This window comes from Eucalyptus grandis, chromosome 7, assembly GCF_016545825.1.
Source record: "Eucalyptus grandis isolate ANBG69807.140 chromosome 7, ASM1654582v1, whole genome shotgun sequence".
In the NCBI taxonomy this organism is placed as follows: Eukaryota; Viridiplantae; Streptophyta; class Magnoliopsida; order Myrtales; family Myrtaceae; genus Eucalyptus; species Eucalyptus grandis.
The window spans coordinates 47,985,505-48,046,452 of NC_052618.1; the positions used below are offsets into that span (position 1 = coordinate 47,985,505).

Genomic DNA, 60,948 nt, shown 5'->3' on the forward strand with positions numbered 1-60,948 from the left:
TTAGGGTTCAAAAGGTTGTAAGAGGAAGGGCATCACTCTATCAAAAGTATAGGCATTTTCATGAAAATATTTTCTTGGCTATTGTATGGAGGCTTCCTTCCTCTATCTTCTTGCATAATTAGGTCCCATTTGGTTCAACTTTTCCAATGAACTTTAGGAGAAAATATTAGGTGTTTGGCAATCATTTTTGGAAGTCCATTGGTCAAATGTCAGCATTAGGAATGTTGAAAATCCAATGGAGGTTCGGACTTACTTTAAGCTTTTGGCATTTTGGAAATGCAAGTCTACTATTCATGCGTGTCACTATTCATCTTCTTCCCCATTCAAAACTTCCCCAATTTGCCACCTAAAAATCGAGCTTCTTCGACAATCGCCACCATTGCCTAAGGGTCGCGCGTCCCTGGTGATCACCACTTAGAGTGGCACAACCCACGACTTAGGCAACACCGCTTGGTTCGCGTGACCCAGGTAACACTAGCTAGCTTGCGCGAAGCAAGCAACGCTGCTTGAGGTCACCACCCTAGGCGCCATCACCTGAGGCCATGAACTCAGGCCACTAGATTTGGCTGTTCGGAGGCCAAATATGGCGGTTCAGGGTGAGATATGGTTGTCTGATGGTTGGCAAGCAGTTGGCCAGCGGCCAACCTACACCGAATTTAAATTTAAAAAATATAAAAAAATGGCAAAAACCCTTTATAAATGTGAGTTTTAGTAAACAATGTATTTGTATTTTTCTAGAGTTATTTCCCCAAAACCAAACCAAACGGGCCCTTAGTCTTTTTGAAAAAGCTAAGGGATTCTCCTATCTCATCTGATAAATGATATTTACATATTTACAAAAAAAAAAAAAAAACACTGAGTTAATATGACGTTATAGTGAATATATATTTATGGAATATGTATGTTACATTTCTTTATTAGAAAAAGAAAAAGAAAACTTTAGCAAGCAATTGTTTCATATTTTTTAGTTTTACCAAACGAGGCTTAACCCTCGTAATAGCTAATAATGCTTTTTTTTTATATATTTTTATATTCCCTAATGAAGCTTGTCTTGGGTAGGTAAATTACCCTAAAACATATTATACTAATCTGATGGACTAGTTAAATTCATGTGAGAAGCTCAAATATGAAATTATTTACACATGGTAGTGTGGAAAATCAAACTTATGGAGGACAAGTCGGATAGTTAGCAACCAAGGAATGCCATGGGGTTTTGCTGGGAATATTTTGAGAGACAGCAGATATCTAACAATACTAGTTAAAGATTGTTTTGTATGAGCAACAATTACAGCTACTAAAAGAAAAGGATGAATGATGTGGCTATTATAAAATGTTTGACAAACACTTCATAGTTATAACGCCTTCAAAGCCATAACAATTTTTAGGAAATTATCTCACCCAACTTTAACGTGTTGCTATTTTGGAACATGTAGTATAAATAAGTACATTATAACACTTCACAGCAGAATTAAAATTCAATCATAGCTACACCAAACGATAGAGATTGAAACACTTGACTTATCAAAGTGTGAGACCTAAATAGAATTGAAGTTTAAATTATTTTGTGAATCTTGCATAATGCACAAAACAATAGTTCCTATTTGAGTAACCCCTTTTCTACAAAAGATTATGTACTACATAGTACTCCTATGTGCCCTCCACATTAATCCTATCTATTCTAAGCAACTGTTAATAGAGATTCATATCTACTCCTAACACATACCTCCGAAGACAAAACCATTTTTGGCATACATTTAATAAATGAAAATGGTCGCGGCCCATAAATGGTTAAGGAAAAAAAATTAATTGATTGAATGTCATAACTTTCAATATCCTCACCATCCGAAAATCATTATAAATCATACTATAGGGTCAAACTTTTTTAATTAACATCTTGTTCAAGATTTCCACTTGAAGCTTGTTGGTGATCGAACGGCACATCTTCAATATTCCAACAATTCAAAAATCCTCCCACCATTTCGTTGCAATCATGATGTGAATTTCCCAGTAAAAGCTTGAGAGTCGTTAGCACTGCTCGTGAGATAACCAGAAACTTACATGATCGATCCGTCAATGCTACCCAAAATTAAATCACCTGACAGTTACGTGACGTAAAATCGACACATGACCAAACAAAGAAGTGTTCGATCGTTCATCATACGCTGCCCCCCATGCAACCGACCTGGAAAATGCTTTTGCCAGCCAAAGACCACAAGCATCCTTAAAACAGCTCCATCCTTGATAAGTCTTTTACAGGAAAATCCTTACCTCGGCTAGGGTTCACATGACAATAGTTTTGTAAGTCCCCATCAATAGAGTCCACGGGATCAATGGTAGAGATCGATTCAATCCCACAGACAACAGTCTCGGAAATCCCCAAAATTAAATAAATGGAACGAATAAGGTGTGTACGGCCACATGGGCCACAGCCGCTGGTGGGCTCGATGATTAATTCAATCAATCCAAGACGAAAACGATCCTAACAAAACTAAGGTCGCACCGCACAAGAACAACTTCTGAACCACCACAAAACCCCATAAAAGCAAAAACAAAACGCAACAAACTTCATCAAATGAATTGAATCAACAAAATATAAACTTAGAAAAGATAGCGACAGACCATTTTCACTGAAGTTAGCGGACCACCAAAACTCCCTCCAATTTTAAGGAATATGCTCCTAGCCCACATGTACATAAAATCCCCAAAGCCTTTCTTCTCAAGAAAAGAAGGCAGAAAAAGATGAAAGAAATAAAGAAAAATTGGTCCAGGCCTTGTTGCTTCTATGTCCTGCACCACAAAACCCCTGAAGTCACATAATTTCTACCCCCGGTGAAACCTGTCCCTATTTGAGGACCTTCCCCAGATTCAAAACCCCCACCCCACCACTTGTCTTTTCCACCGGTAACATGCCCTTTGAACTTTTTTTAACCCCACAGCAAGGGAATGACAGCCAGAGAGAGGAGGACTGATTTGATGCTGCCGAAGAGAACCAGATTGAAGGCGTCGCTAGTGTCGTTGATGCCAGTGGGGGCTAACCCTATGCCGCCGCCAGTGAACCCTGCAGGCGGGGTGGTGGTGATGGTGCCCGGCGGGGTGGTGGTGATGGTGCCTGGCGGGGTCGGGGTGGTGGAGGTGACCGAGCTGCATTGGACCAAGAAATAACAGCTAAAAGGTCAATGTCTGAGTAGATAAAGTGTGAGATATATTAATGTATAAGTGAAGTAATGTACTCAACTAATGGTGTATTCTTAAAAGCAAGTTATAACCTAAAATTTTAGGTGTCACTTGACTTCACCTAGTATGATGTAGACGCGAGTTCACAGCAAATGTAATAGCCGTATACCAAAGAACAGGCATCTACCCATTCTCTAGTTCATCGACTCGAGATTTATATATTTAAGGTCAGTCCGGCTCCTTGTTCTTAAAAAAAGAAGAACAAAGACCGAACCTTCCAGCAAAACTAAGCAAATGTGCTTAGCATATGAAAACACTAAATGTGATGTTTTCATGAGGTAGGCAAATAACGAGACTTTTTTCATTTTTATTATGAAGAGATGACAGCGAAGGCATGCAATAATTTTTTTGAGCAGCAAGGACCAGCTCAGAATACTGCAAGTCTGCAATGAGCCAGGCATGCTCTCTGACTTGCTAATGAATTCAGCGCAGTGGTTGAGAACCCTTGGGGGCAAGATCTGCCCCTCACGCATCATGTTCTCAGACACCATTCAACACCAAATCTGAAAAGCATCAAACACTGCTCGTGCAAGAAAATAAAACCATAAAAGCAAAGTTCTTTTTTGTGTTTTGGTGTCGTGAAATGGCAAACGACGACGACATAAATAGACCCATGAGAACTGCAAAATTCTTCGTTTTCTTTTTTTCTTGGTGAGAGAAAGTGACTGATTATCAAACTTTGCGCATATTATCTAAAAAAAGGAACTTTTCAGGAGAAAATCCGGGCCATGGATGTACCTTGGGCTTGAAGGGTAGACACAACCAGAGGGTTGATCTGCAAAAAGCCACAGTGAAACATTCATCACAACCCATACAAACCCCCAGTCTCACAGAAACGTATCATCCACAAGTAACATTTGCTGAAATCAGAAATGGAGGTTTCATTTTTCCTTTATTTATTTATTATTTTTATTTTTTTGGCCAATTTCAACAGCATTAGAAATGCACATACTTGGAAGAACAGTCGAAGGAGCGGCGGTTCCGGCGAAGTCACAGCTACCGGCGGCCTGGCCTTTCTTCTGGAAATAGCTGTTCACGGCGTAGTTGCAGTGGTCCTTCACGGTGTTGGGCTGGTAACAAGCGCCGTTCTGAAGGATGGCCGAGCAATCGGCCCCCGCTCCACAGGCATAGTCCACGTTCTTCTGGAGGGCCTGGTCACCGATCCCGTCTTTGCATATGCAGTACGTTGCACCTAAAACAGAAACACCAAAAAAGAAAAGGAGGAACAAAACAAAAACAAAAAACGAGTGAGAAAACGCCCAACAAGCAGTAGGATGAGTTGGTTGGTGAAAAAAGACAGAGCTTTCAGGTAAAGATGGCCGTGGAAAAGATGGGTTTCTTTGAGAGGGAGGCAAAGGAGAGCGTGCAAAGATCGGAAGACCGAGAAAAGGAAAAAGAAGGGAAAACGTGAGAACCCTTTCTGTCATTTAGCTTGCGCATTTGACATCAAAAGGACGGGGAGAGATAGAGATTCATAAGCCTTACCTGAATGGCCAGTGAGGGCCAGGAAGAGCACCAGAAACACCAGAACAGCCATGGAAGAAGGGGTTTTAGAGAGCAGCTGCTGATGAACTGTCAAGGGCTCCGGTGGAGCTTGTGAGCCAGATGGGTGATTGAGAGAGAGATAGAGAGAGAGACAGAGGGATGGAGATGGGGGGAGCTTGTATTGGAAATGAAGAGTTATAGTTCTCGGAGGCAACAGACTGAGAGGGCAACAGACTGAGAGGTGATGGAGGGTTCAGTACATTCTCTAAATAATAATGCAGCTCTCTCTCTCTCTCTCTCTCTGGTTTTTCTTGTTTCTTTTTAAGGGATTTTGGTTTCTTGAGCAAACTCATCAGGTTTTGAGGATTTCAATGATGCATCTTTATATAGTGATGGTTTTCCCTTGATGCAGAATTTATTAAATAGTGTCTGATGGGAAGGGGAATGGGGGAGAGTGCCATGAGAGAGAGAGAGAGATTTTGATCGACTGTCCTTTCAACGGTCGTAAACCCACTGCATGTAGTTTGGGTTTGGGTTTGGTGGGGGTTTCTCTGCAAGATGCCGGGTCCCACTTGGGAGCTCCGAGGTACTCAAGCCTGACCGACCTGTCGCTGTCTGGCATCATCGCCTTGTCCTTCATTTCTTTTTTTGTGGCTATTTTCTTTCCTGCCAAGTGACCCTAGAAAATCGAGCTTTCTTTGAGATCAAAACGACAAATCAGCAAAAATACTAAAGGCGCGTTTGGTAACGATTCTGTTCTCGGGAGCTGATTCTAACTATAAATGATTATTTTTATTCTATTCCCTGAATCGATTCGAGTAAAAAAAACGCGCCAGAATCTGTTCAAAATTTTTATTCCTGGAATAAAATTGCGTTTGGTCCGTATTAATTGATTCTGTTCCAAATTAATTTATTTTGATTTTTAAATAAATTTTAAATAATTTCTTTACTTTTTTACTTTTTCTTTTTATTCTTTTTTTTTTTTTTTTCCCCTTTTTCCTATTCATCTTCTTCTTCATTTGGCCGTCCTGACCGGCGACCGACTAGACGAGGGCGGTGACGCTCACCGGAGCGCCGCCGGCCCTCGCCGAGGTCGGCCTTCGTCGGCCGAGCCTCACTGGCAACTGGGCGAGGCTCGCCCAGCCTCGCCGGTGGCCAAGCGAGCCTCGCCGAACCTCGCCCTGGCCTGGCAAGCCTTCGGCGACCTCGCCGGACCGGCGACCGGCGGCGGACCGGCGACCGGCGGGCGACAACGGGTGGTGGCAAACGGCAGCGGGCGATGGTGAACGGCAACCGAGATATTGAAAGAGAAAAACAAGGGTTTTACCGTTTTGATTCTTTTTCTAATTCTCGGACGTAGAATCAAATTTTTTTTTATTCTCAAATCTTGTCCAAAATCGTTCCCGGGAACAAAAAGTTTACCAAACGCGATTCTCGTCTCAAACTGATTCTGGGAACAAAAAATCAGAATCTGGCACTGTTTGGCAAATTGCCAAACAGGCCCTAAACTACGTATATTGTTATACAATTCCAACCTTGTAATCGCACTATACATTTACCCCAAACTTATATTGGCATGATACTAAAAACCCTAAATTTATATCTATATAACACTTTTATCTCAAAATTTAAAATAAATATGTCACTTGAGTATAAGTTTGAAATTTTCAATTTAAAAAAATAATATAGGGTTAATGGATATAAGGTTGAGGTTTTTGGTATCATAAAAAAATAGTTAAACTAAATATGTCTTGATAGAATAAGTTTGAGTGCATCGTAAAAAAAATGAAATTGGGTAAATGTATCATAATAGTTATAATTTTAGATTTTTATGACATTTTCGTATATTAAAATTACCATGGTGATACTAAGCTCCCATTCTCTTTCTCTTTCTCTTTCACGAAAATTAAATGAACAAACAAATATATTTTTTTTAAAATAGCCACTTATATAGTTTGTAAGACAAATGAGATAAAAGTATATAAACAATTATATTTTTCATCGATTAATTATTTCATGTAATAGAATAGATCAATTTTAGGAGAATGTTCTCCAAAGTTGGATTGTTGTCACAGTTTCGGAATACCAATCTTGGGTAGGTGCATCTAATTCGAATTTGCATGTCTATTTTTTTAACATTAAGGTGAAAACATATGAGCAACAACTTTGGACTTCAAGCTTTAAATAGGCAATTCTCATGGCATGAATGATGACTATTTTGACAAAAAATTGATTTATGGAACAAAAATATTATTTGATGAGTTTCTAAATAAAAATACACATTTAATAACAATAACAAATTAATATTTCCAAAATGAAATTCATTTGATAACAACACATAATTTATTCCTCCCAGCAGCAACATACGGTTGGAGGCGGTTAGAGACAATGGACAATAATCAAATGACGGCAACGATGGATGGCAACAATAGTGGGGCAGGTGGGGTGGTGGGTGGTGGCCAATGGGGGAAGGCTAGTAGCAAAATCAAGCGATGAGAAGATTTTTTTTTTTCCATTTCTATTATAGAAATATAAAGATAGAAAAAAATTTCATTCTTGTTTCAAGCCTATTTATAAATTAAAAATTTGTTCTAGAAATAGAAAAATGAGATTGCATTGTCATTGCTAGAGGAGATCAACGAGTGAGCTTGAATCGGGCTTAGATCGAACCTAATTCGTTGCTCAAACGCTCGATATCAAAATGATTTTTTTTTTTAAATTTTGTTTCCGGGGATTGAGTGCGCCTGTTCAAGTTCAAACTCATCTAAATTTATGTTCTAGCCCTCGCGACTGGCGTAGGTGAACTAATGTCATCATCATATCTATAACTAATGTCATCATCATATCTATGATCGCATTTAGTCTTTTACCTATTGGCACCGACCATCCCCGGAACCAACTTTAAAGAGTGTTACTATATTTTCATTGTACAATAGGTACTATCTTTAATAAAGTGATTGATGTATTTGGCACAAAAGAAAATTCATAGCGGTTAGCATCTCATCTTTTAGGTTCTAAGGACCAACATTACGAGTTTAATTAGAGTCCTCTAAAAGGAAAAAGTGCACATCCTCGAGTCTTTTTCGGTGGTTCAACGAGGACTTCGATGAGGCGAAGAAGTATTTTGTCATGTATTGTTATTGACAATGAGGACACTGTGCATGGACCCGAATTTCTAAGAATTAAAATGAATAAAATTAGGAAAACGATTTTTAAATTGCTCATTTAGCAAGGATGCTAAAAGGACCCTTTCATTGAAAAAAGAAAAGAAAAGAAGGAAAGACGGAAAAATCATAAAATATAGGCGATTCTTTATGGGATTGGTACATATTTAAGATTATTTTAATGCTGAGCCAACTAGCCGTTCGTACTCAGACAATTTCTGAATTTCCATGGCTGTAGATAGTCCCCAGCACAGCCAAAGCCATATTTTTATATGTTATTATAAAGTGCAAATCCCGAATTTATGTCGCCAATTTGCTGTTAATCCTGTCATTTAGTATGGAAGGGCCCACGAGCTGGTCCAACTGAATGGGCCCTGCCAGAAGGGATGGATTCACAATTTCTGCATATTTTCCCAATTTCTGTCCTGGATTCACATTCAAACCTCTGGCAATACGAATTCTTGTAACATGCTAGATCAATGATTGGAGCCTTGATTTGATCGTTTTTGCTAATTAATCAGCGTGGCAACATGGTCCTATTTTGGCAAAATCGAATCGGTTCTGTTCCCAAGTCACTCGCACGTGATCGAAACAGGATCATGGTTGAATCTGGAAAAGTTGATTCAGCCTGAGATTAAACAATCTGAAACTTTGCATCTTCATTTGTTATTTCTTGTTTCTTCCCCTCCAGAGGATGCGTACTTACACAAATATTAACCGAAAGGCTCGTGACGAATGCAAGTTTAGACAAAGAATCGATCCAGTAGCTACAGTTTCATGATGATGTAGGGAAGTCTTCGAGGCAGCTCGGCTAGCTGGTGTCAACCTCGGTAAAAGAATTTGCTCATTTATTACCTTAAAAAAGGCATGGAGAGGTACAAGGAAATCAGTCAATACCCCACGATCGGCGTCGCTGAGCAGGGGCCGCTGCACCCTTCTGAAAAAACAAGGCAAAGAGTGTCACGGCAGTGCAGTAAAACCGGGCTGAGAATGAAGAAAGCTTGAAATTTTCGGCTGGATAATGGTGATCTGCTGGCGGATATTAGTGTCGATTCAGGATCTCATTTGGCTCGACGTGATGGGCAGGGTGTTTTTAGATTGATGACAGAAGAGAAGAATGTCCTGAGCATTTTCCAGAGGCCGCAGCGCAATACTTCTCGCTTGTTGAAAGATGTGTTGAAAACTTAATGAGAAGATGGTTACTCAACAGGATTTACCCGTTTCTGCTCTTCAATATTCGCCTTTACGAGGGAGTAGATGGCCACTCCAGCTATTGCTATTGCAGTTCCAATCCCGGTTTGAGAGGAGATCTTATTACCTGTAGTTTTGCAAGAACAGAATCTATGAGCACGAATGTGTTTGTAGTCCTGACACTAGTCAAATGCTAGCTAAATGAAGTTGAGGTGGAGAAAATAGCGAGATATTACCGAATACAACAATAGAGAAACCGATCACAAAAACTCTCTTCAGCACATTCCCAACAGCGTGTGTAAGTGGCGCTACCCGTTCCAAAGTGTTAGTAGCGACCTGGACATAAAAGGCAACCACGTTCATGAGACATAATCTATGAGTACAAACATGATAACCACAGAAGTAAATGCTGTTAGGTCATAATAGTAGTTGTTAGTTTCCAAGCTATAAAGTCACTTTTTAGTCAGCAACCAGATTATGACAGTTACCAACAATGTTCACAATCCATCAGCACGGAATTCTGCTCTGTATATAGGGCTATGGAACACTTGAAATCTGTCATTATTGCCCGTGGAGTCTTTGAACTTTTCTTTATATAGAGAGGGAACTACTAAAATCAATTATTAGCCCTTCCAATCTTTTCCCCATATTATGTTTTTCAGTTTTCTTTCTGAAACATTGAACAGCAAAGCCAAGCCCTGCTGGAGATCCATGCCTTACCTGATTGTAGAGATGATAGAACATTCCAATCCAGAAAAGGTCTGACAGGAACTTGAAAAGACCCACTTTGGCAATGGCCTCCTTAAATCCGTATTGCATCAGTTGAGGGCCCTCAATCTGAAAGTGAAACAAGACAATGCTCAAAGGTTGCAGATGGCGCGATTAATTTAGAGAAGAGAAAGCCATTATATTCATGGCTGATAGTCAGAGGATGATAATGCAAAGCAAATGAATTTGAAATCTCTGCTGTGATCAATGCTGATCACTTGTAAGAAGCTTACAATAACTGCCGGAGGGATGCAAAACACAAGAGCGATGATTGTTATATAAGCATAAACATTTGTACTGTCCATTCCTGTCTGCAGAAAAGAAAAAAAGAAACTTCAATTTAAGAAAGAAGACTTGAGATATGTAGAGTGTGCAAATAAATTCAAGAAGAGCAACTACCAACTAGCTTCCTTGTCAACTAGATGTTTTAACAAAGAAACAATCAACACATAAGACGTGCTATCTTTACTTCCATGACAACTTGTGCTAAAATGAATCAGATTGCTGAACGAAAAGCTTTCTGATAGATTTCTCACCATTGCCTTCTTTGAGTAAATACTCCTGTAGGTAAATGCAAGATTTGAGATCATTGCACTGATGAAGCCAGTCCAGTTGAAAGAAAGCTCAGTTAAAGAAGCCATCGACACACCTGAGACAATATAATTGATACCATTTATATAAAAAATCTAATCAGTTTCAACTACTTTGGATTCAAAAAAAAAAGAAGGCAGAATAAAACTCAGGTGTGTCACAAGCATGAGTAAGCATTAAGCAGCAAAAACTAAATCCACAACTAACCTATTACAACAGGAGCCAGTGATAGCCACAGGGAGAGTGGGATCTGGTGGCCCAGAATGAACTGAGAAGCAGCCGCATTGCAGAATGGCTCAAGGGCTGTTAATGGAATGACAAGAAAAACAATCAATGAGAGAAACTACATCTTACACTTATCAAAAGAATTGCATGAGACTACAGAGCATTAGTTAAAGCAGAGGATCGCCTTGAGCACAACCCTTCTGCTGTTAAGAACCTAAAGTATCTAAATAGCTAATAACAAGAGCTACTAGCACCTATGGTAGCGGTGTGCAGTTGAATGTCATTCATCCTGCTTATGCTAAAAGAGTGAACTCACGTCTGCAAACATGATGATCTTTTTTTGACTCTGCTTACCTTTGATGGTATGCGTAAAGGATACGGCAACTGCTGCAAAAGACACATTGGACATGACGTGTCCTAGGGCATGGCATATAGCAACAGGAGTCAGCAACGCTAAGAGCTCCTTATCAATTGGCTGTTCAAGTGAGGAAAGCATGTCAATTGAATTTTAGTGGGATGATGCGCAGTGGCTAAGGACAAACACTCGGAGCATTGAACTTACTGCTCGTTTGGGCAGACCAACGGCCCAACTAACCAGACAATATACAACTCCAACGAGAAGATGTATGACAGAAACGAAGCTGCAGGACGGAAAAGGAGCGTGATCATGCATGGGAACAAAACATGCCAAAAATTAAAGTCTGCCCTTCTGGCGTTAGCATTGATTCAAGTAACTGGAAATCGATATATGTTCCACAGAGGAAGTGAATCAGTGAGGACAACATACTATGGATACGGGAAATAGTTATAGACCTTCTTGTTCAGTATGTTGAAGATGACATTCAAGAAGTACCTGCATTAAAAGAAAATACCACACGGTTATTTCCTCTCTTTTCTTTTTTTTTCAGCAAGCGGTCACATTGTTATTTCAGTCCTCAATCTTCTTTGTGGTTTTCTTCTACTTCTAATTTTCAGCCATGAGAAGCAGATGATCATAGTTCAGTGCAAATTACACAGGATCACCGCATTTTCATTAAAATTATGACGACCAAACTTAAAATGAAGGCTCGAGGCTCGGAGATTCTCAAAATAAAACTTCAGCGCTGCATTAATGATTGTTAGCTGGGAATAATGAAGAAAGAAGTCTTTGAAAGAGCATCTTCAGATTGAGTATTACTGCACTTGAATTAGCAGCCTTGTGCTGATACGATGCAAGGACATGACGAAGATTCAATTCAACCATCTAAAGACCTTTTTAAGTGGACTATCATGACATTATGACACAAAACAGAATGAAATCACATACCACATGAAGAAAAAAAAGCCAGTAACAAGTGCCGGGTATCTTTCTCCGAAGCTTTGGGATGGCTTTGCTAGCCTGCACTCAGCATTAACCCATATTCAGAATACCCAGAAAGGGCAAAAAGACCAGAATACGAACAGACAAAACACCCAAGAAAATCCCATCTTTATCCTTTTCCCGCCCCTGTTCCATTTAATTCAGCAACAAACACAGAGGAAACGAAGCGAAACTAAAGAGAGATGCTCCCACCCATCGGGAACTCCAACCTCCCTGCCCTCCGCGTCCGCCGCCGCCGCCGCTCTGGCGACCGGGGAATCGGCGAGACGCCGCCGTCTAAACGGCCCGCCCCCGCCAGCAAACCTCAGAGGCTCCGGCGACGGCTCCGGCGAAGGCGACAAGGCAAGGCGCGACGCGTTGCCAGCGAAACTACTCCTTCGAGTCCTGAGCAGAACGGAAGCAGCCGAGGCGGCGCGGGTCGTCAGGTACAGGGACGACATCCTGGAGCCGGAGGCGCCGAACGACGGAGAGAGAACCGGGCTGGCGGTCGACGACATGGGTCCCGGTCAAAACGGAGAGAGGAAGCTGCGAAAGCGAGAGTTTCCTCAAAGAAGGTCGCTATAAGGGGCAGGGCAGAAGAAGGAGACAATGCTAACAGCGATGGAATCAAGAAAGTCGAGCTCGAAGCCGAGACGACTTATATAAAAATAAAGGCAGTCGTGGTTCATTGATTGATTGATCATCTTTATTGGGTGGGGTGCCAAAAGACATATGAAATAGTGGAGAGAGAGAGAGAGAGAAGCCATCGCTGTCAGAGAAGGAAGAGAGAAAGCGTGGGGAGCGCCACCATCCCTGCCGTCTCCCAGCGAGGCCGGGCGAGAGTGAGGTCATGCACGAGCTCATCATCGGCGAGGCGTCGGCGACGGCGACGGCGGCGGTCGTTAACGACGGTGACGTCACGAGTGGTTTCGGTCCGTTTTTCTCGTTGGCGTAAGGGGTTGCGCGCGTAAGAAAATAGAATTCATTTTCTTTCTTCTTCTTCTTTTATCTTGATAGAGAATTCGAGCCGCTCTTACTTACATCTTATACCTTAAAAAACATATAAATCGACCATCACTAACTGATGAGATCATCTACATTCGGATTCTATGTTTAAATTACGAAATTCTCATTTCTCAGTTCCTCTATTTATAACTTTGGCCTTATATGATTAATATATATCTCTTTGTGCTTTGAACATCGTTAAAAACATGGATATTAGCTTAATTTGGGTTACTTGTAAAGTAAATTTGCAATGCAAAAGCACTTCAAAAGTCTTCGATGCATAATTTCTAAGTAAATCAATTTTTTCCTTCAACAATCAGTGGTCGAGCACGTATTGTGAATTTGATCAGACTTCCAGTTTTCGCTTCTAGCCCTAGCAAAACGGGAACATGCACGGATGTAGTGCTGGATGCATAGATGCTAGGTGAAAACAAATGCAAAGTTCCGACTTAATTCACACGGGAAAGGCGTCTCCGAGCCAATAGGAGATTAGCATTCCCAAGTCTTGATTAAGCTTTTAATCAATTTCATCTCTTGGACGGTCAAATATATATATATATCATAACATGACTTCTTTTTTTTTTTTGGTCGGTCAAAAAACGATGCTATATCACGTGTGATTAAAGCGCCATGAAAAAAGAAAAGGGAAATCGTGGAATGTTGTCATGTAACGGACGTCGTTACTTGACCACGACTTTAGAGTATATAATATCGTAAAAAAACATGGAAAAATCCAACAAGTGGCGTGAACAAGATCATTAGTTTTAATCAGTTGTTGGCTTTTGCCCGCTTTGGCACGCACGTCCGAAAAAATATGGTCTACGGTTTCGTGCGCATGATCCATGTCGTAATTTCTTCACATCGTGTCGATTTTGAGCACGCTTTGGACCACCTACTGATTAAAACTAAAGATCTTGTTCCAACGGAGTTTTAGATAATTGCTGATTCGCAATAATTGAGCGCTGAATAATATTCCGAAGCATCAACTTAGGAAAGTACAAATTTAATTAGGGAATATGCCAAATAAAAATCCAAAGTGCCATCGTTTTTTTCAAATAAAGACTTGAAATTAACATTATTTCGAATAAAAATATAAAGTGGTCATGTCAATGCCAAATAAGAGTCTAGAGTGATTATGATAATTTTAAAAGGGGCTTAACCTTCTAGTCGGCAAAAAATTATAGCCAAACAAGAATATTTTCGTCCAAAAACAATTAATATTAAAATTAAATTATTATTTTAAAAAAAAAGCAAAAACAAAGGCGGGAAGGTTCCCTCTTGCTTGTAGTCGTTGGCCCATCATTGGTGGGGCGGCAACGAAGTCCTGACCCTAGGGCAAGGGTCACCAAGCCTACTCGAGTGCTGGTGACCCTCGCCCATATCTGGAAGAGGGCCACCGCTCTTTCTCGTCTTCAGCGAGGGCCATTAAAAGATGAAAATACCCCTACCAAAAAGTAAGCGTAGGTCCTTGTTTGAAATAAATTATACTTTAGGTAATTGTTTAAGAAAATTAGGGTACTTCATGTCTTTATTTTATATAATGTCTACTTTAAGCCTCTATTTGAGAAAATAATAGTACTTCAAGCTCTTATTTGAAATTTTCCTAATTTAATTATGAGCAAAAATAAGTTAAGAGTTCTTTTTTTAATATATTTTTTTGGTCATGGAGTTTTTAACTTTTTGGGTCGAATTTTGGTCATGGAGTTGGGTTCAACAAGAGTACTTTTTGCAAGATTAATATACAGTCCCTAGCATGTCTCGCTCTCGAGAGATAATCCTTGTGAATAAACTTATTGTTATATATTTATACTATGCTGAGCATTAATTTAAGGAAAAATATTATAAATTGTAATTAGGGGTGAGAAAACAAGCCGGTTCAATCTAGGAATTGGCATTTTAAATATGGGTTCACAAGGGGATCGATTCGGATCTGCGTTCTATGTCACAAACCGATTGATTCTACTCAGGAATCAAATCGGCTCGTCTCTAGAATTAACCCTAAGTTCTTTCTCTTATATAATTCTATTAGTCTTGCCGCCGCTCTCTCTCTCGACTATCCGTCTCTTTCATTTCTCACTCTCCAATCTCCTCCTCTGTGGTGGCTCGCCTCTACACCGGGTACTATCTCTTTCGTTTCCGATGAATAATAATGGCTTTATGATTCATTCTATGAATATTCTTCGCTCTCGTAGGCATGTTTGGTTCCAAGTTAAAATCTGGATATCTTTGCTGTGTGATTAATTATCAAAACATAATCGACGCTAGATTTTTTTCCCATGCTTGCAATTATTATCATGATTTTGTAAGATTTTCCCAAGAGCTTGTTTAGATCTATGTGCTTGGGTGTGCTATTTGTTTAAGAGATTGCTGATGCAAATCAATATGGAAGCTATCATATTGAATTCAAATTCTTATTGGATGTTTGCAGGAGATCTCCCCCACAAGATTCTGACACTGCCCCTGCCCTTGTCCTTGCACGATCATGAAAAGGAACAGAGGAGTGAGGTGTGCATTTGAATGCCTTGTCATGTCTGCTCTGTTTTTTTATCAGAACATGGAATTGATGGAACTGCTTGTCCTGCCCAATCTTTTCTAATATTTTACTCAAATCTTCTCATTTCCATGCAAAATTCGTTTTTTTATTTTGTCTAATTCGCCATTTTATGCCGTTGTACTTTCTATAGTTTTAGACAATTTGAATTGTTTTCATTCTCGATACATTTAGGCTTTATTTATTTCATGAAAATTTGATGCACCCATCGCAGTGATAATTAAACTATTTGATGTCATATCTGGAAGAATATTGAGTGGGTTGGCAAGTTATGCAAATGGATATTTCCCATAATAACAAATTTTACAACGAGATTAGAGATTTAATGCTCATTTAAGTTATTTGTTTTACAGAAAATGAATGATTTGAAAATTATTTTATTAAAGTTGCTACTCATATTATTTGAATTAATTAATCAACAAAAAAATATTTTCATTATCAATTATAATTTATATCTAAATATTTTTATAAATAATGAAAATATTTTTTTTTTTTTGCTCTTTCAATTTTGCAAATGAAACAAATAATCATTCTTAGAAGAAATATTTTTCAAATCATTCATTTTTAATGGAACAAACGGAGCCTTGCAATACTCGATTCTATTTGCAATCTTACAAGCTAACATGATCTTTTTTTTTTTATATTAGTTCTTTAAAATGGAAAACTTTTTCTTAAAGTTGAATGCATTTGACATGGTATTCTCAAATATATATTTCTCTCTTTGTATTTGACACAACACATATTGAACATATGATGAAACGAAAGAAAAAACACCGACAGGGTTAACCTTGGAATCGGTCGTTTAGTTACGGGGTCAACGGGTTTTATCCCCGGTTGCAAAGATTGAGAACATACTCGGACATGGTTAAAAAAAAAAAAGGCCCATTTTCAATCGAACCGGGAAACCCTAAACCCAAGAAAAAACAACACAAGGTAAAAAAGAAAAAAAAAAGAAAAAGAAATGAATCGTCTTGCTCCCGATTTCTTTTGAAAATCTGCCGATCGCTTGCGCAGATTCATCGAGCCGATGGCCGGCGGAGGCAACGGCGGCGGCGGAGGCAGCGGCAAGTGCAAGGAAGAGGAGCAAGACGGAGTGTCGGTGCATTCTCCGTGCAAAGCGCCCCTTTCCTCTGCGTCTTCTCTCCCCCAGGTAAATCTCCGTCGATAGCTGCATTCGAGTGCGATTGGTCGCCGTTCCGGAGCTGGAAGCGGGTTCTGATTCTGACGTCCGATCGTTTTGCGTCCCCGAGCAGGAGCAGTCGCAGGTCGAATTGGAGCTCAGGCTGCTGGAAGCTCTCGAGAGGTACCCTCCCGCCAAGTTGCAAGGTGAGTCGAGTTGCGATCGTTTGCGCTTTGCGGCGCCCGTTCATGGTAGTGGCGAAACGATTGCGGTCCCGTGTTAATGTACAATTGCGAAATGCCCGGGCGTTGGGTTCTAAGAATGGAAGGAAAGAAGACGATGAGGCATTCTGGGTTTGAGTCCTTTATGATTAACATGCGGAGTGCCACGAGCATGAACCGGCCATAGTAGATTGTTTCAGTTTTTCTGCATAAAAATTTGATTTTGACAGTACCCGCGGTGCCTTTCCTCATCGGTCGGACAAGAAATGAAGGAAAAGTCAGCTTGAAAGCATTCGTCGATGATTTCGCGAGCATCAGTCCTATTTCATTTTTCCCTCATGACTGATTTGTTGCTTTACACTTTCCTTACCGACTGCAATCAGCTGTTTTTCTTCAACGGCAGTTAATCCGAACTGCTTTGTCTGTTTCCTGGCAATTTGGGTTTTCTTCGGAATGCTGCATCTGTAGTTCTTCTAAATAATAGTTAGATTTTCTTTTAGCGTGCGTGAAATGCAGGCGCAGACATTAAGGTTCATTTCCTTTCTTAAAACTCTGTGTTTATCGAATTGGTTTCCACTGTCCAAGGCTAAGCAGCTATCACTTGCAGGTATACATCGTCACTTCGTCCTTTACGGGCTAATGGAGCACCTGCGAAGAAGGTTCTTTCCTCTCAAATATTCCTTTACTATTGGGTGTTATATATTCAGTTAGTCTAGTGAAATAGATGATTCTCTAGTTTTTCCAAGTCACTGATGATATGCTAACTGCTTTTCCCAGCTTCGACCGTCATTTCTCTGCTGACGAGGTTTTACAGCTGCTGGATCGTTTCTACAACTTGGACATGCTGGTACTTACTCAATTTTAGCAGCTCTTTTTCTTCTGTACATTCCTGACCATTCATCATGTGAATGCTGCTATAAAGCGATGGCGAAGTAAATTTTGCTTCTTTCTGCGATCGATTTGACAAAAGTTCTTAAACTTAATCTGAAAGGCCAGCACCATGATTCCATAGATTTAGAGAGCTATACTGGATGAATGTTTTTGTATGTCTGTTGGTTCTGTTTCAAAGATACGGGAGCATGTTTGTTGATATTGTTCATTACCTTTGTGTTCAGAAACCGGATGAGGATGAATCTGACATTCTAAACCAAGAGGAAGATTTCAGCTTGCCACAGAGCTATTTCGTCAAGGAAGAGCCTTAAGCCCATGAAGGGTACATTATTTTTTTCAATTCTGGAGACCTTCTTAGCTATCATTGCCCAGCATGTTCATGGGACGAATTTGTCATTGCTGTACATACTTATTCCAAAATTTGCAAGAATAATGTTACTGTTTCAATGACCGATGTAAGGCACATATTTCAGCTTTCGTTTCCAGTCTGCCAATCTATATCCGTTGTTTTTCTTTAGCGTAGGGTGCTTTATAAGCTCTTATTTGACGTATCAGCGCGAAGAATGTAAACTATGCATGTAAAACAGGTTTTTCCCTGGCTGATTTAATTGAGAGCGAGACAGGATGTAGGAGCATCAACCGGCAGGATGGGCCATCTCAAGATACAAAGTGCATGTAACCACTTGCAAAACGAGATTTTCCAGTTTATAAATCTCGCAATAACTTGAGAGTCAATAGGATGCTCGATCTCATGCTGTAAGGAACTGAAAGGCCTACTAAGGGTGCGTGTGATTGGACTTTTAGGAAAACCTTTGGGAAAATCCAAATTTTTCAAAATGCAAATTGTGTTTGTTAAATTGAAATTTGAAAATTCATTATAAAGTATCTTCGAGTAAAATAGTGTTTAGAGAAATTATATTTACAAAAAGCTTTTGTGATTCAAAACCACCGCCCTCAACGGCGAAAGCTTGGCTGGGCTTCCCGTGTTACCAAAAAAAAAAAAAGACTTTAGTGATTCAAAAAAAAAAAAAAAAAAATCCGTCAAAGAAAAATAAAAAAGTTGGCTAGCAAGGGCAAGTGACTGTTGGCGATCAAAATCTATCGCCGGGCGGCCGACATCTGAGGTTGCAAGACCTCAGGCAGCTCTGAAGACAATCGGCGAGGGTCGCCTGGGGTCGGGTGGCTTGATCGTGCGACCTTAAGTGGCCCTTCATGGAGGTCGCAAATACCTTAGCGCGACTCAAATTTAGGTCACTCGGGTCACACAACCTCAAGCGCAACCCATATTGACCTTAGGCTGTCTTTCATGGAGTCATGGTGACCTAGATTTGGGTCGTTGAATGTCACGATGACACAACTCGCTAGGGTCGCATGATTGGCCAATGACGGTCATCGGGGTAGCCACAACCTCACCGGCCTCTCTCCAACCCATTGCCGACCCATCGTAATCACACCACGCAACTCAATGGAGAAGAAGATGAACAATTACCATGCGACTCAACAAAGAAGGAACATTGAAACATGAGGTCAAAAATGGAAAAACAAAGATTGATGGGGATAGTTTTGGAACAAAAGATTTATACTAAATCCTAGGAGGCCTTTAGAAAATGTTGAAAGCCCAAGGTAGCCTAAGACTGCCTTGGGCTTTCAGCCTCTCAAAAGCAAACATTTCCCTAGGTGGGTTTCAAAAATTCTACCGAGCACCTAATATTCGGCCAAATGAGCTTGGGACACCCAATGCTCGTTCACAAAGCGGGTGCCAGACACACCCTAAGAACTGGAAAGTCGTTTCCGTGAAATCAGCCAATTAAAAATTTCCGCTTGTGCTTGAAGACACTATTTGTTGAAATATGAATGTCCAAGTTAGACGGTGAGAATTTGTTGAGCTGCCTCGTTAGCCCTTTGGGTGGGTGCAAGTTCAGCCGTGCCTCGTGAAAGTATGCACGGATCTATCCGTCGATTGACGAGAGTTAATCCAGGAAAAGGTGCCCATCCTTTTTGCTGGACCCTCAAATGATCGTCTTCAAAAGGACACAAAGTCGTTTCACTCAAGCTGAGTGGCAGTACGCCCTCAGGGAAACATGGTTCTTCGTCACATCCTGGTAGGATCGCTTAGACGCGACAAGAGGATATATAAGATCGACCGTTGGCCACAAGTTGCACTTGGCCTATAGCGTTTTAAATTTGAACCCTGAAGATGGTACCTCGGGATAGAAATGCAATTTAACCTAAAAAGATAGAAACATGATGCAAAAGCCGGGGAAGAGTTGGATGATGACAAATATAAGATAACCAGAGTATTGAAATCCGGAGTCTGCGTTTACATGACAAGCGTCGAGTAAAAACATGAACAGCAAAAAGAAAATGTCAAGAGATGCAACCGAAACGGAGGTGAAGCAATCTACTCCACTTGCTTTGGGCCCGGAATAACTGCTTGCGGGTTTCCGCATTGTCTGCTTAGTCTGCTGGAGAAGAAGAAAGACTGCATCCATGGTGCAGCCTAGTCATTTAATGCCCGGTTTCTTGATCACTGAGACATTGGTCAGTGCTGCACAAATTCAGAAGATGTTATTAGCTGCAATAGATGAATGGGTCATGTGGATGCCAAAAATTGTTTTCTAAAATGTACCTCGGGTTCGGCAGGTTTAGGTTCTTCAACTTTGATGCCATCTTCACCTGCATAGAGAGAATATAAATGAGAACCTGAGTTCTCAAAAGGACATGAATTGACATCCATGCCATTTTCTTTTCCAATTCTCTTCAGTTCTCCCAAAAAAAAAAGAAAAAGTAAGTTTAAGTGATGAATCCTGCGTCAAGTTGCTGACTGGTAGGACTCGCAAGGGTCACTTCCTGGTCCGTCCAATTATTAAGAATCAGCTAGACATCATTTATGATATGTTTCTGCTATTTATAATTTGTCAGATACCTCCATCTTCAGGCAAATCAGAGGTCCAGAGAGTCAGGTTATCTCTCAACAGTTGCATAATTAGGGTGCTGTCCTTGTAGGACTCCTCGCTCAACGTGTCCAACTCTGCAATTGCTTCATCAAAAGCTTGCTTGGCTAAATGGCAGGCCCTGCACGTACCATCGACGTATCACTACAGCATCCAGAGGTGGGCCTTCCAATTGAGTGTGTCTTTTCAGTCGGTCAGGAATAAGTACCTTTCTGGAGAATTCATTATCTCATAGTAGAATACAGAGAAGTTGAGCGCAAGGCCTAGACGGATTGGGTGGGTGGACGGGAGTTCTGTGTTTGCAGTGCTTGAAGCAGCCTGTACAGAATGACAATGGAGTTGCGTCAATGAGAACAGTACTATTGGATGCTGTATTACAGTAAACTGGCAATGTATTTATAACCAACGTCAAATCAACGTGCCTCATAGCCTTTCAGAGATTGCTCTGCAGCCTCTTTCCTTTCCTGGTCAATCTTGAACTCAGCAAGGTAGCGGTAATAGTCCCCTTTCCTAAATTTAGGCAGATAGCAAATTCATCTATAAAGCACAATTATACATAATTTTCTTAAAACTTTTACACGTCATCTCCGTGCAGACTTGTAAATGGCATTAAAGTTGATGACATAAAGAATCTAGGAGAGTGTTGACTCTATTAAATGAAGGTGAATCACATGTCTAAACCATTTCAAACCAAAGCCATCTTCCATCAATTTTTCTCTTAGGATATGTGACTTTTTTTTAAGCTCGCAACTATACGGTAGAAATTGACATGAAATGAGGCAGGAACAGAAATTGCAATACTCGAGAAACCCACTTTGTACTCTCATAATATGGCTTACAAGAATGAGGATTGCGTGAATTGGATATTGCAGTTTCAATCAATTGAGCAGATACGAAATGCACTTTCAAGCAAAAGGGCTCACATTTTGTAATAGAAAACGGTGGCTTCTCCGGCATTGGAGGAAGGAATCAGGTGCTTGTCTATGATGGACAGAATGTCACTGCAAATCTTGGAGAGCTCCTCCTCTACCTTCTGTCGGTAGTCCCGGACCAGCTTGACATTGTGCTCATTGCCCTTGGACTCTTCCTTCTGCTCAATCGAGGACATGATGCGCCATGAGGCTCGCCTAGCCCCAATCACATTCTTGTAGCCAACAGATAGGAGATTCCTCTCCTCCACGGTCAGATCTAGATCAAGCTTAGCAACCTTCTTCATGCACTCTACCATTTCTGCATCGACCACATAAACAGTAAGAAATCTCAAGGAAAATGCAATTCCCCTCATAGCTGATGAACACCTGCCTATCCCAAAAAACCAAATCCCACATGCATTTCAGAAATCTTACGACGTTCATTTATCCAAATGGAAATTTTTGGGTCATAAGCTCAATTCAAACAGGAAGGGCATTAAATCACAGCGCCAAGGCGCAATAAATTCACGATATCTACACTCCCTCACGGATACAAGCCACATCTCCACACCAAACCATATACATAGCCAAGCTCGCCATGCATTTACCACCCTTTGCCCGCAGCCAAATCCAAAAAAAAAAGCAATTTATTTTTCGCCTCCCCGCGATCATCATGCAATCACGAAATCTATTCGCCTGGTAATTCAACACAAACATTCAAGCTTTTCGACATGCATTCTCCGAACATATGCTGGCAAGCAGCAAATCTAAATCAACAACGTTCTCAAACTTCATTCGCATCTCGCTAACCTCTTCTGCTACCGTTTCATTCGCACACGCAAAACCAAACCAGCGCGGAACCGATCGAAATGCGGGAAATGCAAGATCCGCAAAGAGCCGCAATCGTCGAGGAAGCGCCGTCGCCGGCTCGCATTCCCGAAGACGTTACGGAGATCGATCGAGCGATTGACAAAAAAATGCAAAAAAAAAAAAAAAAAAAAAAAATGGAGGGAAAAGTTGAGTCACCGTCGTAACGCTCGGCCTGTTCGGCGAGCTTGGCCAGGTAGACGTGAGCATCGCGCTCCTTCTCCGACGACATTGTTCGTTCCGGCAGGGAGGGAGAGAGAGAGAAACAACGGAAACCAGAGGAGACGAGAGGAGGGAGAGAGGGATGGGAGCGAAGCGGGAGGCAAAAGCGCGAGGGGTTCGGATTTATATCGTGTTGAGGAGTGCGCGAGTTTTGGAACCAAAAACGGATCTCTGGCCGTTATTCCGGGGAGAGCAGAAGGAAGGGAGAAGAAAGGCAAAATTTTACGAAATTAAATAAAAACACAGCGTGAATTGCTTGTCATTTTTTTTTTTTTTTTTTTTTTGTGGGCAGATATGCAAAAAGAGAGAAAATTAGCCGGAAGATCCTTATCTTATCGTATGACGGTTAATTTAGTCCTAAAATTTTCGATAAGCATTTTGTAACAAAATATATTCATAATTTTTTTAATGAAGTTATCAACGGTTAATGACCAAAAAAAGCCTTGATTTGTAAATTAAATAATTTAGACGACTTAATTGCACAAATCAATTTTTTTTGTTGAGAATTTCACTTGCACAAATAACTTTTTGATTATTCTATAGCGCATTAGGCAAGAATTAAGCCAAACACGTACTTGCCCCTTGACTTTTCTTCCCAATTTACTTTTTCCCCTATCTTTATCACCCTTATCCAGCGGATCGCCATGTACCCGAAATGTATAGGCTTAAAAAAGCATAGCTCCTTATGGATTAATATCACTTTTTTGGCTCAAATGAGCATCATATGATAATCATGTCAAGGAGCAAAACTTACTAAACAAAGACTACGAAAAGAAAGTTCACAATTTTCAACACATTTCATGTAATGAATAGGGTTATCGTTTTCAGGACAGATCAGTTTAAGACCAGTTCCCCGTTTGTGGAATTATGAACTAATCCGATTGACCTTGAGGGTGGCTGAGTGTTTTATTTTTATTTTTATAATATATCATGTCACATGGATGGATATGTAGCTAAACTTTTGGGGTGTTCATTAATGGGATTTAATCATTGCATTAAACTACAATTAAGCATAATTTCCGCGGACATTAATGAAATTCAGCACCCTCAAACGACAGGTCACCCGTATGAGGGACAGGAGGAGAACGTGAGCTGACAAGAACGATGGAGTCGAGAAACCGACCGTATTTTGGTTCCGATGGATGCGTAAGTTTCCTCCACCGGCTTCGCCAGATGAAGCAGAGCGCCTCCTGCGTCGAGCAGCAGGGCGCGTTGTACGCTCTCTTCGCATCCTTGCTGCATCTACAAATCGCGAGATTGTGAAAAAAAAATTGTATCGAATTTGGGCGATTGAGATTAGAATCTCGATAAATTGAATTCAAATCGTGCGATTGCTTGTCAAGTCATAGCTCAAATTTTAATTTCGACTATGTTTGTTTCACAAACAATAAAAATTTTGGGAAATATTATTCTAAAAACAATCGTTTGTTTCACATAAAAGATTGAATGTCATCCACAAAATGTTTAGACAAAATTATTATAATTGATTAATTATTTCTAATAATATAATTTATTAATTTATAGAAATTATTTTTTAAATAGTTCAGTCGTCTCTTCTAATTCAATCGGTTTGGTCCACATAGGAAATTTTTTAAAACCATTTTGGTTCAACGTAGGATCTTGCTCGCCCCTAGGGGTACCTTTTCTTCCCATTCCCCACCCACACCGTTTTCTTTGAAACAGTCCAATCATGATTATGACTTTCATTTAGAAAACCTATGGCGACAATAATTAATCCTACCCCCTAGACTTATAATACATATAGATACGTATGTAATTGGACTTCGCTTTTTTGCGCAGAATATAATGGCTAGTTCTAAGAATCCAAATTTGGAAATTCGACGCGATCGCTCTTCTTGACACCATCGAAAAAGTCCACCGCCCGAATCCCATCCGTCACATTCGTCATCCAACCGGACGCGACCAGCGGATCTAAAATCCTCCATTTGGCAACCCCCTAAATAATTTGCTTTTGCTTTCGCTTTTTCTCAAAGCTGTCATTAGAATAAAATAATAAATATCAACGATCGGAAAACCCCCTAAAAACAGATGGGCTCTGGTCGGGGACAACTCGAACCCATCATTGCGTCGCCTCTGACGGCCGCGAATCTCAGCCGCTCGTCTCGCTCGTGCGCGGAACCCACGGAGGCGATCTGTGGCCCGCCTTGGGCCCCACGCCCACAGTGCCGCGACGTGTGATTCCGTCGTGCGCACGACCCCAAGCTGTCCCGCCGTCCCGTGTCGTGTTGGTGTGGCGCAGCTGCTGGTGGAAAACAGAATCGATTTATTCGATTAATTATGTCTAATGGGTCGCCCAGTTCAGCGTTGAATATTTAAATGAAATATCATTTCACGGACGCTTTTCATGATGTCATGCATGTTCGATATTTTACAAACCTGAATTATTTTAAGATTAATATAATAAAAATTTTCAAACTAGTAATACACTCATCTTATATTTACTCCAAATTTTTTTTTTATCATAAAGTACATCCATATCTTATTTTTCAAAACTAGTACATCCATATCAAATTATCAAAAACTAATTTTTCGTGTTTGAAAATCCCCATATTAATACTTTCGTGCCACATTTGCCATAATTTAATACACTTGTATCACATTTATCGCAATTAGAGGATTTTTATGATAAAAAAATAGTTCAAGATGGATGTAGAGTTAATTCGTGATAAACATGATATAAATATATCAGTTTGAATTTGTTATGATATTAGCTCGTTATTTTATTGTGTTAATCATACTTAACAAATGCTTTATCATATTACCATTGAATTTTGAATTTTGTCAACCGAGTCATGTTTATTTTCAACACCCCCATTGCACGTGGGACGAAAAAAAATACATAGCACCGTGAAAATCACAGCATCTTAATTGAATTAGATCTATTATGTTTAGAGGAACTCATCATTGAAGTCGTGACTGATTTAATTAATTAAAGAAGGGAGGGTTAAAAGCACGAACTGCCACGAAAAAACAGGTAGCGCCGTGAGAATTGCAACACCTTGGTTAAATCCGTCATGTCGTGAGGGAACTGATCAACAAGATCGCGATGATTCGATTAATTAAAGAAGAGTGGGTTAAAAGCACGAAATGCCAAAGCCAGACAAACCGCAAACAACATTAAAATAACAATTATTCCCCTGTCGCAGCTCCCATCGCATTAAATTAATCTATCGAGTACTTTTTTTCTTTTTATTTATTTATTTAATAATTCGGGCGGAAAAGTAAAACCAACGAAAATGCCCTGTGCCCGTCCTGTCTAAATAAGCGAGCCCCTGGATCTCGATTGGGGGATTCCGAGGAAGAATAAGGAAGGAAGGAAGGAAGGAGCTGTTGCGGCACTGCACTCGCGCCTGGGCAACAGCGCCATTGCTCGCGCGCGGTCGGGTTGCGGATTGAATTCCCGAAAGCCTTTCCGATTCGAGGAGCGGCGGCGGCGGCGGAGGCGGCGGCGGCGCGTCGGCATTTTTTCTTTTGGTTCCCGAGCCCTACGCGGCGGCATTGGCGGAGTTCGAGCGCGCCGGTGAGTGCCCTGGTCGCTTTATACTCGATCTGATCTGTGCGGTTTTCGTCTCGTCTCGGGATCTGGAGGGCAATGCGGTTCCGCGATGGGGCGGTGATGCGTTGATCTGGTTTTTTTTTTTTGGTGTTCCGTTAGCTGAGGATTCGGTGGAGGGCTGAATTGTTGGGAGTTCGGGGCTTGCTGTGTTGCGTCTAGTGTGATATGATGTTCTGATTTTCTTTCTTCTTTTTGTCGTGTTCGTTTCGAGAGGATGAGTGGCGTCGGGAGCTCCAATGGAATGGTTAGGATCTGTTGAATCATTTGACTGTTCTTTGCAGGAGCGATCTGGAGCAGAATTGGCATTGATTCGAGCCTTTTATAGGTTTCGAGAATCTGAGGATAGGCTGTTGGTGATCGAATTGGGAATTTGGGCTTTTGTTGTGGGATTTTGTGAGTTCTATTCATGCTCGTGGACTTGAGGGAACTCTGATTTCGGAGAGTCTGCTGACCTCATGTGACTGATGGCATAATCTAGTGTCGGAGATTCGTTCTCTTCAGTTTGCAAGGCACGAAGGGGGAATGCTCAGATGAACTGTGAGGTACATGGTAGTGTGTGAAGCGCATGTTATTCATGATAGGTAGCGGATCTTGTGCTTTCTGGAGAATTAGAACGACAAAAATTGGTGATCTAAGGGACTTATAACTTGGGTTCTGAACGGGCTTGCACAAACTTTGAACATGAGAAGCCCCTTGTGGAATAAGCTTGCTCTCATTTTTGGCCCAAGGCCACCAATCAGTTGGTTAGTCTTGTGCCTTATAAGTGTGCTAGCACTCATCACTGTCCTGGGATCGTCTTCTTCAAATGCATTTGAAGCTGCAACTTCCACTCCGGCGCCTGACATCTATACGAACTATAGAAAGCTAAAGGAGCAAGCTGCTGTTGATTATTTGGAGCTGAAATCTCTTTCAGGAGGTGCTAGTCGAGTAAAGGAGCTTGGTCTATGTGGCAAAGAGAGGGAGAACTTTGTGCCCTGCTACAATGTCTCTGCAAATATGTTGGCTGGATATAAGGACGGGGAGGTGTTTGATCGTCACTGCGAGCTGTCAAGAGAATTAGATCGCTGTTTGGTTCGCCCTCCGAAAGAATATAAGATCCCTCTCAGGTGGCCAGCTGGACGGGATGTGATATGGAGTGGAAATGTGAAGATTACGAAGGACCAATTTCTTTCTTCTGGAAGCATGACTAAAAGGTCCGTCTTCTCACTTAAGCTAGTCCTTGAGCTAATAAGCTACTCCTGTCTGCACAACCTATTACTTTATCCAGATTGTAGTGATTTCTTATAGCTCTTTCATGATTTTGACTCCCATGCCTATGCTTATTTTCTTGACTTCTTTAGGATGATGCTGCTAGAAGAAAATCAAATTGCTTTCCACTCTGATGACGGTTCAATCTTTGACGGTGTCAAAGACTATTCCCGCCAAATTGCGGAGATGCTAGGATTGGGAAGTGACACAGAATTTATTCAAGCAGGGGTACCTCTTCTTTTTATCTCAAGATATCACTTTGATACATATTTATTTTATACATGAGATTCTCTAAAGTTGGTTATAGCGTGATTTTTTATGCATTGGCTTTTAGTGTAGTGCTAAATTGTAGTGGTAACTGTGACATACCATAAAGGTTCTTGTTCCTAGTCATTCTTTCTAAAATTCCCACTTTTCTGCCTGTAGTCCTCTTTTTGCATTTGAAAGGGCATTAACATATAATTGTTCCAATATACACTTTGCAGGTGCGCACAGTGCTGGATATTGGTTGTGGTTTTGGCAGTTTTGGGGCTCATTTACTATCTTTAAAGGTCATGGCTGTTTGTGTTGCGGCATATGAGGCAACTGGTAGCCAAGTCCAAATGGCCCTCGAGAGAGGTCTTCCTGCAATCATTGGCAATTTTGTTTCTCGGCAACTTCCATATCCTACGTTGTCATACGACATGGTTCACTGTGCTCAATGTGGAATCGTTTGGGATGACAAAGGTACTTTTTTATTGGCTTAACTAATTCTGCTTTTTCCTTGTTAGTTTTCCTGTAGTCTTTTGAGCTTTACTATTTTTCTATTAAATATATTGCTTAACTGCTATGGTTAAAGAAATTTCTAGCTGTATCAGCTGCTATAGTGATTATTTCCATTGCCATATTAGCTTTAATTGGTTTATGGTCTCTTGCTCTGTGATTAGCAAAACTCTCTCTGGAAATCATAGGAGCCTGTGGTAGGAGCTGGTTATTCTTTGAAGGAATGAGTTAAAACCTGTGCAGTGTAAGATGGCATTTGTTGAACCATTCAGCATAAGCTATCATCATGTTGAGCACGTCCGTTCAATGAATTGGCCTATAGAATAGCGGCAAATAAGCTTTAATGAGGGAGTGAGATTGTTGTCCAGGTCCCTGTCTGTGTCTATGGCACAACACCTCTCTTCATTGACCCTTTAGGGTCACCATTGAATACAAGAAGTCCAAAAGCCACAATCTAGTCTGCGCTTGAGCAAATTTCTTGTTTTTAATTGTGAAACTAACAGCTCCGCCGAGGTCCTTTTCAAGTTTTTATCTTTTCCATTTACTTGTTGAATTTTGTACTCCCTCTTTAATAAGCCCAACAGTTCAGGAAAACAGCAATCTCGTATTTTTTAATCTGAAATGGAGCTTTGCTCCTGGACTGTGAAGAAAGGGATGGTGGGTGCTCCTTGTTTGGTTTGTTGGAGACAACCAGTTCAGCGTATGTCCTTCACTTGCAAATGGTAATTAAACTATGGAGGTGTATGGGGCAGCGATCACAGGCAGAAAGCCTTTTGATCCAAAACAGTGAGATTTTAAGGTCTAAGGATGATGAGCAAAAAGGATTCATATCGAGAAACTGTTTAACATTTATAACAATGACCGATCGCAGGTTCATTTAGGTTTACTTTTTTCTTCTTGTGTGTTATTGATGTGTCAAGTTTGCTTTGTTAAGATGTTGGACTGTACAGGAAAAAACTGATATAGGTGGAGCTGAGGACCTTGTTGCTTGGTTTTGATGCTAATGGTCATATCATGGGAATGACATGGCTTTTGTTGAACAAGTCTAAGCTAAATAAACCTCCAATAATTCAAGAAGACATAAAATTAAGAATTTCTCTAGTAATCTTGACTTAGTATGCATTATGTTAGTGAATGCTTTTCCTTTTAGCTCGCAAAAGCTGTAACATTATTTGGTGGAGCTAATTGCCGACTCTCATTTTTCGAAGCAGATGGGATTTTCCTTTTAGAAGTAGATCGACTGCTGAGACCTGGAGGTTACTTTGTTTTAACTGCACCAGTGAACAAGGTACAGGGAAGTTCGAGTACAAAAAAGGCAAAAATGGTTGTTCCCCTGGAAAAATTCACTGACGAAATTTGTTGGAGTTTACTCGCTCAGCAAGATGATACTTTCATATGGCAAAAAACTGTGGAGACAAACTGCTACAAATCTCGGTGAGTAGCTCCTGCAGACTTATACTGATGGTGTTTTCTTGTGAGATCAGTTCTCTGAACTCCACAAGTTTAGTTGGATCCTTTGTCGTCTATTGACCTTTCTCCTTTATATTCTAATAGCAAGCAGGCTGCCATACCCCTTTGTAAAGGACAGGATCTTCAATCATACTATCAGCCCCTCGTTTCATGCATTAGTGGCGTTTCCAGCAAACACTGGACTTCCATACAGAATAGATCATCTGGTCCATATTTGAGTTCGGCAGAGCTTGAATTACATCGTAAGCATTGTTCCATTTCTTTTCCCTCTTTCCTGCAGCCTTAATATTATTCGACCTTGTTGACAGAGTCCAAATGCTGAACCAGTTATTGATCATCCTGTCATTGCAGGAGTTCAACCTGATGACTTTTTTGAGGACCTGCAGTACTGGAGATCATCTCTGAAAAACTATTGGTCTCTGCTCACTCCTTTGATTTTTTCTGACCATCCAAAAAGGCCAGGAGATGAAGACCCATTACCTCCATTTAACATGGTTCGGAATGTTATGGACATGAATGCTCATTACGGGGGCTTGAATAATGCGTTTTTGGAAGAAAAGAAGTCAGTTTGGCTTATGAATGTTGTGCCTGTTGGAGCCCAGAATACACTGCCTCTCATTCTCGAGCGGGGTTTTGCTGGGGTTTTACATGATTGGTAAGTACAATTGTGGGTAACTTTAGATATAAAACAAACAGTCATAAGCCTCTCTTTCTGGAATCAGGATTGTCTTACCAACAAATTCTGTTTATCCTGTGGAAATGCGGAGTTTTCTTTTTGATTGTCAGTTGCCATTATTTAGAAACAAAAATCGCCTTTTGCTATATATCATCATTCTAAATTTTGAAATTGAGATGGTTGTAATGCCTCATAGCAATGGTGATTTTTGTTACTCCATCTATGTTTGCTTTGCTTGCTTCCATCTCAACCCACCTGGATATATCTATATGTATTCTTGTCACTCCATCTATATTTGTCACTTTGCAAATGTGTCATTGAGTAAATGGTCTGTGAAAAGTTATGATAATAAGTTTTATTTGCTCATGTACTTCTTAAAACTCAAAATACTTTTTATTCATGCTTTCTGGGGCTTTGAAAACCTAGTAATTATTTTGTTTCATGCAGGTGTGAACCATTTCCAACATACCCTCGAACCTATGATATGCTCCATGCAAATGGTCTACTTTCTCATCTCAGTTCTGAGAGGTGCAGCATGATGGACTTATTGTTGGAAATGGATAGAATTCTGCGTCCTGAGGTAGCTTTTTCTTTTTCGGTCTAAAATATACCTCATTGCTTTTGCTTGAACGTATAAAGAATATCTTATTTAGTTTATGCTTTGCTGATCTAAAGCTGTTCATAGCTTTCTTTTCTTTTTTGCTCCTTCTTTTGTAAACTACTTAATGCAGCCAGACCCTTTTGCATGTATCTACAATTTTAATCCTTGATGTATTTCAGTATGGGTACTGCAACTTAGTCTAATGCATAGAATTTTAATCATCTTATATGAGTCTTCTCATCTGACAAGTGATTTTTGATATCTGACATTTGATGCAACTCTAGGGGTGGGTTGTCCTATCTGACAGAATGGGAGTGATAGAGCTGGCGAGAATGCTTGCTACTCAGATTCGGTGGGAAGCTCGTGTGATTGACCTTCAAAATGGCAGTGACCAACGGCTACTTGTTTGTCAGAAACCTTTTGTGAGGAAATGATCGATTCTGCTGTGGAAAGGTTTTCACCATCCAAGAACTGTACATTGTTTTAGCTCAGGTAGTCCTAATCTCCCTCTTATCAAGGTCAACAATTTGCAGACTAGTTATCGCAATGATTTCTTGATATTTATTAGTAATGCCACTTTTCATAGAATGAATACAGCAGATGAATGACTGTTATCAGTTTGCTACATCAGCAACTCAATGTATCACTTTTTGGCATCTCATTGAGTACCTAGATTAAAATTCGCCTTTGTGCTGCTGAATGACCTTTCTTCGCCACCCTCAAGCTCTGGTGTGCTGATTGTTATGTTTAAGGAAGCGCAGAAATTATAGTCACATATCCTCACTTCAGTTAAACGTATGTTTAGGCATTCATTTTCAGTGAGAAATCTACGCATAGCTTATCGAAATTGGTTGATCTCACCAGACCGGATCTCTTCTTTTCAGGTCAACTAGAGAGTGAACCATCTGACGGAATCTCCACGTGGCTTATTCTTCAGTCGCGAAAAGAAAAATTGGACGTCGGCCTCGGCTGAATTACTTGGTGTGCAAACTGTAGATCCAGGGGTTTGGCCGGAAAAGTAGCCGCATTGAATTTTGTTCATGCATCTGTAGCAATTCATTCATCCCGTGTTCTCATTTTTTTTAGTCTCCAATTTTTTTTCTCCACCTATCAATTTTGAGATTGATAATTGATCTATATGTTTTTATTAAACTCTCTTTTTTCCTGATATTTTTTGGATACCCCAAAAAAAAATTGAAGGTTGTAGGAACCCTGGATCAACAGCATAGAACTTTAACCTAAAGGGTCTTCGTGAAAAGTAAAAACTGCTGGGTAAACAATAATTGAAGAGTACATCACGAAGCAATTTGATAAAAAAGCTAATTAGTGGAAACACATTTGAAAAGTTGCGATCCATTTAAGCTTTTTAATATTTTATTTGTTTAAAATTAGAAAAAAATTAATGTCCGCAACTAAATGTCGACAACGTAAGAGGAATGTATTAACAAATTTATAAACAAAAAAAAATTGGCTAAAAAACTCAAATGGAAAAAAATTACATTTAAGTGCACTCATTTTTAATTAGAAAAAAGTAATTTCAGTATGATGAACGTGATAATACACACTTCAAGGAAAAAAAATTCATCCTTATTATTAAATCATGTAAATGTGGCATGTCAGAAACTGTTTCTGAATCATTATTGTGGCATGTCAGAAACTGAATCATTATTTGAAGTTCTGCCCACCTCATTTACATCATTACCCAAATTTGATCTTGACAATAATACAGCATGCCGAGTGAATGACAAGGCAGCGAGAATAATCTTTTCATCTCATAGCAGACCGGTCTAAAAGAAACCAAGAGAATCTGCATTAACAAGGGTTTCCAAGACAATTTTCTTATAGATTTGAAATTACCATAAGTGTACGCATCGTTCTATAACAAATCAACATGCAGACCACGTTTAAATACGCTCGACCAAACACAGGCCATTCCTTTATACTTAACCAATGAAACCGAAAAATAGAAAGCCAATACACATTCATGCAAGTTAAAGAACAAAATCTCACATTTTGCTCCATCCAACGCCAAGACAAGACATCCAAGTATTCACTCTCGGCAGGTAGTTAAAATTTAGAGCACAGCCATTAACAAGTTTGAGCATCCTAGAAGATTACTTGAGAAATTATTTTAGATGAAACAAAATTGTGAAATTGCTTGTATCAGAACTGTTCGAGTTCAAGCAGCACCTAGTTCCCGGTTCAAATAGTCTACAAACATCCGCTTGGCGCTCTCTGCATCAGCAGGCGGCGGTCGCCCGCTTAAACTCGTTTGTCCTGTCAACTTAATGAAAGTTCGCCGGAGCCTTCGTAGCTCCGGCAGCCCAACTGATCTTGAAATGGTAATAGTCGGCAATCCTACGCCAACAGAGATCCCGTTTGAAGGGCCTCCCAGGGCCTGGGATTGTGTTTCCACGATTGCGCTGATCACCTCCTGTGTTGCCCTGTCCAGCTCGTAAAGCGAATTCGCTTCCGAAAACCGTGCATTCTGCGTAGCAATGGTTGGCTGCAAAACCTTGACGTCTCGTGATTTTGAGTCCACCTTTTTCGTCAAGTATGAAACAGCCTCTGTGATGGCAGCAGAAGAATTAGTCACTCCCTCTTTATGCGGCCATAGTTCGAACAAAGGAGAATCCCAGCGGTTTCTTCTATCTGGCCTCTCAAATCTTCTTGCCAGGTCCTCAAAAATCTTATCGTCGTATGCAGCTTCTCCCTTTTCCCTGCGTTCCTCGTTCCATTTCCGACAATGTGTTTCCTCTGCATCACAGAACACAACGCAGTACCTTATACCGGCGGCACGAGCCAAGCACCAGAGCTCATACCTATAGCCCTTGATATTGTTCAAAGAATCGACTATGACGACATCTTCCTTCGACAGTGACCTGTCCACTTCAGACCGGAGGACTCCTCTTAAATTCTTCTCGGCAGGCATATCGGCATAGCTCTGATTGCGATCAAGGTGGAAGGACCCTTCATCAATTATCCTAACAATGGGATTCGCTTCCGACTCCTTAAGGGCTTCAGCAAGGCAAAGCGCAGCTGTCGACTTCCCGCTGCATGGCTGCCCGCAGATCACAACCAATGCCATCTATCAATCGATGCTTAGATGGGTCTTCTTGCAGAAGTGCTTCCTGCCCATAGTTCAAACTATCAGTGGCTTTTACCCACTTCAATAACAAACACCTCGCTTTCTCGGCAGTATTTATTCATACTAGAAACAAGAGGCACAAGTGATACTGACATTTATGTCGTAAACCACATTAAACTATGTCTAATGGCATTTAGGAGATATTATTCGACTTCTGCTTAGAGAATTCGTTAAAAGAGAGAGATAACTTCCATGTAGAGTTGAACATAAACATGTAATTGACGGCAATGGTGCTGTAGAGCAATTCTGTTCGAAATGGATGATATTCCAAAAGACTAAACTAGTTCCCTAAACACTAAACTAGTTCCAATGAGCAGAGCTCGTATTCGTCTTCACTGTTTTGTAGCTAACAGGGACACAACAATTAGGGTAAAAAATCAAATCTTGTACGCATGGCAGTACATACTGAATTGCCAACGGGTTGATAAGAATCAGAGGACATCTCAACCAAGTTTACGGACCAAAAATTCACCAGATTTCTGAAAATTAAAAAAGAAAAAACAAGGACCTGCGACTGGAGTAAAGGACAGGAATTTCTCCCCAATCGGTTCCAGTAATCCGCATCCCGCCCAAAAACACAAAGCAGTATCGCAAAAAACTATCGACCACGTATCAGTTTCGACAAACAGAGAAGGACCCACTCGAAAACCCTAACTCAGACAGCACGAGAGTCCATAGAGCAATCCGCATGAACCAGGGCAAAAAAGAAATGGCCGAGAGCCGTACCGGGCGCTGGAGAAGAGACCGGAAACCGGCGCTCTCGTTTCTGGGGATGAAAGAGGGAAGGCGCATCCGACGAGAATTTCGAATCTCCCCGATCCTGGCTAAGTTCCCGTTCTCCTCCGCGGCTTCAGTTCGCCTTCCTTTGTTCAGTTATCGATCTACGTGTGTTGAATTCACCGCGAGAAACCCCCCTCCTCTCTCGTTCGACGCGAAACTGTTGGCCGGAGCTTATCGCCGCCGGCGGAGGTTCACCTGCGGTTGAAGCTCGCTCCTTTTAGGGTTGCGTGGAACGGAAGAACGAAGAACAGCGCGACGAAAAAGGGAGAGAGGAAGCGCAAGCACCGAAACTGATTCTCCTGTTTTATTAAAATTTTAAGTATACAATATATATATATATATATATATGTATAAGCTACAAATAATCATACACTACATTTAACCCGAGAAAATAACACAAATTATTTGTCAACTTCAATTTAATATACAATGTCAACTCTCGATTTTTAATTTTGTCCAATGTGATTTTGAATTATTGATAAATATTCGGTGTAGTTCTCCTATTGGCTCATATGACAAATCAAAAGTTATTTTGATAATGTGAATGAATATACACTAAGTTGAATTTTTAAAAACAATGAGTCATCGTGTTTCATCTGTTTATGCATCTATTTTAGACAAGGAAAAAGGAATTGAGTGTTGGCATGTAAAGTCATGTTTGGTAACCATCCAAATAATGTCAAATTTTGATTATTTATTCCCGGAAGTAGTTTGGGAACATAATCGCGTTTGGTAAAATTTTTGTTTCCGATAACAAATTTATATTTTTTTGTACCCAAAAGTAGATTTAGAACAGAATCAAGAATAAAAAAAAGTTAATTCTTATTCTGGGAACAAATCTAAGAATAAAAACAACTCTTCTTCTTCCATTTTCTCTTCTTCTTTTTCTTCTCTTTTCTTCTTCTTCATCGACCGCCTCGTCTGCCGTTGTCCACCACCAGCCGCCGCTGCCAGTGGTCGTCGGCGAGACTCCGACGAGGTGGGGCTAGGCTGGGGGAGGCCCGCCTGGCCCTGGCAAGGCTTGCCTAGCCCCACCGGTGGCCAGGTAGGCCTCGCCCAGCCCTAGTGAGTCCCGCCTAGCCACCGGCGAGGCTCGCCTGGCCATCAGCGAGATTGGGCTCGCTTGGCCACCATGAGGCTAGGCGAGCCTTGCCGTGGGCCTCGCCTAGCCTCGACGAAGGCTCACCCAGCCCCGGCGAGGCTCAGCCGACGAGGGTCGGCGACAATCCGGTAAGGTCGCCAGCCTGAAGAAGAAGAAGAATAGGAGAAAAATATAAAAATATAAAAATTATTTAAAAATTAAAAGAAATTGATTTGGAACAGAATTAATGAAGCGGCACCAAACACAATTCTATTCCAAAATAAAATAAAAAAATTGGACAACTACTAAACAGTTTAAAATGCTTAGAATATATTCCCGGAAACAGAATAAATAAAAAGTCATTTCTGATCATAATTTACTATCGGGAACAAAATCATTACTAAACGCGCCCTAACTTTTTCTGTTTTTGGTCCATTGTTCATAAGGAATTGAAAGCCACATCAACAGAGTTCGCTAACTCGAATTATTAGAAATGCAATCTTGTACATTTCCATATAGTTTATAAACTAAATTAACACTTACCGATAATTTAAGAACCACGTTGAATAAATACAAATATAAAAACGATATGATATATTGAATTAAAGTTCATACACCGTTTGTGTAATTTTCACCATATAAAAATTATATGAACTACTATAATGGTTTTGCCTATCTTTCATCTAAGTTGATATTAGAGAAATTATGTAATAATAAAGCTCGGTTAACTTTCAATAAAATGGGGATAAGTACACTAATGGTGCCATAAGTTGTGTACGACGCTCACTTTGGTGCCAAAAGTTTCCGTCGGATCACTTAAGTGCCAAAAAATTTGAAAAACGCTCACTTTGGTGCCAACTCCGACGAAATTGGCTGGAAATCCGACGTGGCCTTTTTTTATTAATTTTTGACGCCAACGTGGCTCGTCGGAGAGTTGAGTCAGCATCCAAATACCAAAACGACGCCGTTTGGTGTCTCCCCCAATTCAAAACCCTAATCTTCGATCGTCGCCGTCCTCGACGGTCCTTGCGCTCGGCGGCCACAGCTTCGACCCCGACCTCGACCCCGACCTCGACCCTAACCCCGACGATGGCCACTCAACGGCAGCGGCTCCGACCTCGACCCCAACCCCGACCCCAACGATGGCCACTCGGCGGCCGTAGCTCCGACCCCGACCTCGACCCTGACTGTGACGATGGCCACTCGACGGCCGTGGCTCAAACCCCGACCCCGACCCCGACGATGGCCACTCGACGGCCGTAGCTTCGACCCCGACCCCGACCTCGATGATGGCCACTGCGGCCGCAGCTTCGACCCCGACTCCGACCCCAACCTCGACGACGGCCACGGCTTCGACCCCGTTGAAACCCTAATTTCTTCCGCATGTAAGCTAAACGGTGTCGTTTCCATGAAGCCATCCACGTAGGACGGCAAAACGACGTCGTTTTCTTAAGGAGGACCGAAACGACGTCATTTAAAGGCTTATCGATTTTTTTTTTTTAAAAAAATCATTTTGGCCAGAATCTTTCGCCGGAGGCCGGAATCTTCGCCGGTGGCACCAAAGTGAGCGTTTTCCTCCGATTTGGCACCGATCCGACGGAAAATTTTGGCACCAAAGTGAGCGCCGTACACAACTTATGGCACCATTAGTGTACTTATCCCCAATAAAATGTTTTTCAAATTTTCTTACGTTCGCTTTACAAAAAATAAACCAACAAAGGAAAACGTTTTCTGCAATGGAAAAATCTTTTTCAAAAGTGAAAATATTTTCTACTTTTCATAAGAGGAAAAACAATTTCCACTACTTTTTTTCATCACTGATTTATATTATTTATATTATTTTTATCTTTTCCTTTTACTTTGTTCTTCTTCTTCAGTTAGGTGTCGGCCACTAACTCGCTCGAGCTCACCAAACGACCACGAGACTTAGGCCTCGCCAGATCGGCAATGTTGGAGCATCACTAGAAGGTGGTGAGGCTCGGGCCTTGCAAATCGGCAACTCTCGAGGCAAGGCTCGAACCCACCCTATAGTGAATTTCACTGGCCATTGCCATCACCAGTGATAGACTAAGGAAAATAAAAAGAAAGAAAAGAAGAAAAAATAATTAAAAATTCGATATTCTGTAAAAAGAAAATAAAAAAAGCAGAAAATATAAATATGAATAAAAATGATCAAACTAAGTGCACGGAGAAAATCAAATCAAATCAAATACCGAACAATGGAAAACAATTTCATTTCATTTTCAAGTTTTAACTAAATACTAGAAAATATTATGATTTTCTTTAAATTTTTTGATAATTTCTTTTTAAATGCTACATTTTTCACTAAACGAGGAGAGCTTAATTACTAATTTACTTTCGCAACACAGTTTGAGCATTTCATTGTTGGGCCTGGGGCAAATAATTGGGCCAGTACGGTCAGCGGTTCGATCGAAAAGGCCCGGCCCGAATTGAAAAGCAGGGATGCAAAGACACGTGGAGCCTGGAGGCAACAGGTGGAGACGACTTCCGCGACTTTTGCTTGTTCCTGTTCAACGTCGGTCGATCACTGTCTGTGGCTGTTTTAGTTGCACAGTGTGAAACTGCAAGTGGCTGAACTCCGTCGTCCCTCGGCTGCCGTCGCTTTTGTTCACTCTTTCTCCTTGTCCCCATTGGCATCAGATCGGTCGACATGTGTTTGTTTGTTTTGTTTCTATTTCCTGAAAATGATGGCAATCACGGAAGACTTGTCTCGTGTTGCAATAATACAGAGACATTAGGGGTTTCTAGAGGCGAGCATCTAAAATCGGGATCACTCTTTCTTTTGGTTTCGGGATAGGCCCTAGAATCGGACTGGATTGGCCAGTCCAATCCTATAATAAGCTAGACCGATTCCACCATAAATTAGAACTGATTTTGCCTTATTCAATTTCAGGTTCCAAGATGAGAACCAATCACTTCTACAATTTTCAAGAGTCAAATAATAATTCTCATAGGTGACACTATTTTTAAAATCCAACTTTGTTTGTTGAATTGCCACATTGAGTTTAAGAATGGATGTTCGAGCAATTTGAAATATATTGGTGCAATGGCTAGGTTCTATTACATCCTTAAATTTATAACAAATTTTCCAATCAAGTCCCTAATCCTCCAATCCCCAAAAAATTAAAGCAAATGTAACAGTCTGGTGCTACCCAAAAGAATCATTTCATTGTCCATCATAGGTTAGCTTCGATTGTCCATAATCGGAGAGAGGGGATTTGGTGGGGAAAGTTCTGTAAATTCAACGACTCAATTGCAATAATCACAAAGTTCGAGGATTGCTCTGAAAAGAGAGTGTAATTTCAAGGATCAAATGTACACTTTCCCCAACAAAAGACTACACTCATCAAATACATATTTATTATTATTATTTTTTTGTCTTTTTTTGATTTTTTTGGTAAAGTTTTTGTCTTTTTTTGTTTTTGGTGGCTCAAACGAATAATTGGTATTTGTCTGAGAATTTTGCCGTAAGGACAAAAGAAAAAGGTGTAGCATGCACGCGAACCAGTATGGCAACATGGAAGCCGCCATTAATCTCCATTATCTTCCAAAAAACAACAAAATATCGTTTTCAAGCTGAATAAATAATTTATAAATTTCTAGAAAAAGAATTTATTTCTGTCATTTACCGAAACAGAGTGGCTGAAACGTTAGGGAGTGATTTAGCCTAAAATGACTTGGTATCTAAAGGGGGATTTCTTTCTGGAAGCAAGCTTCTGGTTTCTTCGTTGTCTTCTCTCTCTTTGATAATGCTTAGAAGTATGCTCAAACTTGGGCCATTTTTCAATATATAATTTATGCAATTAATTTTTATGATTTAAAGCAGAAGGAAAATGTTTTAAAATCTCAATGTGAATACAAGGCTATGTACAATAGTTACAAGTAGAGAGAAATAGTTATAATTGCCTGGGTATATCATGATTCGTGTATGCATAATAGAATTTGGCTACAAACTACACGGTTGGATATATTACGAGAGGAATATTTAAAACGTCTGAGTATCATGATTTATATACATAAAAAAATTAACAATCCATCATCACATTTGTGAATTAGAATGTGTAAAATGCAACATAAATATATAGTAATTCTACTAGTTAAATAAATAAGAAGAAGTTAGCCAAAAACCCAAGAGATGAAATGCTTCTTGAAAAGGGTACTCTTGTACATGGAAAAGGAGTAGAAATGACAAATATGTAGAAAAGGAATGTGATGAATGTATCTTCTTAATACTTTTAACTATATGAATTGTCTTCGATTGCGAAGTAGATTACGCGACCGTCTTCGATTTCAAAGTAGATTACGCGACCGTTTATTTTAAAAGAAGTCCGCGTTCATGTTTTACAAGTTAAGAGAAGCTTCAAAGTTTGGATAAGGAAGGGTTATTAAGATTGATCAGCCACTAAATCACAAGGAAAACAAGTCAGATCATTGTTTATTAAAGGGATTTGCAGGAGTTTCTAAATCTTAATACTTTTAACTATATGAATTGTCTTCGATTGCGAAGTAGATTATGCGACCGTCTTCGATTTCAAAGTAGATTACGCGACCGTTTATTTTAAAAGAAGTCCGCGTTCATGTTTTACAAGTTAAGAGAAGCTTCAAAGTTTGGATAAGGAAGGGTTATTAAGATTGATCAGCCACTAAATCACAAGGAAAACAAGTCAGATCATCGTTTGTTAAAGGGATTTGCAGGAGTTTCTAAAGGCAGCACCTGAAGCACCGCCGTAAGCAACAGTATTCTATCAAAGTCAATTTCAAGTGGAAAAAGATGGAAATGCAACCAATGTGAAACTTAGACATCAGTCCTCATTAAAAACACCATATTTCAATTTTTTCTACCGACTTCCTTATCGAATGAGGTTGTCTCTAAGTTGAGATATTGATGCATAATGCCTTGGGCCAATCGGATTAATTCTCATCAAATCCCTCCCCTTTTCACACGTTTTAATAAGATATCAATAAATTCCACCGTAATAACTCGAGGTTTTAGGGTAAACGGTTTTGCACTGGCATTCGATTTCATGTTGACATTAGAGATGGAACTCTTGACTTCAATTCCTTAGTACCTAATTTCATCCGTTCAAGGGTTTCGCTTTCATTTCTCGAAATGGATTTCAACTATCTATTCAAAGACGTTCATCGGGTTCGCTCGCTCGAGGCCTTCGTCATCAAATCGGCTTTTGCCGAGGTGGAGTGTTAATGTATGAATATATTCTTCGTTGTACTCAAACTGCTTAGACATTTAGAGTTAGAAAAAAAGATGTTGCACGTCTCAATTTCAAGTACATCATCCATTAGGACAGGAACAAGAATGCATCAAAAGCAACGATCCAATCGAGACGAATCAGGGTTGACCTACCTTAAAAGGAAATGCAACCGCAGGAAGACTTTAGAATAAGAGCAAGACATCACACATGAGGTCAGCATTTGTCAGATGGGACGTTGCTTCGATCGCCTCCCATCGGATTCCATGTCCTCGATCGACGAAAGCTCTTTCGAAAAACGAAGTCAATGCGCTATTTCACGTCATTTACTATGCAAATCTTGTTAACATAACATAGCTAATGAGTACATGAGATGTTTCGTTTCAAATTTTCTCAATCAATTCAACAATATCCACTGAACTGAGTTTGGTATATGAGTTTGGATTCAAGAGAATTCCAAACTACATAACAGCTCCATTCGTTTCTTTGTTTTCTTTTCATTTTTTGGTACAATAGTTTGGGTACGACCGGCTTTTTCTCCTCCCATCACGAGGTCAACCTGCTCAATCATTAACCTCTCCACCCTGAAACGAGAAAGATTCCATTGAAAGAACCATCTGTCAACAGCTATCCATCGGATGAACTGATTTTTCAAAGTTATCCCATGCGATCCGAGGTCATGCTCCTCAGTAGCAGTGGGATCATGGACATCCCGCGAAATGGAAGAGCGATGCCAGGACCACTTCCCCGATCTAATCATCACCGAAACTTCCGTTCTGAAGATCCGATACTCCAACAAGGTTTTTGGCCCCCCATCTTATTTCCGGGAATCGAACTCTATTGGTGTAAAGGTACGCCATTTTCTTTTCCCCAAAGTGGAAATAATGAGTGCGAAATGCTGGAAGGTCGGCACGGGGGGAGAGATGGGACACATGTGGAAGCCAAGATGGAAGAGATGGGTGGTACTGTCTAAGAGCAAAACGTAGGCTGATCCGAGGACAAAGGGATTAAACAGCAGCCAAAAGGTGGTGGGGGTAGCTGGGTGGAGGCTACTATGCTGATAGAAGCCGCGAGAGACGCCCACGAGAAAGGCAAAAGAAAAGAACAAAGGCAAATCTGATTTTCCACACGACTTTTTCTTTCTCTCTTATTTTCTCCCTCCTTTTGGGCCACTATTTATTAAGAAAAAGCCGAAAACAAAAACACCTTCAAATTATGTCCACAATGGCACATTTGCTCTAAAAAATTTCGACATAAAAAATCCCAAATTATGCTCATGTTTATCCTAAACTTCTTTTGTGACATAAAAGAAAAATCTTAAACTTATACTTACTTGACAAATTTACCCTTCGCTAAGATTCCATTAAATACTTTTTCTATTTCACTTAATAATGTAGACACTATTTAATACCGTTTGCTTTCTAGTATAGCCAGATTTTTAACTATTCGCATTGGCAAAATTTTCATTAAAGGTAAATGTATCACATTTGTACAATTTTGAAAGTTTTTGATATCACAAAAAAGAATTTAAGGTAAATTAGTCACACTTACCATAATTTAGGGTTTTCGATGGATTTTACCATATATGTTTTCCTTTTTTTTCCTTTTTGTATAAAAAAGAAAAAGAGAAAAAGAAAAAAAAGGGGGTGGTGTGGATTCAAAAGCTCAAAGCCGCACCGCATTGTCAAGATTCCGCCTCACCAAAGCACGGCACAGCGTATAAAGCCAATCTCTTTCTCTCCACCACTTCTTTGAATATTGTCCCATTTAACTTTGACCCCCTCCCCCACTTACATCATCGACCTATCGATCATCCCCCTTTCCTTCCCCTTATAAATTCGTAATCATTGCCTTAGTCATTGGCGAGTTACATTCACGAAATCCAACCATTTCTTCCACAGCCTCTCCCTCGCGCCTCCTCCCTCCTCCTCCTCCTCCTCCTCATTTCTCCTTCCTTCTCCTTCTCGTTCACGGCGGCCGACGGTCACGCTTACCGTCACCCTTCGACCCGAGACCACACAAAACCGGCGAGAAAAAACAGCGGGCGATGGAGAGGTATCGTCCCCGTGCGGCGGCGGCTTCTGCAATGATGGCGGGCTTGCTTGCGGGACTCCTTGTCCATGCATGCTGTGCCGACGCCATCGGCCGTTCCAGTTTCCCAAAGGGTTTCGTCTTCGGCACCGCCTCCTCCGCTTTCCAGGTCCTCTCTCTCTCTCTCTCTCTCTTCTTTTTCGCTTGTACTTTGCTTTTCTCATCAATCATGTCATGAATGGGTTTATCTCCTCCGTGAACGAATCTCAACGCTCATGCTTCATCTAATTATCTATTCGAACGCATCCCATTCACGTACTGCATGCGCGCTAAATCTACACGAGCCCGGCTCGCTGCGTAAGAGCTCCGGCTCGATCTCACGTGAGACCCATCAGATTGAAGAGCTCGGGCGCCTTAGGCTCGTCTCATGTATTTAGGAGGAACGACGTTAAGCGTGTTCACGGGGACGCCCCCTCGAGCATGATTCCATTCGCGCCGTCTTATCATCACGTGAACCGGTCTCTGTGAAGCTACTGCACACAGAGACAGCGAATTCTTGTCAAACTATTTTCCTTTTCCCCCCCTGGCTGTGAACGTCTCGAGGAAAATAAAAACATTCCCAGTTGGTCAGTCAATCCTTTTGCGTTCTCCGGCGAAAGCGATGGGCACTTTGTGCGGTAGCTTTAGCTCGGTGTTCTGACATCTAAGGGACGAAGTTGGACTTGAGGAGCCTGAGGCTTTTTTGTGCTTTAGCGTCTGGAGCCCGGGCGACAGGACGGACCCGACGAGTCACGGATTGAGAGATTATTGGCGCGAATTCAAGGCGAGATTAGCGGCTCCTCCCTCCCCACCACCACCTCGCACGTTCCGTGGACCGGAGCGAAGTCATCTCTTCATGGAAAATTGAACTAATTATGTACTGTTAAGATGTTATATTATATCGTGAGATACCCACAGCTCAGCCAATTCACGCAATAGATTCTGTTCCGCGTGCAGCTTTATTCCCTCCTTGCATCTGACTAAATATAGAAAAGTTCTTCACCAAAATCCATCGAATCGGACAGGAATTGAGTACGAATCTGATCGAAGATAAGCCACTTATAAACGGATCAAAATAAATTAAATGAATTTATTGGAGCTGGATTATTTTCGATATAATTCAAATCCATTTTGACGGTGTTAATATGGAGATGTGACATCCTATCATCGGAATGAACGAAGGCTCTTGACCTATATTCACAGTAGGAAAATTAATGCAAGCCACCGCATTAGTAGGTCTTTTTTTCTTTTTTTTTGGGGGGACCGTGGGGGATGGTGGGGGAGGAATTTAATGCTAACAGCGTACTGGGAAACTTCGTTGACTTTGTGACGACCTGGTGGGCCGGTTGCTTCTTGATTTTCTTATTCCGACTGAAACGCTGGACACATGATTTTTTGTTTTTGTTTTTTTCCAGTTTGCTTCAAACGTCGAACTTTGGATTTAACGCTATTACATTTGTAACAAGTTGTAGGGGACATGTTATATTCTCATTTTCATATAAAGTCTTCAAAAAAAGTAATTATTTTTTCCCTTTGGTCGCACTTTAAAGTTATATTTTCATGATAAGTTTGGTACTTTTTTTTTTTGGACGAAAAGTTTGGTACTTTGAATAGCTGTGATTGACGCTGAGCTTGTTTCGTTTTCGTGATCAGTACGAAGGAGCTGTGAAAGAGGACGGAAGGGGACCATCGGTTTGGGATACCTTTTCGCATCAATTTGGTAATATGATAATAATGTTTTTTTCTTCCCATTTTATCTTAATGATTGGATCTCTGTGAGTGACATAATTTAAGACCAAATGATTAAGATGCCCGGTGAAAAAGCAAATGGACATAATTGTATTGTCTAGTTTTGGATAGAGTTCAAATCCTTAAGCCCATTTGTTGGAATTATCGGGAATAATAAGACCGACGCAATGGAGACGAAATCACCTACCCCTTTATCGATTCGTGTTTGGTAGTATGGAAGAAAGGTGCTCTCGTTTAACCAAACAGGATCTAAGTGTTTATATATGTACATGTGTAATCCGCACAATTCATGAATCACGGAGTCGTGTATTGCTTCGTCGGCGTAATCAGTAACTTGCATTCGATTGGCTCCAGGTAAAGTGATCGATCTTAGCAACGCGGATGTCGCCGTGGATCAGTACCACCGGTTTAACGTAAGTCTCTCTGTGAAAACCTGCTAGCCATTTTTCATGAGAAAGGACAGCGATAGACGAGCTGAATCCAAACTAAATACCGTGCGAGCATTTAACCTGAGCATGTTTCTCTGCTTATGAACTCCAATTCAGGAAGATATTCAGCTCATGAAGGACATGGGAATGGACGCCTACAGGTTTTCGATCTCCTGGTCTCGCATCTTTCCTAGTAAGAGACTAGCTTATACATGCTTTTGGACACTGAAGTCGTGAGTGGTGATCGCCGTTTACCTCGTTCTGTTGAATTTCGGCCAACTGATGTCATGCTTCAATGAATTTAGATGGAAGCGGCCAGATCAATCAGGCAGGAGTCGACCACTATAATAATCTCATCAACGCATTACTGGCTAAAGGTAAACGCGTGACGTCCCGTACGAGCACAATCACGAGCAAAAGCACTGTTGTCATGACTTTCCTTTTCAATATATTTGAAGCAGAGTCGAGAGTTGGCCATAAATTGGTTTTTTTTCCCTTTTCTCACTGAAGTTTCTGGCATCATCGCACTTGAAAATTTTCCATTAGTTTATGTAGTGCGCATGCCGTATGTCGTCGGTCGGCGTATAGTATTTAAAATGTATGCATGTCCTTCACTGTAATGGCAAAAGGCTGAAGGAAAAAGGGAAAACTTCAGTTTGAAGCAGAGCATATTAAATGGGTATGGTCATCACATGCATAGAATTCATCCAAGAAACGAACGGACTAACCGCAGTCGCCTCTCTGATAATGCTGCAAGCGCAGGGATCGAACCATACGTGACTCTGTTTCACTGGGATCTCCCGCAAGCTCTGGAAGACAAGTACAACGGATGGCTCGACCCCAAATCATGTGAGTCGCACAGATTCCTCCTTCACGTGATGAGCATATATATTTTACCAACTGAAGGACTCAAAAGCCGAACAGAGCCTCGAGGTTGACTTTTTTCTTTTGGTTACTATTCCTGCAGAAAGGATTTTGCGACATATGCCGAGACCTGCTTTCAGAAATTCGGGGACAGGGTGAAGCACTGGGTCACCTTCAACGAGCCGCACACTCTGGCAATACAAGGATACGATGTCGGGCTTCAGGCACCGGGCCGTTGCTCCATCCTTCTTCACCTCTTCTGCAGGGCTGGGAACTCTGCAACCGAGCCTTACATTGTTGGGCACAACATCCTGCTCTCACATGCCACCGCCGTCGATGTGTATAGAAAGAAGTACAAGGTCCGTGTCATAAAATGAAAGTCATTGTATCAACATTCCAGTTGCTTATATCTTCCTTAAAAGACTAAAGTATATCCTTATCGACCCCTAATGCGCATTCCTAATTTGAACGTCAGCATGCCGAGTTACTAAGCTGTTTAGTTATCCTGTGCAGCAAAAGCAGCATGGATCAATCGGTGTAGCATTTGATGTGATGTGGTTCGTACCGAGAACAAACTCAACCGATGACATCGAAGCAACTCAGAGAGCCCTAGATTTTCAGTTTGGCTGGTAACAAACCGTAGACACTTTCCGGGGTTAATAGATTTAAGAAGATAAATCCTTTTGAATGTGTGCGAGCAAGATGTGTTCATGAAAATACAGAAAGTTCGAACTATGCAAGTAAAATATCGGGGTCATGAGCACTATTTGTTTTTCATGGTAATCGCAGGTTTATCGAACCGTTGATCTTTGGAAATTATCCGAGCTCCATGATAAGTAGGGTGGGAAGCCGCTTACCGGCAATTTCCAGCTCCGAATCTGCTCTTCTAAAGGGGTCTTTGGATTTCGTGGGTATCAATCACTATACTACATATTATGGCAGCAATGATACGTCCGATGTGATCGGAAGTCTACTTAAGGACTCCCTCTCGGACTCTGGCTCTGTCACTCTGCGTAAGGAACCCTTCTCAGCATATCTGGAAGTTTTAGTTGTTTGGGTCTTCTCTTTTTTAATTTTGGTGGTGCTAAGTTATGTTTGCTGCTGTTTTCAGCTTTTAGAGATGGGATACTCAATCCAATTGGAGACAGGGTACGTTAGTTCCCAGCACAGCAAGAAACTTTCGATTTGATTAAGGCAAAGATCATTTAGAACGAAGTGTGTCGTTCAAATGATAGCTTGTGATGTATTTTTAGCAATGCATGGATTTCTCTCCAGTTGTTTTTCTAACTGAAACTGTCATGCGGATGTCGATTTGCAGGCGAGTTCAATATGGTTATACATAGTACCTCAGGGCCTCAGAAGTTTAATGAACTACATCAAGACAAAGTACGGGAACCCACCTGTTATTATTACCGAAAATGGTAAGTCCGTCAAGCCAAAAAGAAAAAAGGCAACTAGCATACAGATGCTATATCTTTCTGTAAAATCTTCACTGAAGTTGAAGGTCTTCTTAATCCAGTCATGACTTACTGAAGAAGAGAAGATGCTCAAATCTGTTGCCTTTGTCTGTTCTAACTTGGGTCTTTGCAGGTATGGACGACCCGAACCCCCCGCTGATCAACATCAAAGAGGCTCTCAAGGATGAGAAGAGGATCAAGTATCACAATGACTATCTCACCAACTTGCTGGCCTCCATCAAGTGCGTTACGAATGTTCCGTGTGCTTTCTCTCTTTTTATCAGTCGAAACCGAGCTCTTTCTATGTCGTTCTTTCTAACATTTTGCTTTATGACCGAACCAGAGAAGACGGATGCAACGTGAAAGGGTACTTCGTGTGGTCTCTGTTGGATAACTGGGAGTGGGCGGCCGGATACACTTCGAGGTTCGGCCTCTACTTTGTGGATTACAATGACAAGCTGAAGAGATACCCCAAAGACTCTGTTCAGTGGTTCAAGAACTTCCTGAAGTCTACCTAAACAATTAATGAAGATGAAGGACGCGCCACAGTGGATGCAGTGCTCATTCATTTTCTTCTATTTCTGTGGAGACACATGATTTCATTACACCACATTGCTACATCTCAATAAATTTCAGAAATGTTTATGTTAGAAAAGCCAAAAGGCAAAAAAAATAAAAATAAAATGTAAATGGAATTGAAATAATTGCTTTGTTATTCTGCATACCCTTTTCGCCTGCTCTCGCTATGGCTCCTTCCTTGGTGAAGTCTGAACATTGATGAACAGCATGCTCCGACTTGAGTCGCTAGGAGATCATAGATGGCATCAGCGCCGCGGGCTTTCCATAATTAGTCAAAACTCTTTGCCCTCATCGGTAAAACCAAATTTCCAGTCAGCCGGCGCGAGATTATCCGATTGGACCATCTTGCCATTGCTAGTATTAGCTTGAAATGCACAAGCTTTGTCCGACCAACCGCACCGAGCATTGCCAGTTCTGGCCCCAGTTCTGTGCCATCGCTATCCATTCGGATCCCGAACCTTGATCTTAACTTCCTGGACATTGCCGGCTCCTCCCACATTGTACACCAAGACAAGAATCCAATCCGAGTTCCCCTAGAACTCAAACTGGACACCTCCCGACCTAACACATCGGGCTCGGCGGTATAAGATAGGGACAAAGCCCGCCTCATAATTGTTGATCTCGCCGAACATGGGCTGTGAAACGTCAAAGTGCTGATTGGGCCGGTCGCACCAGTTCTGTCCGGATGGGCGGCTCGAAGGGCAGAGATTGGTGGCCGTGATGTGGATGGTGTTGTTGAGGCACCACCTTGGAGAGCTGTGGCACTTGATCTCATAGCAGGCTCCACAAGTGAGGCCTCCATGGAAGAGGGCTGTGCTTAGAGCTGCTGTCTCAAGGCTATATACCCCGTTTCCATCGTGTTCCCATAGCCACAGCTTCCCTCTGCATTTTTACATGTTATAGGGATGGACTCAAGCAACGAGATACAGGGTAATATTGGACATGCTGCAATTAGCTAATCGATAGTTTTGGCAAGCTCTACAGCCCAATTTTGTCGAGGAGCATGCGAATCTTTCGGACTATTCCGGAGATAACAGTAGGCACGACGATAAAGCGAGAGTGGCATGTTACCAGTTACCACAACCTAGAACGCAATAACAACTTCTCGCGCTATTTTCCCCCTCTAATTGCTAAATCTGCCATCTCTAATTAAGGGTGAGTCGAGGAAGAAGCCAAAGTATGCCGAAACTCAGTTTTCGGGACCGGCTCATGAAAAACCACGAGCTGTTTTACCCGATTGCTACTTTCTCGGGGAAAGGACATGTAAGGCGTGTTATGATGACGAGAGACGCCAATGCAATCGAGTGCGAGAGTTTCGATATCCATTTACGACGACTTTGTTGTCTCGTTGAATTTAGTCTAATAACAAATTTGCCCAGAAAAGCTCCCAAATATCCCACATTTAGTTGACCGCGACGAAACTACCCAAGACTCACTCATTGTACCAGCGCCCCTGATGTCTCCATAGTATGTAGCGTGTGCTGAACCCTATCCGCCTCGACTCGCGACAGAGCTCGCGAGGCACAGAGCCGCGAGCATGATGGAAGCGACATTTATTGGACCACCCACCTCAACCTTTTTTCCAACGATCAATTCCTTCCGGTACCTAAATGAAATCACAAACTTGCAGAGTTTCTTATACCCGGCAGTCGTAACAAGCAACGAGGAGCATCCCGGTAATGGAATCACATGTTTCTTGGTTCCTTTTGAATTAGATTTCACAGGAGGCATCACATAATTCTACAATGCAGAAAAGTTTGCGTTGGAGTTTCCGTTCATGAGCAAGTTTGCGGATCTCAAGACACTTCGATGCGGTCAAAGCGAAAGTCATGTCGACTTTTGGACGAGATGTTTAGCAGCATTATGTGGAGGGCCTACTCCTTATACGTGTATACGTCAACCCTAATAAATCAAATTCTGGAGGAAGGACAATTCTTTTTTTTTCTGGCTTTCATTCCATCGAAACCGTCTAAATTAGCCATCGCTTCTTTGTTTAATTCGACACAAAAACGGTCCTTTCTTTTAATTGATTGCCATTCTTTGAAAAATATATGGAAAAAAAAATCCGAGATGACCCAAATGCTCATATGCATGATTTCAATGATTTTTTTTTTTGCGAAAACTAACATGTGATAAGAAAAAAATTATAAATAAAAGTCGCTTCAACTATTTTTTTTCCCCTATCACAAACATTCTTGCAAAAGGGAACTTTTGATGGCATATAACTTGGACTAATACTGTGGACTCGGTTCCTCGTGCCATTTCTGTCTTTGTGCTTTCGTTTTTTGGAGGGTAACCATGCGGACTGCATGCAATACATATTTTCCTTGTTTTCCGACAAAAAAATATGTAACCTCTAAACGCCCGTAAATGGGTTTATGCATGAATCTAGTGTTTCATAGTCGTTAAATCATATTATCTTATATTGCACTATGATTGGATTCACATGATTATGATGCATCTTAAAATCTTCCCAAATATATAAGTTGGAAAAGAAGCACTGCCGACGAAAATTTTTGGTTAGCCATTTCTCTCTGGCTCCTCACAAAACATAATCTCGAAGCATCAAGAACTCATCGAAGAAAAAAAGAATAGACAGAGAGAGAGAAGAACATTTGTGCATAGAAAAGCTGACCAGAAAGCAAATTTTCCTTTTTTAAAGACTATCCAGTGGGCTACCTAGGACAAAGTCAAACGGCTTTTTTTAGTCTGTCATGCTCTAATGCTCAATTCATTCTCAAACTTTAACTATACCTTTTTGTAAAGTGTGAGAGTGGAAAATCAAACTCTTACCTCCCCCTTCCCATTTGGAAAGAGTAGAAATGACTTATCAGAACTAACGTTTTTATCGTTTATTATGATGCATCCCATCTTTCTCCTATAGTTGCCTCCAGATCTGCGCAGACATGGAACTCCATCATCTCACTATGCTCCTATGATAGCAATTGAGTTTGCTTGTGGGATCAAATCAAACACATCCGACGCGTGGACATTAGTGGATCCATATAATGCGGCACGCCATGGCAGATCAAGTGTCATTGCTTTTGGTTAAGCACATTAGATGATGATTTGATGTGGGAAGCGCAGAAGGGGAGAACTCTCAATGGCAATTTGACACGCGACCCGCGAGAGTCGATGGAGGCCCCTCCACGAAAATTTTGCAAATGAGAGAGAGAAAGTGTAGAGTTCAAACATGACAATTTAAAGACGTACTCAGGTCCATCAGAACCCTATCTCTACATCGCTTCTTCAATGGCGATTGGGTCTGCTCTGGGATTAAATCGACACATCCAACGCGTGGAAGGATCCGTGTAATGCGGCGCGGCACGCCATGGCAAATCAAAGTTGTTATCGCTTTCGGTTAAGCGCATTAGATAATGATGATGATGATGGTGGTGATCATTTAAGGTGGGGGAGCTCGGAAGGGGGGAGACCTTTCAATGGCGACTTGACGTGGGACCTGCGGGAGTCCGTGGAGGGCCATCCACGAAAATTCTGCAGATTAGAGAGAGAAAGAGAGAGAGAGGGAGAGAGAGAGGGAGAGGGTCGAGAGCACAGAGGGAGATCTTGAGTGGAGGAGACGGACGCGCGTAATGATCCCCATCTTCTCAGAGATAATAATTGGTGGGGCGGAAGGTGGCTGGGCGTCCCTGTTGAGTCCATCGCATCAACCAAGTGAAGAGTGTCATTTGCAGAAAAAAGACCAGACGAACGGAAATACGACAAGCGGGTCAAACAGGATAAGGTGGCCCGATCGACCCCGATGCTTTTGCCCCCCAAATAGAAAATGCAAAGGGCACTTGGCAGGTCAAACCAAGAAAGAAAAAAGTCATCGAGATCCTTAAATTTGTACCATACGATATATTTACTTCAAATTTAAACCTATATTTATATGATATATTTATCTTAAAATTTAGAAGTAAATATATCATATGGGTATAATATAAAGTTTAACCCTAAAATAAATGTGCCATACGGATATAAATTTGAGATTTTTTAATGCTAAAAAAAGGGCTTGAGATAAATATATCACGATAAACATAATTTAGGGTCATTTGGTAGTTTTTTCCCAATCAATAAGCCTTAAAACTCGACAAATTATGTATGCCTACAATATCAACGTACGTAGAGCATTATTACAGATACTAAAACATTTGGAATTAAGTTTGTTAAATAAGAATTTGTAGTTAAACGAAATGATTGAGCATGTTCACATAATCGACGGCTGTTTTGACTTCCTAAAAATGATGTTCGGGCGCATGATGGATGGGGAAGAGCATCTAGCAGAGCAGCCTACAAACCTTAGCAAACGCAAAAATCATTAAGGCGTGGTCAATGGTGGTTCCACAAGTCATGATGGCGAAAGAAGAAAGCGAGAACGTCGAGGAACAAAAGGGCAACAAAGCACGTAGCAGTAAAAGCTTTCAAGAGCTAAAAACCCAATGTAAACACGTCAAAAGTTCCTATCATGGAGGAGTCATGCACAATAATAACCTTAACAACCATGATAATAAGGATGATTAAGATTATCATCATCATCATTAGTCAATCCTGAGGAGCACTGGAGGGTTGTCGGTCAACTGGTGCATGCACCTTCGTGAGGGAATATTGCGACAGTGCAGCTTGGATTTGGTCGCGGAGACAATGGCACCAGCCAACCGTTTCATCATCATTATGTCCTATGGGAAATCTGTGTTTCGTTTGCACCGCGAGTCTTGTCATCAGTTTTACCATTTCTTTGTTGTCGCCCTCTACTTTATCGCTCGATTCTCGAATGCAGATTAACGTGCGATTCAAGTTTGAGAAATGATGACGACGACGACTTAGTTATGTTGCCTTCAACTTTTTGGTGAGCGGTCGGGTCTAGGGATCTCTGTCATCCCTATCCTTGAGTATACACATGCTCCAGCTGTTGGATGGTGAATAGTGGCCGGGGCTGTAAAAAATACCCCAATGGTTCGGTTTAGATGATATGCATAGAGAACAGGCATCATGATGATTCGGTTCAGTTCGGTTCGAGTCATACCAAATCGAAATGAACCGAAACACATTGAAAATGCTTGGAGTTTTAGTGAAACAATTGAAACTCAAAGGAGAAAGAAATCCCCAGATTCGTTTTCATCGTCCATCGTTTCTCTATTTTCTTTCACCTGCTATTGCTTCTTCTTCCTCACGCATAACTTGCCGTCTAATCAACATCTCCTTCTCTATCAACTTCTTCTCCACCTCCTGGCAGTCTCTCTCCCTCCTTTGCCGTCATACGGAGGAGACGTGCTGGGAGACACTGCAGGCGAAACGGGGTTGTCGGCAGCGTTCACTGGGTCATAGTACGACTCTGTCGCACCCTCGTCAGAGGACTTCAACCTGGCCAAGCCGCCCCTAGAACTGACACTTGGGGTCAGCGATTCCCACCTCTTCAAGTCCTCGTGAGCTGGCCCCCTCATGTCCATGGCCAAGGACTTGCATCCTTTTGTCCTCGCATCCTCCTCGCTGCTGCCGTTGGCATCCTCTTCATCTTCTTCTTCGTGAATTATGGTTCAAGCAAATGGATAGTTGGGATTTTTTTGGGGGTGTTCATTGAATAAGGTTAGCCCCCTCTATGAGGCAAGAAGGAACGAAAGAAAAAAAAGGGGGAAAGACGAAAACCCAACGTGAACTGTGCTTTGGGCCACAATAAACATACAGTGTTTACGTATGATCCAGTTCGGGTATTACTAAGAAGTAAGAACCAATCTGAACCAAACCATTGACATCCCAAATACTGGTTGTATAGACGCCGGATAAATGGAGAGGAAAAGTGTGCAGATTGCGGATACTTGTGATTAGAATGATTACCTTATGAACTTACCGTATCAATATTTGTCTTCACAAAATGAAGACAGACGAGACAGACGCAAGCGGAGAACACGAGAGAGAGATGAGACTGATTCAACATTCAGTTTTTTTGTTCAAAGATTAGGATATAAATAAGATCCATCCCATAGTCACGCTTAAGCTTCAACCTGATGTAAAGTTACACTAAACATGAGCCGGAGGATGCCATGGCTTGCGTCTTACTTTGATCCATGAGATTATTTCGTATTTTGTAGTTATGGGGTTTTACGTGTCTATAAGTAAGTTTTATCGTTTTGAAAAAAGAAGGGGGAACAAAAAACAATTCTCCACCCAACAAAGCTAACACGGTACAGTTTCATACGCACCTAGCCTTAAGAGAGACCGAAGGTTAGAACCAAGAATGATATTCAGAGACTTACAATGCATGTTGGCATACGCAAGAATTACAAAATATTCAGAGATGTCCATTCGAAGTTAATTCTTCTAGCTTAGCTAAATTATGGAATGGTGATTACATATATATACATGATCTAAGTATCCCTTGATGTAGGTTTCACATATGCTACACCAGCGTTAATTTACTACATTCAGCACCGCAACTCACATGATCGCAGTTCCCCTAAGGTGAGGTCCACGAATGCATGAGAAGATGAGGACTTACTCTCCCGAAAAAACCTAATAGTTTCTCTTTCTACAAGTCACCTGGCTAAGTTCATCCTGAATCAAAACGAGGGTTTAGGCAAATCACGGGGGTAAATAAGCTTGAACTTTCATTCTCAAATAGATATCTATAGACCAAATGACAATGTGGATTAGAGTGTACCATATTTAACTTTTCCCCATCACCGGTTACGCATTCCCGGAGGCACAATGTCCCCTAACAATCCCTGGTCAATGTCTGCCAAGTTATGCACCTGCAATGCACGGGAATCTCCAGACGAAGAACTCGGCAATTGGGTTGACCTTAAATAATTACTGGGAGGATGAGGAGGAGGACTTATTTCTTGAGGAAGCTGAAATGGTGGATGGTCCAGATGTGTTGCTAGAGGAGCCAAACGTCCACCAACAAGGCCAGTGGCATCGCGACTAATGACAAATCCGCCTCGGGGGAATCCGGCACTGTGATGGCAGTGTTGGCCTTCATACGTTGTGATCACGATGGTAGGATCTTCAGAGGAGCGTTCCACTCGTTTCTTCACTGTGCATCTGCTATTTGTGCACCGATAATAGCTCCTGAATCAGCCCCAAACAAAAGTGAAAAAATGAAAATGCCGGGATTTTACGTGGTACTTCAGCAAAGAAGGAAAATGAAAACACAACTCCCTCTGTTTCTTTGGGTAAATTAGTTTTGCCATCTCGATTTTCTGCTCTTTCATGTCCCTCATTTGGGTTTTTCTCACGCATTTCCAGCCTAAGGTGCCACATTGTTAAAAAATTCCGACAAAAAGGAAAAAAAACATGGTAAAACAAAGAAACTATACAAAGCCTTGTGTTCATACACGGATATGCGCATGCGCACGAAGACCACTCTATCATGTTTGACAGTAATACATATTGCACCAACGCTCTTGTTGCTTACGGTCAATGAAACGACATGAAGGTGAAATTTTACGAGCAGCACACTTTTTTACACTGATACTGAATAAAGTAAACTAAGGATTTACACCGCCAAGGGTCATCTTGTGGATGATCTCACAGAACATCAGAATATTAATATGTTTTACCGCGCAACAACAATAATAGAATTTGAATATATGAAAAGACTGCTTATTTAATCAATCAATGTATGTTCCTCAATTTTAATTAATATAAAAGTGGAATCTAACTCCAAATTCAAATTTTTGTGAGTTCTTTTCTCATTATATTTCATTTTCTCTAGAATTTGGAATTTTCATTTTTGTGCTGTATAATACGAAAAATCAGAACATGTTAACCATTTGGCATTTGCAATCATTTTATGCAGCATTATTGATGTTGTTGTACGACTTATCCATGCACATGGACGAAATTTTTTAGTGGCATTCATATTGTTTTAACCTATAGCATAGACTCAATAGTTCAAATCTCGAGAATTACATTAAGCGGCGTCTTCTGTCTTTAAAAAACTCTCTGGAGTTTTGCATAATCTATTCACCATGACCAATTTTGTTCAATAAATAAATGGCTACATAGTATACAACCAATAGGATATAGCAATTCCCAAATTATTTTCTTAAAGAAAAAGGAGGTATTTCTTCCTACCAAAGTGAAAATAAATAAGGTAAATTCCTCCTCATGGTAAATGTTAACCATGTGACTCTTTGAGTTCCTCTTGATTGCTTGAAACAAGTTACTTTCCCCTTCTCACCTTTCACTCTTTTCGAATCACCAAAAACAGATGGTTTCCAAATAACTCTTAAAAGTTCGTTTTCTTTCTATATCTTCTAACAAAGCAAGCATTGGCCAAGATGATGAACGGGAAGAACACACACGTTGTCAAATAGAATAAAAAAATAAGCCACTTGCAAATGGTTAAGCGGAAATTTTGGTCATTCGGATAGATAGAGATGGCCCCCTCATATGAGATTATTGACTCTAGAGAGGGAAAAGTCCTTCCTCTTCCGGGCTGCTTGTGGGCGAATGTGAATATGGTCACTTCGCTTGTTAGCCATGCTTCATAATTGGAAAAACAAACACCATGAAAATACATGGCAATTAGCCAAAGAAAGATGCCTTTCTGGATATTCCTCAATGTCCCGACTACTTAAAGATTCAAAAAAAAAAAAAAAAAAAAAAAAAGGTAGATAACAATCTCATAAAGCCTCACCATTATTATTGAGTCATCGTGATACTTCCCAAAATCGAAATTATTATCAATGGAGGATTGTTAGAATAGTAATTTTTGACTACTAATAAAATATAATTTGCACTTCTAACTAATATTAATAGTTATTAGTTATATATAACTATTCTATTCCAGACATTTATTTAATTAGCGGGTCGGTACTTTTAAAGAAGTATAATCTATATAATAGCCATTCAATTAGCCACCTTATTTCGTTTCACGAGCCAAACGAACTACAAAAGGAAAGCTGTTAAGTTCTTAGAAAATGTTAGCAAACCGAACTGTGAGTAAGAAACATTGAGGCGACAAAATGGCATGGTAGTAGCATACCTTGGATGCGGGCTGTTCTTCACGGCCTTCTGTCCATACTTCCGCCAGCGGTAGCCGTCTTCAAGATTGTCGACCTCGCTCTTGGTCATGAATGCGAAGCGCGGCTGCCTAATCCGCTTCTGGCCCTTCCTCCGGACCTTATTCCTGGAAGAAGGACATTTTTATCCATCTATTGAATGACTACAAGAAATTAAGGGGGGAAGATCTACAATCAACTCCCGGAAGGTGAGCAATGAATTCGTAGATTCGAGCTAAAGGATTCAGACTTGCTTGCATAGCCCTTCTTTACAACGTGCATTAAGCCAGGAAGTATTGCTCTCTAATCGATGCTGGGTTCCTAAGTTTTAAGAATCCCTCAACCTTCACATGTAAATTCGATCTAAACGTCGTATAGAAGACGCCGATTCTCAGTGGAAGAGATGCAGCCAACCGTTCGAATGAAAAAAGAAACCATCTCAGGCCAGCTCAAGAGAGGAACTTCCCCAGTAGGCAAAGAAAAGTAAAAAAGGAAAAGCCGGATAGAGTAGTTCTATGGACGAGGGTCGCGGCCATTTTGATGGGGGGACGAAACATCATCCCAGCATCGTAGGTAAATGTAAGCTAAGAAATGTTCCCGCTCCCCGGGACTGAAAACGGATTCGAAACACCACAGCATAGACTGAAAAAAAATGGGGTGCAATGCCCTCAGATGCGCGAGACGCAATTCGGGGCGATGAAGAATTGCACGCGTGTAGGACATGCCCAAACACAACCACGCTCTCAGCCCAACATTACGATAGTCGACAAAAACCTAGTTCACTTACAGGAGGAGGAGCCAAAAGCACCAATGATCCAAGGGCGTCTACGCAAAACGTGCTGACAAAGAAAACCTCAACACCAGAAGCCTTTGGCACGAGGGGGAAGGGGAGGAGGAGGAGGGTATATCTTTTCGAATAATGTAAAGTTAAAAAGGGAAGGCGAGGCAAGTTGGGCTAGTTTCAATAGATGCTCAGGAATCGACGCTGGAACATGCCGCGGAGGAGAAATCCAGAAAAATCCCGAATGGACCAGACCATCTCCAAATGATCGAAACCCTCAAAAAAAAAATTACGGGTCATTCTTTCTCTTCTTTTTTCCAGTTATCCTCCTCTCGCTTCGACACCGCGTTAATTAACCAAAAGAATTTCACTTTTCGAAAGAAAGAAGGAAAGAAGGAAAGAAAGAAAGAACGGGAAAAGGAAAAGAAAAAAGAAACCAGAAAGGAAAAAAAAAAAAAAAAGACCCGGCCCCCAAACTCTTTTGGGAAAAAGTTGCAGCACGCCATTCCCGCCGCAATGACGGCGGCGTCGGGGGACGTGATTAATGCAGCATCGGCCCCGCCGGTATTCTGGCGGTATTCCACCCAGAAACGCCCGCGGTATTTCCGCGCGGAATTACGAAATTACCTCCCCCGCCCCCAGCTCGCAGGAGCTGGAGCCGGAGGTGCGAGATGGAGATGGAGATGGAGATGGAGATGGAAGGAATGGACGTCGGGGGTACGGACAAAAAGGGAATTGCACTCCCTCCCAAGCAGATATGTGGAAATGAATAGACTACAGACGATTCTACCAAATCAGCGATTCTGTATCTGACTGACTCGTTCAGTTCAGTCCCCCTTGGATTTTGACCCCGTATTCCCTTCTATTTTTCGCCTTTTGCCATTCGAATTGGAGTAATTTACGACTCGGCCCCAACCATCGGCAACCAATTTTTCGGAAGCTTTAGAAACCCTACGATGTAACTCACGGTGTCTCGGGCGGCGGCTTGCCCCGGAGCTCCCGGACTTCTCCGGCGGATCCTCGCTCGCGCTCGAGTCCGACGCGTTCGACGTCGACGCCTCCCCTCCGGCCGCCGATGGATCGGATCCCCGAATCCGCCGCCCCCGCCTCCCCGCGGCCGCAGAGGCTCCCGCCGGATCGAAGGCCCCGCCGCCGACGCGGGGGCCGGGTCGCCCCGGCGGAGCGCGCAGCTCGTCGTCGGGGCGGAGGTTCCATCCGAACTCGCTGAGGATGCTGCTCTCGGTAGCGCCGGCGCCGAGGAAGTAGACGCCGTCGTGGTAGGGGCCGAGGTGCGGCCAGCTGGAGCCGCCGCCGCCGCCGAAATCGGCCCCCGGTTCTGGCGGCCTGTCGTCGTCGTCGTCCATGACCGCTACTTCATCCGAGGAGGAATCGGGATTGAGCTCGAGGAAAGGGGGAGGGAGAAGGACGATTCTAGAGAGAGAAAGAGAGAGGAGAGGGAGAGAGCTAGGGTTCGGATGGACGCGCGGTTTTGGTTTTGGTATTGGGAGGGGAGGTTTTGAGGGGGAGCTCGGGTGGTGTCAGTGCATTAGTTGCGTCTACAGAGCGTCGTGGAGAGAGAGAGAGAGAGAGAGAGAGAGAGAGAGTTTGTGAAAGGAGATGGCGAGATGAAAAAGGACGGGAGGAGGGGGAGGGATGAGGAAAAGAAGGGGGAGGGGATGATCGCCGTCAAAGTGAAAGAGGATGGGGAGGGGGAGGGGAGGTAGAAGTAGAAGAGGAGAAGAATGATGTACGTGAGAGAGGGACACGTGATCGCAGGCCCCGACCCCACGCGCATATCTCTCTGTTCCTGAATTTTATTCCCTTTTCTCTTGGCCCCCCTCGCCTTGTTGTCGTAAATTCCCCGTTCTTTTTCCTTCACATTTCCGGACGATGAATTCTTACAAAAAAAGAAAAAAAGAGTGGTTTCGTTTGAAATAATTAATCATTTAAAATTATTTTCGATACCAATAACAATTGAGACGACAAAAAAAAATTTGGTTCTTTTTTTAGTTATATAGATAATCATTTTTAAGAAAATATTTTTTAGTTCATTTATTTTTCATAAAATAAATGAGTTCCTAATGAAAACGACGAAAAGGGAGGGAAGATTTCAAAAGTATTAAACCTCCCCATCGTCTGCTTTTGCAAAGAGTTCCAAAGTTTCACGAATGGTTCTATTAATAATTGAATATTTCAAAAGATTTCAAAATTTGAGTTTTCGAAAGCCAAAGGCGTAGGTTCCGCAAAACACACATAAAGCTAAACGTGAAAATTACTCCGGAAGAGTTCATGCATGAGCTAGAAGATGGCGGAAGCTATGGACCTCTCTGTAGCATACACATAATAGCACATCGTGTATAAGGAAAAACCATAATTGGCAAAATTTAATGGACGATTCATTCTATCCATTCTAAAATGAAAGATTATCTATAACAAAAAAAAAATCGAATCTCGATATGCATAAATGTCCATTCAGATAATCATCAAATGTATTGATATTCTCGTGATGCGTCATCAAGATTAACAAAAAAACTTAGGTCACTTTGAAAAAATAGACAGATTATTCGATTCAAGAGAATTCGATCCCAGTCAAAGATCTCAAAAAAAAAAAAAATTAGGCCGCCATAATCAAAAAGGATTTGTTCCATATTATCATCATTTCCAATCAGGCGAGAGAGAATTATCGAATGGAAAAAAGAATAACG

At 41.3% G+C, this 60,948-nt stretch overlaps 8 protein-coding genes and 1 pseudogene across 9 annotated transcripts; 3 read left to right on the top strand and 6 right to left on the bottom strand.

Moving 5' to 3' along the window:
* Window positions 1-2,539: 2,539 nt before the first annotated feature.
* On the bottom strand, window positions 2,540-5,137 carry LOC104453900 (PLASMODESMATA CALLOSE-BINDING PROTEIN 3). Its single transcript, XM_010068546.3, has 4 exons — window positions 4,720-5,137; window positions 4,187-4,426; window positions 3,973-4,009; window positions 2,540-3,141 (listed from the first exon to the last, which is right to left on the bottom strand). The coding sequence occupies exons 1-4, from the start codon at window positions 4,769-4,771 to the stop codon at window positions 2,925-2,927; spliced, it is 546 nt and encodes a 181-aa protein (XP_010066848.1). The 5' UTR covers window positions 4,772-5,137; the 3' UTR covers window positions 2,540-2,924.
* Window positions 5,138-8,517: 3,380 nt separating this feature from the next.
* Window positions 8,518-12,694, bottom strand: LOC104453898 (triose phosphate/phosphate translocator, chloroplastic). Its single transcript, XM_010068545.3, has 12 exons — window positions 12,211-12,694; window positions 11,965-12,036; window positions 11,446-11,511; window positions 11,221-11,299; window positions 11,013-11,133; window positions 10,641-10,736; window positions 10,379-10,491; window positions 10,076-10,153; window positions 9,795-9,911; window positions 9,311-9,410; window positions 9,101-9,201; window positions 8,518-8,820 (listed from the first exon to the last, which is right to left on the bottom strand). Exons 1-12 carry the CDS (start codon window positions 12,513-12,515, stop codon window positions 8,770-8,772), a joined length of 1,299 nt encoding a protein of 432 aa, XP_010066847.2. The 5' UTR covers window positions 12,516-12,694; the 3' UTR covers window positions 8,518-8,769.
* Window positions 12,695-16,386: 3,692 nt separating this feature from the next.
* LOC104453903 (hypothetical protein) lies at window positions 16,387-18,302 on the top strand. Of its 2 annotated transcripts, XM_010068548.2 has the most exons (6): window positions 16,387-16,486; window positions 16,568-16,703; window positions 16,807-16,879; window positions 17,502-17,553; window positions 17,672-17,741; window positions 18,010-18,302. In XM_010068548.2, the coding sequence occupies exons 2-6, from the start codon at window positions 16,581-16,583 to the stop codon at window positions 18,094-18,096; spliced, it is 405 nt and encodes a 134-aa protein (XP_010066850.1). In that variant the 5' UTR covers window positions 16,387-16,486; window positions 16,568-16,580; the 3' UTR covers window positions 18,097-18,302. The 2 variants fall into 2 exon arrangements, with proteins under 2 accessions (XP_010066850.1, XP_039172621.1); XM_039316687.1 differs by lacking the exon at window positions 16,387-16,486 and having other exon boundaries at window positions 16,493-16,703.
* A 1,731-nt stretch (window positions 18,303-20,033) lies between these two features.
* On the bottom strand, window positions 20,034-22,924 carry LOC104453904 (14-3-3-like protein GF14 iota). Its single transcript, XM_010068549.3, has 7 exons — window positions 22,677-22,924; window positions 21,663-21,969; window positions 21,162-21,249; window positions 20,948-21,057; window positions 20,712-20,860; window positions 20,415-20,461; window positions 20,034-20,333 (listed from the first exon to the last, which is right to left on the bottom strand). The coding sequence occupies exons 1-7, from the start codon at window positions 22,747-22,749 to the stop codon at window positions 20,328-20,330; spliced, it is 780 nt and encodes a 259-aa protein (XP_010066851.1). The 5' UTR covers window positions 22,750-22,924; the 3' UTR covers window positions 20,034-20,327.
* A 3,097-nt stretch (window positions 22,925-26,021) lies between these two features.
* Window positions 26,022-32,267, top strand: LOC104453905 (probable methyltransferase PMT5). The gene is made up of 10 exons (XM_010068550.3): window positions 26,022-26,280; window positions 26,598-27,509; window positions 27,657-27,792; window positions 28,050-28,290; window positions 29,538-29,760; window positions 29,881-30,038; window positions 30,148-30,451; window positions 30,920-31,052; window positions 31,358-31,565; window positions 31,958-32,267. Exons 2-9 carry the CDS (start codon window positions 26,998-27,000, stop codon window positions 31,505-31,507), a joined length of 1,857 nt encoding a protein of 618 aa, XP_010066852.2. The 5' UTR covers window positions 26,022-26,280; window positions 26,598-26,997; the 3' UTR covers window positions 31,508-31,565; window positions 31,958-32,267.
* Window positions 32,268-33,009: 742 nt separating this feature from the next.
* LOC104453906 (protein KTI12 homolog) lies at window positions 33,010-35,303 on the bottom strand. The gene is made up of 2 exons (XM_010068551.3): window positions 34,948-35,303; window positions 33,010-34,204 (listed from the first exon to the last, which is right to left on the bottom strand). Exon 2 carries the CDS (start codon window positions 34,159-34,161, stop codon window positions 33,253-33,255), a length of 909 nt encoding a protein of 302 aa, XP_010066853.1. The 5' UTR covers window positions 34,162-34,204; window positions 34,948-35,303; the 3' UTR covers window positions 33,010-33,252.
* A 7,856-nt stretch (window positions 35,304-43,159) lies between these two features.
* On the top strand, window positions 43,160-48,593 carry LOC104453907 (beta-glucosidase 40). Its single transcript, XM_039316531.1, has 13 exons — window positions 43,160-43,510; window positions 45,034-45,100; window positions 45,484-45,542; window positions 45,675-45,750; window positions 45,863-45,934; window positions 46,320-46,432; window positions 46,529-46,780; window positions 46,935-47,050; window positions 47,211-47,434; window positions 47,533-47,570; window positions 47,740-47,842; window positions 48,012-48,120; window positions 48,222-48,593. Exons 1-13 carry the CDS (start codon window positions 43,358-43,360, stop codon window positions 48,394-48,396), a joined length of 1,557 nt encoding a protein of 518 aa, XP_039172465.1. The 5' UTR covers window positions 43,160-43,357; the 3' UTR covers window positions 48,397-48,593.
* Window positions 48,594-48,729: 136 nt separating this feature from the next.
* LOC120296184 lies at window positions 48,730-53,907 on the bottom strand (annotated as a pseudogene).
* LOC104453908 (probable WRKY transcription factor 57) lies at window positions 53,524-59,906 on the bottom strand. Its single transcript, XM_010068554.3, has 4 exons — window positions 59,211-59,906; window positions 57,447-57,590; window positions 55,116-55,525; window positions 53,524-55,009 (listed from the first exon to the last, which is right to left on the bottom strand). Exons 1-3 carry the CDS (start codon window positions 59,456-59,458, stop codon window positions 55,135-55,137), a joined length of 783 nt encoding a protein of 260 aa, XP_010066856.2. The 5' UTR covers window positions 59,459-59,906; the 3' UTR covers window positions 53,524-55,009; window positions 55,116-55,134.
* Between the last annotated feature and the right edge of the window lie 1,042 nt (window positions 59,907-60,948).

What these genes read in the sequence shown, in the direction of transcription:
- LOC104453900 (XM_010068546.3), bottom strand. Translation starts at nt 4,771, where the DNA reads ATGGCTGTTCTGGTGTTTCTGGTGCTCTTCCTGGCCCTCACTGGCCAT. An exon ending in GGCCCTCACTGGCCATTCAG is followed by an intron (nt 4,427 to 4,719) that starts GTAAGGCTTATG and finishes TTTCTGTTTTAG; the next exon opens with GTGCAACGTACTGCATATGC. An exon ending in GTCTACCCTTCAAGCCCAAG is followed by an intron (nt 3,142 to 3,972) that starts GTACATCCATGG and finishes GGTCCAATGCAG; the next exon opens with CTCGGTCACCTCCACCACCC.
- LOC104453898 (XM_010068545.3), bottom strand. Translation starts at nt 12,515, where the DNA reads ATGTCGTCGACCGCCAGCCCGGTTCTCTCTCCGTCGTTCGGCGCCTCC. An exon ending in AACTATTTCCCGTATCCATA is followed by an intron (nt 11,300 to 11,445) that starts GTATGTTGTCCT and finishes TCCGTCCTGCAG; the next exon opens with CTTCGTTTCTGTCATACATC. An exon ending in TCTATCATCTCTACAATCAG is followed by an intron (nt 9,411 to 9,794) that starts GTAAGGCATGGA and finishes TTTTATGTCCAG; the next exon opens with GTCGCTACTAACACTTTGGA.
- LOC104453903 (XM_010068548.2), top strand. Translation starts at nt 16,581, where the DNA reads ATGGCCGGCGGAGGCAACGGCGGCGGCGGAGGCAGCGGCAAGTGCAAG. An exon ending in CTGCGTCTTCTCTCCCCCAG is followed by an intron (nt 16,704 to 16,806) that starts GTAAATCTCCGT and finishes GTCCCCGAGCAG; the next exon opens with GAGCAGTCGCAGGTCGAATT. An exon ending in ATGGAGCACCTGCGAAGAAG is followed by an intron (nt 17,554 to 17,671) that starts GTTCTTTCCTCT and finishes TGCTTTTCCCAG; the next exon opens with CTTCGACCGTCATTTCTCTG.
- LOC104453904 (XM_010068549.3), bottom strand. Translation starts at nt 22,749, where the DNA reads ATGTCGTCGGAGAAGGAGCGCGATGCTCACGTCTACCTGGCCAAGCTC. An exon ending in ACAGGCCGAGCGTTACGACG is followed by an intron (nt 21,970 to 22,676) that starts GTGACTCAACTT and finishes TGGTCGATGCAG; the next exon opens with AAATGGTAGAGTGCATGAAG. An exon ending in ATAATGAATTCTCCAGAAAG is followed by an intron (nt 20,861 to 20,947) that starts GTACTTATTCCT and finishes TGGTACGTGCAG; the next exon opens with GGCCTGCCATTTAGCCAAGC.
- LOC104453905 (XM_010068550.3), top strand. Translation starts at nt 26,998, where the DNA reads ATGAGAAGCCCCTTGTGGAATAAGCTTGCTCTCATTTTTGGCCCAAGG. An exon ending in TCTGGAAGCATGACTAAAAG is followed by an intron (nt 27,510 to 27,656) that starts GTCCGTCTTCTC and finishes TGACTTCTTTAG; the next exon opens with GATGATGCTGCTAGAAGAAA. An exon ending in CAGAATTTATTCAAGCAGGG is followed by an intron (nt 27,793 to 28,049) that starts GTACCTCTTCTT and finishes TACACTTTGCAG; the next exon opens with GTGCGCACAGTGCTGGATAT.
- LOC104453906 (XM_010068551.3), bottom strand. Translation starts at nt 34,161, where the DNA reads ATGGCATTGGTTGTGATCTGCGGGCAGCCATGCAGCGGGAAGTCGACA.
- LOC104453907 (XM_039316531.1), top strand. Translation starts at nt 43,358, where the DNA reads ATGGAGAGGTATCGTCCCCGTGCGGCGGCGGCTTCTGCAATGATGGCG. An exon ending in CCGCCTCCTCCGCTTTCCAG is followed by an intron (nt 43,511 to 45,033) that starts GTCCTCTCTCTC and finishes TTTCGTGATCAG; the next exon opens with TACGAAGGAGCTGTGAAAGA. An exon ending in TACCTTTTCGCATCAATTTG is followed by an intron (nt 45,101 to 45,483) that starts GTAATATGATAA and finishes GATTGGCTCCAG; the next exon opens with GTAAAGTGATCGATCTTAGC.
- LOC104453908 (XM_010068554.3), bottom strand. Translation starts at nt 59,458, where the DNA reads ATGGAACCTCCGCCCCGACGACGAGCTGCGCGCTCCGCCGGGGCGACC. An exon ending in AAGCCGCCGCCCGAGACACC is followed by an intron (nt 57,591 to 59,210) that starts GTGAGTTACATC and finishes TCCTTCTTCCAG; the next exon opens with GAATAAGGTCCGGAGGAAGG. An exon ending in AAGAACAGCCCGCATCCAAG is followed by an intron (nt 55,526 to 57,446) that starts GTATGCTACTAC and finishes GGGCTGATTCAG; the next exon opens with GAGCTATTATCGGTGCACAA.